Here is a 71,677-nt window from a genome sequence, read left to right as displayed (position 1 = left end):
CTTCATCTCAATTCTCAACACCTCATGAAATTAGAAAATCAAATAAGGTGTCCCAAGGAGAAAGTCAGACAAATAGAAAAGAGGAATTTGTCCCGGGCACGATCCTTTCCTTATCTCAAGTGCCATTCCTGTACCGTCACTGTACTCTTCGGTCAATCACTGGTACAAATATTGTTGGTAATTATGATCTAGACCAATTGTTATTAAATCTGGGTCTTAGTTCTTAAGGTCCTTAACCTTTTGACTGACTCAACAATGGAGGTTTCTACCCGTGGAGGTTGTATCGGGAAATCTCATCGTTTTCTTTTTTCTCAGAAGCTTCTTCGAATTAGGGTTTTGATTTTCTGGGAATGTCTAGAAGTGTTTTGGGAGTCTCGTGTTGAATTCAAAAGCCAGAGCCATCGAGCTGAGAACTTTGAGAAGTTCAGATCATTTATATGCATTGACCCTGTTTTCTTGCCACCCCGCAAAAGGGGCAGAAAGCGCTTTCCCACTACTGTTAAGAAAAACACTTTTCAAAGAGATTGCTTTTGTACTTAGCCGATGGAATCTTCGCCTTGTACCTTCCACTTAATATCGTAATTATAATAATACAGCCTATATACCAAAGCCGTCACTCTCTCGTAGACTAATGGCATCCGATCAAATAATTTCCTAATATATCAATTATAGAATTAAGGGTTTTAGGAGCCTTCACTCTAACGGGCACCGTTAATTTCTTGTCTTATAATTAATTTGACAAATAAGTAGGAACGTGGAGCCATTTTCATAGGCTAAAGAGTCAACTCTCTTTGATTACAACATGTGGATATATAAAGTACTCTACCATGGGAGCTATAAACCTTAACATCTCAATCAAATGCTTACTTTAGATCGATCAACTATTTTTGTCTTATTCTTTCTAAGAAATTCTTCATTTGTGTTACGTGATTGAATGAACGAATGCTTGGGACCCTTTGTGTTCATCTATATATATGTGAAAAGGATTTATTTCCTTGGACTATCTAGCTAGCGCTACTGAAATCATGACAAGGGATTATTTTACTTTTGATTTAAAATGATTGCCACCCAACAAACAATTATTAAAGTTGTTTGACAAGAACATGGAAACACTTGCATGACCAAAATGCGTGTGATTATTTTCTTTTGGCTCAAAACTATTTAGGACTTATTCTGCAACCAAATGCAGCATCCAAACAAAAATTTTATGTAATTGATGATAACTATGATGATATAACATGAATAGATTATATATTGAGACAAAATATTAAAGTTAAAGGAGGAAGAAGTTCTTACAATCCACATGAGAAAAGGTGTTTTGGTCCAGTAACTTAAATGTCTTCTCCCAAAAGATGTGTCCCTTGCAAATCTGAACCGCTCTGGATCTATCATACACACAAAAGCTCACTATTAATCCATATACTTTATAAATTATTGTCAAATTGGTATGACTCTACATGTTGTTTTCAACCATTTATGTCTTTTTTTACTGTAATTTAAAACGTAAGTTTGTAAACTACAACACTAATTGATTAGTGTATACCTTAAATAATTAACAAATATGTTTCTTTTTAAATATTATTGCATGCATAACAGTGGCTATTGGAGATTGAGAAAGTCTTGTGTACGGCCGACGTAAGGGACACGTGGTACGGGTTGGCCAATCAGGTTCTTAACAAGAGGTATTTTAGGTATTTCACTTTAAAAATCAGGGACAATTTCGAAATAAATATAAATTTTGGTGGGTTTTGATTGGCCAGTGCGGTTGCCGTAGGTAAGAATTTTTCTTGGAGATTAATAAGCAATAGTACTAACCGTGTGAAAATTGATATTCAGCCGTTCTTGTTTCTTTTTCCCACCTCTTCCAACTTCTCATCTGAACTCATCACCAAATAGTCATCATTAACCATATAATACTAGTTTAAGTAATAAAGGACGAGATTTGTAACTTGCTGGGAAATTACGTACCTTGGCTCTTCCTAAAGCCATAGTGAGAATGCAATAGAGTACGTGGAAAACAGCCAAGACGAAGATAAATATATGCAGTTGATGAATACCATCCGCAGATATGAATGGAACTTTTCCCTGCAAGTTCAAATAAATAGAAAATATCTTTTTACCGCTTTGACCGATCAATATAGAGCTAAGAAAATGTACATCAAATTACAGAAATTACAGATAAATATTTGAGAAGCATATCTTTAATTAATCATATGTCAAACGCCTTACAAATAAGTGATGAAAAGAACTTCCAAACTACATGTTAATATAATTAATTAGCGGTAGACGTCCTAATTGCACAAAACAGTAAATAATTCGGTAAACATATACCAGTTCAATCCAGTTTATAGGACTGAATAAAAGGATCAAACTATCAAGTTTTTCTTCCCAAATATTTGCACATTTCTTTACATTTTACTAAGATACCCAAAGAAGATGACCAACTTGGGTAATCTTGGAAGTTGGAAAAACCAACTTTGATTCAGTTCCCTAACAATTAAAAGATGTTTATTTGCATGAAAAATCCATGTTTTTGTCTGATATGATACTATGAATCTAATGACAGACAATGCATGCTAGATGACAATTGCTATCTCTTTAATCAGGTGCACACACAAAAAGGTAATTAAGGAATTATTTGCTTTTTGTTCATGTACAAACAAATGAAAGAGAAAGAAAACAATGACATGGAATACGTACTAAGATATTTCTTTACTTTACAAAATACAAGATAATTATTTTAAGTGGTCGACATGCATTCATACCTTGGCTGCACATTTGTCGGTGCCAGCAGCCGCCAAAACGCGGCGTGCGCTTCCACCTCCATAACCAGATTCAAACGCCGCCAGCAGTTTCCTACTCGGGCTTTCAACATCTTCTTCTTTCACGATCTTAGCCTCCTCCTCCGGGCTACACGGATGCCACGTGCTTCCCACTTTCTGCGATATGCATATGTTCGATATCGGACCTTGCCCCACCGTCAGCAGCAGCGATATAAACCCCAATAGCATAAGCTCTGCACCCATCAAATTAGAAACTCAATCTTTGATGAACGTTCAAGGTTTGAATTTTGAAGTATGATGAAATTAAAGGGTTGTGTTGTACCTGATTTGATCTTTTCTAGAGCTTCGTAAAGAGCTCGTTTGTGTTTCCTCTTCAACCACTGCACAAAAATTGGTGCAAGATTTTCAGTTTTATGACCACGGGGAGAGGTTGGTAATTAAAAATACCCATTAATTTGGAGATTTGAACAGTTCCGGATTTGGTTTAGTTGCGTACCTTTGCTATAAGTTCGATACATAATTCGATGATGATTGAGACTAGAACCAAAACAAAACAGACGACGGCGACGGCCCATGTCGGCGTTTGCTCCAACGATCTTCCGGAGGTTGATGCCGCCATTTATGGTTCCAATCAGCTTTCCCAATTGAAATGAAATAGCCTCAACATATGAAATGAAGAACTCCAACAGAGCAAAATAGGGAAATAGAGAGAAAGCTAGACAGAGGGAGAGAAAGAGAGGGAAGGGTGAGGATGATGGATGAAATGTTGAGGTTGCAGGAGTTATAAGGGAGCAAATGATGAACTCAAGGAACGAAAAATGGAAAGGACTTCAGTGGAACATTTTGACTTTTGGGACGCGGTTGGACTTGAAGAGAGAGGGACTTTTTTTTTTTTTTTTTTTTTTTTTGAGAATAGAGAGAGGGACTTGAACGAGTCCTTGACTACTTGATCAAATTTTCAAACAGTTTTCTCTGACTGAATAATAATTGCATGTAAACCCTAGCTTAATCGATTAATTAATCCCTGGAGTACGTATTGCAAGACTAAACTGGATTGGTAATTAGCTTTCGTCCACTAAATGATGATGTGGTAGTACTTTTTTTTATTTTATAAAAATAAATTCGGGCTTTTGAATTTAGTAAGCTTTTTTGGGCCTTTATAAATTTAACCGTAATACTTTTTTGGGCCTCACATCTCTTTGGTGTTATAATTCAAAAGCATTTTATTTCTTTTTCCATCATTTTGATTTGTTACTCTGAGATATTCACGATGAAATATTAAAATTATATAAATCAAAGAAATTTTTTTACAAACTACAAGAATCATTTATTTGTATTATCTTTTTTTTTTTTTAATCAATAAAATACTTGGACCAACTAGCATTTAGTGTAGTGATAAGACATTTCACTATTACAAAGTTTTGTCAAATTCTCAAGTTTGATACTTCCTCTCCATTTATTCAAAAAGAAAAATACGCTACGGTATGTGTTCTTGCAAATCAAATGATGAGTGCAATATAATAAACAGAGTTGATGACCAAGTATTATTGTATTTACAATTAGCTCACCGTTAATCACGTCTTGAGTCAACACTTTGCTTCAAAATTTTCCTCAAGCTGAAGAATTCCAAAGTCATTCATTCTTGTTCTCTCCCAGCCCTTGGATCGCCAATCCAACGGTTATTAACTGAAGTTAGCTGTGGTCAAAATATGAAAGGGTATGTCCCAATTCCATGCGATAATATTAAGTACCACATAAACCTAACCTAACAAGAAATAGAAATGTGGCCCCTAGCTAAAAAGTAAAAACTACCCAGAAAGCTCCAATAAGATAGAGCCATTTCATTAGGGATACAGATTTGACGGAATGAGGGTGACAAGGAATTTAAGAATTCATAAAACAAGTAACAAGTCAATAATGCACACGTAATAAAGTTATTATATGCAACAATTGACTTGGTTCGTTGATTGTCCTACATAGAATTTTAACATTTTTTTTTTGGAAATTTGGAATTAATTATAACTTTCTGTAGCTACAAACTGCAGTGATTAACAATCCAGAAAGGTAAAACGTATCTCACAATTTTTCTTCGATGTGGAAACCTTAATTCTTCTGATTATATTTACGCCTACCATTTTTGATTGTTCTAAATTATTTATTTTTGATTTCTTAATCTGCATAAATGGGCATCTAGAAAATTCTTTTTCCAAATCTAAAGGACATTGAAGCATTTTCTTCCTTCTGAAATGGAGAAAATTACTTAGGGTACACTCTTTATACTACCATATATAGCTTAAATATGTGTGTATTTGATTGTTATATTTCATATAAAATACTCTAAATGACTAAATACTATTTAGTCCTTGAGCTTTTGACCATAAAACACTTCAGTTCCTGGCCTTATAATTTCATACGTTTAGTCATTGTACTTCAAAATTTCGGACCAATAGGTCCTTGTCATCTAAAATCTCAGTTAAGTCGCGGCAAATGTCTATTATGCCCTCAGTTTTTTTTTTTAATTAATTAATTATTTTATTTTTTTAGAAAAGGAATTTTTTTTTTCCCTTTCTTTCTTTCTGTTTGTTCCTTCATGATTCTTCCTTCCTCTCTCAATCCCATCGTACTCATTGAACTCAAACACCTCCAAATTAGTTCTCCTTCACCACATCCAAATAATTTGTACCAATCATACCATCCTCATTCCGCCTACCATGCTCCAGTCTCTCCCTCTTCGGAACCATTCCGCCCCCTTCCACAATGCCCTTGTCCAAACCATTACAAACCTGAATAGTCTCCGGCCCAACTTTCCTCCTCGGCATCAATAGCTCATCACTCGACCCTGAATTACTCATCACCAACCTCGACCTCCTCTTCTCCTTCTTCGATTCGAAAACCTTCCGAGAACTCGAAGAACCAACACCTCCACTAACCAGGCTTCTTCCTCACAAAATTAAACACCCCGAAGAATTCCTATTCTTCACCAACACCCCAGAAGGGCCAACAGATCTCACACCTTCATCCATCTACATCCACCACTCTCAAAAACCCCCCAAATTCCAAACCCCACCCTTCAATTCATCCCCAATTCACCAAATCTGACCCGTACACAAATCTGATCGGATCTTTTAAGAGCTAAAACGAATTATGAATATCAACAAAAAGAAGATCAAAGCCTCCAAATAGTCGATTGAAATTACCGATTACTCTCCAAATAACTCCGGATCCAGAACGATCCGTGTTAAGATCCGAAATTTAAGCTCCGCCGGTGGATCGGTGGAGGTAGAGCTTGCCGAAGACGTGGAGGGCAGTGATGAAGCCGATGAAGCAGAGGCTCATGACGAGCATGACGGTGGGGGAGATCTTTAAGCCAGGAGCATCGTCGGTGTAGAACCTGAGTATGTTGTTTCCGGCACTAGAGCCACCGCCGCTGCCGCCCATGCCTCCGGAGATGGAGTTCTTGCCTCCACCGATACGACGGCTGCGCATTCCAGCTGTGGCAGCAGCTGAACCACGAGGAGCCATGACGCCGGGGCGTGAGGAATCGACTGAAGGGCATCTGTTTAGGGATAAAAAGAAAGGAGGTCGTAGGGGGTGGAGGAGAAGAGATAAAAAGAAAGAAAAAGAAAAAAAAGAATAAAAAAAAGAAAAAAGAATAAATAAAAAAAGGGAAATGAATAAATTTATTAAAAAAAAAACTGAGGGCATAATAGACATTTTGCCGCGACTTAACTGAGATTTTAGACGACAAGGACCTATTGGTCCGAAATTTTGAAGTACAAGGACTAAACGTGTGAAATTAAAAGGCCAGGGACTGAAGTGTTTTATGGTCAAAAGCTCAAGGAATAAACAGTATTTAGTCCTACTCTAAATCTCTAATCATATGTTAACTTAGACCAAAGTCACTGATGTAATTAGACACGAAATGACACACACACACACACATGACCCTTCCACTAAGGGATCTATTTTTTTGTCATACCTTGTGGGACCCACTTTTCGATCACATTTCGGCATATCGACTGTTCGGTTTTTAGGTCCTAATGTATAGATCACTTCTACAAATTTTTAGCTAAGTTGATGACCGTTAAGGTATCAAACTATATTAAATCAATGGACGAACTGAATCTATCCAACCTGAACCATTTATGCTTATAATTGTAAATCACAATTATAAATGCCTTAACGATTATCAATTTGATTGAAAATTTGCATAAGTGATCTACTCATATAGACCTAAAAATTGAACGGTCAAGATCTCAATATGTGATCGAAAACTGGGTCTAATAAGGGATCCCTTAAAATTGAAAAAAAAATGGATCCCTCACTAGAAGGGCCCTACACACACACACACACACACACACACACATACAGTTCTTCTCTGCTAAAGAGGTCCTTAGATATTAATATCTAAGGATTTCCTTGATATACCCATTTTTCGAGCGCATATCTACATCTTAACCTTTCAGTTTTTAGATATATATGAGTAGATCATCTCTGCAAATTTTCAGCCAAATTGATAATCATTAAGGTATTCAAAACTGTGATTTACAAATATAAACACAAACCGTTCAGGTTGGACAGATTTGGTTCGTTCATTGATTTAATCTAGTTCGATACCTTAACGATCATCAATTTGGCTGAAAATTTGCATAAGTGATCTATACATTAGGACCTACAAACTGAACGGTCGAGATGTGGATATGCGATCGAAAAGTGAGTCAATTCAAGAAAATCCTTAGATTTTAAAATCTAAGGAGGTCCTTATTGTAGAAAGATACGCGCACACACACACACACATACACGTATACATACAAATACAAGTATACAACCCCGACGACACCTGAGTACTTAATCAGATAGCTAGCTTTCCTCCACATATGTTTTGCCTGTGCAGATTTTTTTTTTTTTTGTAGAAAATAAGAAAGAAAAGATGATGGAAGAAAACCATTCTAAAAAACAATGGCAAATAGAAGAAAATGATTATTGCAGAGAGAACATAGTGAGAGAGAAAAGTTGGCTGTGGGATATGTTTCTATTTATTTTTTAAAATAAAAATATATTTTATAATTATCATAATAGACTTTGTGATTTAATGAATTTACATAATTTTTTTACATTTTAGGATCACTTTTGTCAAAATTTTCGATTTTGGTTAATAACACCTCTTCTCTTAATAGTATTATAGATAAGGGCTAAAGTATGTTTAGTCCCTGTACTATGTCTCTCTCATCGTTTCAGTCCCTGACATTCCAATTTAATCTGAAAAGTCCCTGAGGTCTTAATTTCCGTCTAATAGGTCATTTCCGCGGGAAATTAGGAATTGGCCTTGGGTGAAATGTCCAATATACCCCTCAGTTATTTCTTTTTTCTTTTTTTTTCCTTTTTAATTTATTTTTTTCCTTTTTTTCTTTTTCCTTTTTAATTTCTTTTTTTCTTTTTTCTTTTTCCTTTTTAATTTCATTTTTCCTTTTTTTTTTTTCCTTTTTCCATTTTAATTTTTTTTTCTTTTTTCTTTTTCCTTTTTAATTTCTTTTTTCCTTTTTTTTCATTTTTCCTTTTTAATTTCTTTTTTTTTCATTTTTTTCCTTTTTAATTTTTTTTTCTTTTTTCTTTTTCATTTCTTTTTTTCTTTTTAATTTCTTTTTTTCCTTTTTAATTTCTTTTTTGCTATTTCTTCTTTTTTTCTTGTTCCTTTTTAATTTTTTTTTCCTTTTTAAATTCTTTTTTCTTTTTTTCGTTTTGCCTACTTTCTACTTCCTCAACCCATCAATCCCATTCCGATCAAACTCCACAACCCATCTGTTTCCCAATCAGCTCGGAAATTCGCCGCTAAACCACTCCCCTCTTGTTTTCATAGCCTACTTCTCTCTCTCCCACTCAAATCCCACTTTCTCTCTCCACATCAAGCCTCAATTTGGAAACTTTTCACTGAAAATTACCATTTTTTAACTTTTCACTGAAAACTACCATTTTTTCAAACTCTGAGGTTTTTGGGTCTTGCTCAAAATGGTGATTTGGATTTTGGGTTTGGTTGAAATGGTGGTTTTTGATGGCCAAGTTGACAAAAACTGGAAGTGAAGAAGAAGAATTGTGATGGAAAAGAAAAATGACCGCTGACGTGGAGAACAAGAATTGGGGTTTCGGGTCGATCTGGATTGGTTCGCCGACGTGGCGCTACTGATGCAGCAGAATACGATGGTCATTAAAAAGGAAAAAGAAAAAAAAAAAATAAAAAGGAAAAAAGAAAAAAAAAAGGAAAAAAGAAAAAAGAAATTAAAATGGAAAAAGGAAAAAAAGAAAAACAAAAAAGGAAAAAGAAAAAAGAAAAAAGAAAAAAAAATTTTTAAATGGAAAATGGAAAATAAAAGGAAAAAGAAAAAAAAGAAATTAAAAAGGAAAAAGAAAAAAGAAACAAGAAAAAAAAGAAATTAAAAAGGAAAAAGAAAAAAGAAAAAAAAAAAGAAATTAAAATGGAAAAAGGAAAAAAATAAAAAAAGGAAAAATGAAATTAAAAAGGAAAAAGAAAAAAGAAAAAAAGAAATTAAAAAGGAAAAAGAAAAAAAGGAAAAAAAGAAATTAAAAAGGAAAAAAAAGAAAAAAGAAATAACTGAAGGGTATATTGGACATTTCACCCAAGGCGAATTCCTAATTTCCCGTGGAAATGATCTATTAGACGGAAATTGAGACCTCAGGAACTTTTCAGATTAAATTGGAATGTCAGGGACTGAAACGATGAGAGAGGCATAGCACATGGACTAAACAGACTTTAGCCTTATAGATAATTGATGAATTAGTTCGGCAAGAGTTAAGAGTAAAATCAGTTCAATCTGCTGGATAAAATTAGTCCATCTCCTTGGAATGTTGATTGTTTTACACTTGAACAATCCCCGCCATATGCACGAGTTAGTTTTTGGGGGTCACTTTACGTCAAGCCTCTGCAATTGAAGCCGAATAAATCTATAGTCATTGAAGATCGAGCTACTGGTTATATAGATGATGTTCGTGCTTATTTGTTATTTGTTATCATTTAAGTTATGTCGATTACCCACCTACGTCATAATATTGGGAAGTAAAATGTAGCCCTCATTTTAACTCACTTTGTAGGTGTTACTGGTAAATGTGTTTGATTAGACAAACTTTCTAGTACTGTAAATTTTTTTTTGAAAGGTCTAGTACTGTAAATTGAAATACGGACTATTTCATTTAATTTTTTTTTTTTTTGTGTGTCAGCTCTTCATCCTTCATTCCTTCTGAGTTGTACTCCTTTAGACAAAAGAAAAAAAGAAACAAGAAAAAAAAATGAAGTAATCACCCAGTCTTCCACTAAATTTCTTAAGGAAGAGGGTCTAAAACTTATAAAAGAAGAACCAAAAATTCTAGTGTGAAACTTACTGAAAACACAGTGGAAAAGCCGATTCCCATGACAGATATGAACATAAGAAGATTCTAGTTGGGGTCCTTTGGAGTTTGGACCATGCAATAAATCGTTTAGGCTTTTGGTGACCATTATTTCCAATTGGATTGGATGTTCACAAATTAGCATTCATGAGATGCACCAGAACAATTTGATCTCAAAACATTCCGTTTACTAATTTTCAATCATGACATAAACTTTGGCCGCCGGGAAACGATTTCTATCTTAGTAGACGGGTAGGACCTTACGTAGAACGAGAGTTTCAACATGCATTGTGCATGTATTAGAGTGACGGTACGTTATATCAATCTGCCATAGAATCATAAGCCACCATAGTTCTGAATTTCAGTTAGAGTGTAGAAAATGGCAAGATGAAAACTGAAGGAGTCTCTAACCAATGCACCATACGTCTAGGTTCATCCATACATATCGATTAGAAACCTTTGTATACAAATCAGTGAAATGACCGTAAAGAGGCAATAAAAGTCGAAATTTTTAGAGCTTTGACCTAATTTTGAGGTGACTTTTTCTTGTTGATCTTGTTAATAGCTTGGCTAGCAGCCCCACATTAGGCATATGTAACGTCAAAAATACATACCGAACTAAATTTGAAAGATTGTAATTATAAAGTAGCAGTGAAAGGAATTATTAGATAATTTTTCCCTAGAGTTCACCTAAGTGTTTGCGGCTGTATTTCGCATGGCAAGAGTTTCTCCAGAAGGGTGTCGCCATCTCCCTCTTCGATTTTCCATCTTTCTGCATCCACTTTGCAAATGCTGATGAGTGAAGTGGTGGGATCGAGCTCTTTGTGGTCGTCACTTCTCTCCAATACCTTACGGGGAAGGATGGAACCGATTTGACAAGTAGCATGCCAAACTGAGACTGATCGCCAAAAATAGTAAATTACACTCGAGGGATCGTAGAGGAATTGAGTCTAAAAGAAAAAAAAAAAAAATTCGATATAAAAACGTTAGAATACTTGACGAAAGTATTGCTATATGCCAATTTCTAGCTTGTTTGGGAGATGCTACGTAAAATGCAGATTCCTAAAGGCGTGACCATCCAAGAAGCACTTATCAGATTATTTAGAATGAAAATGAATCCAATAGATCGAAGTGGTCCAATTGTATACCACCCTATTGTTCATAGTTTATGAACACTATATACATCTTCTTTCATACTCGAAAAACAAAAAAAACACGGTTTGAATCTATTTGTTCATCTTCTTCTTCCCTTTTTTTTTTTTTTTTTTTGTTGAATTATTCATTTCTAAGGCTCCTCAAGTTTGAGTACGTCCACACCCTAGCAAATGTGAATCCAAATGTTTATCAAAATTTCCAATATTAACCTCCTTGTTGAGGTAGTATTCATTTCACAATTGTTGAAGCCATGGTTTCATCTGCTTTTTGATAGTTTGGTTCATTTAATTGTGAAGCTACGTAACTTTTTATTCACTCCAATGGGTTGCGTTTTTCCGACAACCAGGAAAAAGTCTAGAATGGTTGTTCACCAAAACTGGTACCATGCAAACTAATACTGAAAGTCAGTCTCACAGCCATTAATTGTCCTGATAATTGTAGTTTCAATGGACCATTAGAGAATAGGTCCTTCCTCTAGATCTAGGGGATCTAAACGTACAAAACACTACTAGAAAAACAGGTACTTTCACACGGATGGATTCTGTGTGAATACATTGAAATACACACGGAAGTCTGTGTGTATGGGCATTTTCACACAGTACAGTCACGGATTCACAATTTGTACGTGTTGCGAGCGTTGCTAAATCATTTTCACACGGAAAGCTTGTCCGTGTGAGCTATATTAGGTGGGTCCCATATGAATCCCAATTATATTAACTTCCAAATTTACAAACATTTAATTGCACTGTAGCATTAATGTTTCACACAGACAGCATCCTACACACAGATGATATAACTGTGGGTTTCTTTCCAAAAAAATTAAAAAAAAAAAATTCTATTAAATAAAATTATACAACAGAAAGTTTAAAGATACAACCCATCTTCAAAAGCTTAATTATATTCTTCAATATATACAATGGCAACTGCCGCACTAGATTAATAACTCCTAGAATTTTTTAGACAAAAACATACAAAATCTAGAAGTCATTAAACCAGGATCAAAACAACAAAAACATGAAGTTAAGAGCAACAAACATCATGACGAAGTTAAAGAGCAGCAAACATGGCTGAGTTGATCATGTCCTTGGCATTTCCATCAAGTCTTGCATTTTTTTCATGTTCTCCATCATCTGTAGTTGATCAGCTCTTATCTTATCCAACTTTGCCTCACGTTGTTTTTCTCTCTCAGCAACTTCATTCCTTTCCCTTGCAGATTCAATTCTCAATCTTTCAACCTCCATCAATGCTCTTGCAGACACACTTTTTTGTTCCTCCACAGCAGCCCTTAGTTCCTCCACCTCTTTTGAAATCCCTTTGTTTTCTGTATGGATGAAAGGAACATCAGCCCATTTATATCCCGTTCCCATTCCTCTAACTCGGTTCCTCCTCTCAACACCAAACACGTCAGCATATATATCTTCTACAACCTTAGGGGTTATTTCTATGTTTTGGTTAGCTTTCTCTGCTTCTTTTTGTTCAAAGATAAGCTACAACCATTGAATACAAACAATCATATTAAGCTGCAGCAATTTCAATTATAATGCAAATAATTGTAGTCAAATTTATAGTACTAACCACAGCTTGTGTTGATGCTTCATCAATGTACTCTGTTTTAGATCCCTTCTTTAGGTGGGTTATCTTGAATCTCTCTTTACGGTTAGGCGGTGAATCCTTTTTGTTTTCTAGTTGCTGCCAAAATCAGTACTAGTTAAAAATAGGCTGTTGGTGCAATTAATGCAGATAGTTTATTATATAACCACACACATACATATAGAAATATATAATAAACTGGTTTTACAACTGAAAAATTTAGAAGTATGAAATCAATTAGATATACCCTATATATGGACCAAGCAAATATGATAAGAAACATCAACCCAACCATATTAATCCTCTATAGAGGGTTGCAATACAACCATATTAATCCTCTATAGAGGGTTGCAATTCCCATATGCGCGCAGTTGAAGTAACACTGATCAATCTAACCTCCTAACAAATAATACCATACTTGAAGCAAGTCTTCACCTGCAATACACATTATATACTGATGGATTAAAAGTGAAATAAAAAAGGAAACTCACCCATTTATAAATTTTTGCTGCATAAGTCATTGTTCCAGTAGTATGGCTCATCTTCTTTTGTTTCCTATTTCTGACATTAATTGCAGCTTTTTCCTATACGCAAGCACAAGTATGAATAAATCAATGACATCAACTGTTGTTGAACAAATTTCATTAATAATTAATTTATTATCACAGATATAAGTTTCTATGAGTTTCCCAAACCTTTGTCTCTGCCTTTTCCAACCTGGTCACAAACCTTACCCATTGACCGCTGTCAACAGTATTGTCGCTGCACACGAACCTTGAAGGAGAATTCTGATAAGGTTCCCAAAAGGTCTTCTTTAGTATATGCTTATGATGTCTCCAACGGTCATTGATAATGTCTATTACATACTTCCTAATTGTGAATTTTCTTTTTTCCGTCTCTGGATTGGACCAATCAATAGTTCCCTGCAAGTCATAATTATTCAATATAATATTAAATCAATGCATAATTTAAACCTTTCATATATAAGGTAAACTTCATACCTGAACCTTTTCCCACATCATATCATGGTTATCTCCCTTTTTAAATTCAGTGAAGGATGGCACATCGATAGGATACAGTCCACCATCACTTGCCAAATATCCAAGGTAGCGAGAAAACTCCCCACACTTCTGTGTTGGCCATATTGGAGCACCCCCATCATCCCACAAAACATTTTCCCTCACTCCGTTCCTACCCCATTTTATTATGTTCTTTCCTCTTCCATTATCATCCCCATTGTCTCCGTTTAACTCATCATCTTCGTTATCATTACGCTGTCGTTTTCGGTTCTCAACAATATTCCCAAGATCTTCTGTCAAATTGTCCAAGCCTAAGTGCTCAAGGACATTATCTTCATCACCATTAAAGCCCTCCATATCTAAAACAATATATGTTACTGTCTATAAATGGAATCCTATTTGTAACACTAATCCAATTACTTTATTGTAACACTAATCCAATTACTTTATTGTAGCACTTTTCCTAACTGTACTCATAATTGAAACAAAATCAAGTGAAGATGACTATTACTGAAGCCAATTAACATTCAGGCAAATAAGGTCAGGGCACTTGTTTATATAAACAAAATTATAAAGATTAGATCTATCTTCAATAAAATAATTAGTAAGCAATCTCATATAATAGAATAACAAAACGCCTATCCACTGTGTGTGTGTATGAAACAAACCAAAACTCCTTCAATCCTTTTTATCTCAATATAATAATCAACAATCCATAACAAATACAAATGAAATAGACGTAAAATTGATAGTAGATCCTTTCAAGTAGAGAGTACCCAGTAGTGAAAGCTTCAATTTTGGACTTCATCAACTGCCTCCGCATTTGGCCACAAGATCGAGTGCTTTCGAACGGTAATAAGACAAGTGCAGATATTCACTATAGCCTAGACCATCACAGACTTGGGCTATAGATCAGATGTGGTTTGGTAAAAGCTATAGACTTAGGGTTTGGGGAGAAAGAGTCGGGGTTTGGGGAGAAAGATCGAGATTTATCAGCTGTCTCATACAAAACACGAAGTGAGAGAGTATAAACCAAAAGTTTTCGGCCACCTAATTTCCATTTAACTAGGTATTTAGACGGGTTTCCGTGTATATCTTAACAAAGTTTAAATGGACTAGGCCCATTCTATGGACAGAAGGCCGTGTGAGCTTCTTAAAGAGCGGGATATATATTTGCTTTCCCGCTCCATACAAATTTTGGTTTCATATTCATTTATCTTCTACATAGGTTTGTGTCATTTTAATGTCAAACTCTTATAATTGACAAAACAAACCAAATCACATCATTGTAAATAAATACGTGGTTTATGCCTTGTTCTGTAAAATCACCCAACATTCTGATGAAATATATTTTAATTTACTACCAACCCGTTATTATTTTTTCCAAGTAATTAATAAGTTGAATGTAAAAAAAAACATGCCTGCACCAATACACCATGAAGAATAAATCTCACTTACATTAGAACAAATACTAGCATTATTTAAGGACTGCTATGTACTTGTTGTAATTACAAGTACACCCAAAACATCATATCTCCATATTGCAATGGTTAATTTTAAGAACTTTCTCAATTTTATTTCTATCCAACTTGGACCGCTGGATAGGTCCCTTTTATCTCATTTGTAGTAGCAACATAATTCTAAATTAATCCCTCAGACAAACTAAAGATGCTTCTCACTAATTGTTCTGGAATACTAGACAATGGAGGATATAAATCACATATTATGCAATCTAGTTCAGTCAAATGGACAAGAAAGCTACAAGAAGCCAACAGGCTATACATTCATCATCAGCAAAATGTTCCACAACCCAAATTGTATAATAATCCATCAAAATCTGTAATGCAAAGTGATCCATACCATTCATGACCAAAATTTGACATTGGTCAGATCAAAGACAACATTATCTTCATTCTTTCCTAATCTAACACAATATCTGGCATATCTGATCTTGCAACAGTCACATCCTCGACATCACCGTGGTCATTGTGTAGTTCCTGATGTGCATATGGTTCAGGCACTGAGCCTGCACCCATGTCAAAGTAATCTTTTGGACTCGTCCTCACAATTACATCCCAATCCAATTCAACCGGACACTTAACATAAAAGACCTGTAAAGTTTGTGAGGCAAATACTAAAGTGTCAGGCTTAGGAACCAAGTGATTAAAGTTAGCTAATAAGAATCCATACTCATCCTTCTTAATCCCGCGATTGACTGACCGGTTATCAATCCAATCACCATCAAATAATAATACTTTCCGACCACCATGGTAGTTTAGCTCTATGATATCTGTTAATACACCATAGTAATCCTGCATTCCATCTCTTGGTTGGCGGTCATGAGCAGTAGAATAACAATTTCTTGCAGCACTAACAAAAATTCCACTATTTTGAGCATTGGATCCGGTGTCCAGGGACTTCACATGAAAGCGGAAACCGTTTATAACATATCTTTTGTATCTTCCAGCTTTTTTAATAGGGCCAGCAGCTAATGCTCTGATATCAGGATCGATAGTACTATCACCATTCCAGGCCTTTTCTTCTATCTACATAAAAATAGCCAAAAAAATAGTTATAGTGATTTGAGTATGCAGTATGCTGATGTATCATGGTCATATGGTTTGAAACTAAAATGAAAATCCATAACAATTTACAAGTTTCTTGAAGAATGCAGCAAAAGATAAATTTGCCAATCTCTCTGAGTCTTGTAGTGAGCGTCGACCTCTCTTCTTTTGAGCAGCATCCACATGTTCACTATGAGTACCAAAACCAGAAATATAAATTAATTATACTAGCACGTCCATATCATATATCCATCTTTTATTAACAACTTTGATTAGTAAACTCACAGTAGGTCAGGCTTGATATCAGGACAATTGATAAGAACATGTGTATGAGCTCTTAACCATTCCTCATCACTTAGCTTGAACTCATGGGGTTTCTCTAGAGCACGTCCTTTTTGAGCAAAGATCTGCAATCCCAACCTCTGAACATTATTCGGGTCATCCGCGTTTCGACCTATTCTTGTTCTTTTGGAATCCACTCCATCTGCTAGATACATAACACAGAACGAAAGTGTCTCTTCTATTATGTACCCCTCTGCAATACAACCTTCAAGAAGGTTTTTGTTTCTCACATACTTCTTTAACATGAACAAATACCTATTAACAACAAACACAATATTATACCATTATCATCTTTGCATTTGACCAAAGTTAATAAATGATATTTAGTGAAACCTGGGAGTATATATTCAACATTAATAAAACACACTGAAGCATAGACACAAGGTTTCTGATACATATATACATATATATGGTAAAAGTAAAAGCTAATAAGTATAAATGATATTCAATGAAGCCTGGGAATATATATTCAAACATTAATAAACACACTGAAGCATTGACACAAGGTTTGTTATATACATATATATGGGTAAAAGTGAAAGCTAATTAGTAGAATGGTTGTACCTTTCAATGGGATACATCCAACGATAATGAACCGGTCCAGCTATAGCAGCCTCGTCAGCCAAATGAATCGGAAGATGTTCCATGATGTCAAAAAATGCAGGTGGCATGATAGACTCCAGGGTGCAAAGTGTTATAGCAATTTCAGAAGACAAATTGGTAAAATATTCAACTGATCCCACCTTGCTGCATAAGTGTTTGAAAAATGAACTTAGTTTAAGTAACACCGTGACTAAGACCTTATGACTAATGGCTCGACGAATGGCAATAGGAAAAAGATATTGCATTAGAATGTGACTGTCATGACTTTTAAGTCCCACCAAAGTCCTTTCTTCAATGCGCACACAATTACTAACATTTGAGCTAAACCCATCTGGTGGATGTATTGAAGCTAGCACCTTGCATATTGTGGACTTCTCAACATTTTTTAAGTTGAAAATTGCAAGAGGATATCCTCCTGGTGTTATTGGGTGAAGACCGTGCTTAACATTCAGAAGTACCATGTCCTCACGAGCTTTTGCACTATTCTTATTCTTCCATTTCATCCCAAGCAATGTCCCAACCACACTATCTGTTACATTTTTTTCGATATGCATAACATCGAGGTTGTGACGTAGCAACAAATGCTCCCAATATGGCAGATCAAAAAATATACTAATCTTCCTCCAATTCCCTTTGTACGGCTCAGGCACACCTTTCGAACGTGATCGCTTTCGAGTCAGAGGAGATTTTGTTCCCTTCCCAAATTGAAACTTCAAACCGCTTATAGCTCTAAGGCAATCAGACCCTGTCATTAGCTTTGGTCGGTCACGATGCTCAGGGAAACCATTAAAGTTGTTTCGCCAACCACGATATTGATGGTCTTCATCTAACCATCGTCGATGACCCATAAAACATTCCTTCTTCCCATTATGCAATCTGGTGGAATGTTTTAATACCTTCATTCCACAAATTCTTCAGCTCTTCCACTAGCGGTTGCAAATAAATATCGATATCATTACCGGGCCCTTTAGGTCCTGGAATAAGCAAAGATAGCATGATGTAAGGTTGCTTCATGCACAACCAAGGAGGAAGATTATAAACTGTCATGACAACCGGCCAAGTGCTATGTGAAGTACTCATATTTCCAAATGGATTGAACCCATCACTTGCCAAACCCAAACGTACATTACGACTCTCATTTCCAAAGTTTGGATACATCTCATCTAACTTGGACCAAGCAGGAGAATCCGCTGGATGACGGAGTTTCCCGTCTTTAGTACGTTTAGTAGAATGCCATGTCATTGACTCTGATGTGTGCCGAGACATATACAACCGCTGCAATCTAGGTCCCAATGGAAAATAACGAAGTACCTTTGCTGATCTTAGTTTACCAGTTGCTCCATCTTCAGTAGGCCTTGGGTTGTATCGACTTGCCCCACAAATACTACAAATTGTCTCAGCAAAATGTTCTTTCCAAAACAACATGCAGTCATTTGGACATGCATCTATCTTTTCATACAACAATCCAAGGTCTTTCACCAACTTCTTAGTTTTATAAAAACTAGCAGGGAGGTTCTCACTTTCAGGGAAAGAAGCCTTCAACAACTTCAATGCCTCTGTGAATGAAACATCGCTCCATCCATGTAAAGACTTAAGTTGATAATACCTGACCAAGAAGTCAATCATTTTTTTACGAGCACCAGGGAACAAATCCATATCAGCTTCACTCATTAGCTTGTAAAATTTGGCTGCATCAGGTGTTAGACAAGGATCTTCATTGGGAAAATCATCAACTTCTATATCTGGGACATAGTCATTATCATGAATGCCAAAAGCATCTTGTAACATGTCTGGTATATCACCAACTATGGTGGGATGTTGTGGCTCAAATGGTGTTGCAATATTGATTGCTTCTAATTGCGGTAACTGATCACCATGCTCTACCCATGGCAAATTAACATAGACCGGATCAAACCCGTCAACATAAATATGGTCTTTAACAATTTCCACGGCCATTGCCCATCTGTTGCGGCACTTTCGACAAGGGCATTTGATTTTGTTTAGGAATGAAGAATACTGTAATGAATAATTGATGAATGCATCCCGTCCTTGTTCATATTCATCACAATCACGATCAAGAAAAACCCATTCTCTATCCATGTTATTTACAACTTGAGCTACAGATTGGTGCCTGGAAATAGAAAGTAGAAGAAAAAGCACAAGAAAACAAGGTCATGATATCTCAATTGTCTATCTAGATCATATGTCTGACGAAACAATGTTCTTGACTGAATAATTTCATCTCAACTACAGAGTTAGACAAACAACTTCCTATAACTCAAATCTGTACTAAAATAACGAAATCCATTAAAAACCCAAGCATATACCGTTATACACTATATAATAGTGATGATCAGATTAGAGAGATGAAGAGTCCAATTACCTCCATGAAATTGGTGGATGAAGAAAGGGAATCTGTTGATTCCTAACTTACAGTTAATTAGATCTTTGAGACATGAAGAACTCCTATAACCGGAAGAATAAGCTGAATGGATCAAATCTCTTGGAAGGGAAACAAACACTATTTTGAAGTTGAATCCATGAAGAAAAGCAAGTCTGTTTGAAGTGCAGAACTACTCTTAAGAGATTTTTTATTTTTGCAAATGATAAAAACAGTAAGGCTTTGCTGTGGTTGCGGACGATTAAAGAGATATAAACTAATATTCACACGGAAATCCGTGGGAATATACATCATTTAATAAAAAGAAACGTATTAGTGGGGATTGTTAGACAGAAGGTTATACTTATTAAAAAATAAAAATAAAAATAAAAATGAAAAATATAAAATTACAAACATTCCCAACAAAAATATAATAATGTTATATTATTAGATGAATATGAATACATAACACATAAAAACTTATAACATTCACATAACATAGATAAACAAATAAAACATTTGTGCATCACTAGCATGCAGGCAAATGTAGTACAAACACTACATAATTTTACAAACAATTACTAAAAGGCAGGAAATTAAAATCGAATGTGCTCTTATTATAAGATGCGTACAACTTATACATTCTCAATTTTCATCAGATGAGACATCAATCGCAATGGTAGAGATTGGACGAGATGGACCGGCTTCTGGTTTTTCAATCTTTACCCGAGTATAGGAAACACGAGGCTTTACTTCAAGATCGTCATTACTGAGATTAATAGGGTAACGAGGGTCTGTCCCGGGATAAAACCAAGCTGGTAGAACTCGGCCTCCCGGACAATTAAAAACGCCTGAATGTAAAGGGTTCACCTGTATAGCAGGCAAAGGAGGTGCAGCAGGTTGAACACCATAACTCAAACCAAGTGATGAGTTAACTGGAGGCATTTGTGCACCAACATCTATACTGGAGTTACAAACATAATTATCATTTGGAGGAGATGTAGAGCGAATACGACTTCGTCCATGATTACGAGTACTCCTATTTGGACGCTTAGAAGACATTTGACAAAATTAACTGAAAGGCTAAAAATGCAAAGACTGAACTTCAGAACTCAGTTCGAAGGCAAAGTTAACAAAAGATGATGATATTTTTGGGAGAAGAAGGAAAGGTGATGCTGAATTTATAGAGGATACTAAAGAAAAATTGTTGTAACCTATACACGGTACTCTCTGTATAAACTGAAAAGAAAAATTTGATAAGACTAAACGCTGATATTAGAATATTATGCTTTTACATTTTCACACGGAATACAGTGGGTAAATTAAAACTACACTTATTTGACATGACTAAAAGCTGGTGTTGGAATCTTATTATTCATATTTTTACACAGATATCCGTGTGAAGTGATATTTCACACGGAAAACAGTGTGAATTTTTAATTTACCCTCTGACAAATTTACAGGATTCTCTGAATTGTACTTTATTTCACACGGACTCCGTGTGTCAATTGGATTGAAAAATATTGGGTCCCAGTTTGAACCTTATGTAGCCACAATAGTCTGTGTGGAAAATATATACACATGGATTTCCGTGTGTACTATAGCACTTTATACATGGATAATTGTCCGTGTGAACCTCTGTGACAACACGATCGTGTGAAAGGACCTGTTTTTCTAGTAGTGAAATGCAAAATTTTTGGATTTGTATGGCTATGATGTAATAATCCATTAAATTCATCGAAGTTGATATGTATGTTCAAGTTCAAAAAAGAGTAGCAACGTATCAATCATGTATCCACGATAATTTAATTAGTGACATAAATATCTTTTTTGTTCATACATGAGAGGTCATGAGTTTTATAGTTGTACAATTTTGTGGAATTGAAACCTTCTCTACACACAAAAACAAATTCTTGTAACCCCGTTTATCTCATGGAGGTTGTTCGTAATGCATTGTTCCGTAATTTCTCGAATGCAAGTTATTAAGTGTGATCATTTTTTTTTTCTTTTTCTTTTTTTAATTGACAATTTTTTATTTTTTATTTTTAAATAAAAGGTTGGTGCGGCTGCCCTCAAGGCTTGATTAATAAAACTTTCGAATACAAGAGATGAACATAAAACCTAAACCTCTGAGTACAATAAGCATCTAGAAACTAACTGAAATGATATCAGAAGACTCTACCAAATAAATATATTTAAGGATTAAATTATGTTTACTACTTTGTACTTTCAAGGGTTCATCAGTTCAATCCCTGCACTTCTAATTTAATCAGAAAAGTCCTTGCACTCTCTAATTTAATCAAATCGATCCAATCCATCACTATTCCGTCAATTTTAGCTGTTAAAATGCTGACGTGGGACCTTTGCACGGAAAAATTCTCAAACTACCATCGCTAGGCAGCCCGCCGACCCGTCAGTGTTGTGAATGCAGATAGGTAGTTTGGAAATTTTTCCCGAAAATTGAAGGAATGGTGATGGATTGGATCGATTTGATGAAATTGGAGAGTGCAAGGACTTTTCTGATTAAATTAGAAGTGCAGGGACTGAACTGATGAACCCTTAAAAGTACAGGGTAGTAAGCAGAATTTAGTCCTATATTTAATCAGGCACAAATTAGCAGAGAGTGCTCTACTAACAATCTTAATGATGGGTAAGAATTCCTAAAGGAGGCCAGTCCATGCTTCTTTGGGATTGAGGTGGAACAGTGGAACTAGTAGTGCCATACAACAACTATCTCCGAATTAATTATCTCGCCTCAGTCTCTACTTTACTCAGAGAGAATAAATCAAGTTTTCTTTGGTCTAAGAGAATAAATCAAGTTGCATATATTGTGTAATGAATTATTCTTTGACAAAAAAAAAAGAAGTTATATAACTCAGTCTCATACTCACTCTTTTATAAATGGATCACCATATGTTCTCCTTCCCACGAGGAAATCAGCTGTGTCTAAATTCTCTATCCCAGTTCTATCACTTTTCTAGTTTACTGCCACTTGTCCTTGCCACAAACTGAACTTAAACACCGTTAAATCTAGACTAAAAAGACTAGCAATAATAATCTTTTTTTTTTTTTGAATAATAATCTTTGTTATTTAGAATTTTATTTTCAGCCTTTGCCTCTGTAATCGAGAGGACCCATTGCCGGATCGTAAAACCCACCTCGCACCGGCGTTCCTATTCGTCAACCAAATCCAGTATGAGAGCGTGCCTCTTTATCTATAAAGAAGCTAAACGTTACTCCCGTCGCTGACTCAGTAGCAACCTCTTAAGGTTTGGGCTGAGGCCATGGTAGAGAGAGAGAGGCGGGTGAGGGAGGCTAGGAATAGATAGGTCGGCGGCAAAGAAAGCTAGGAAGTTGAGAAGCCATGGAGAAAGAAAGGGCGAGAGTGGGCGAGGGGTTTAAGAGAGGGTTTGCTTCTTTGTTAGAAAAGAAATCATCGCAGGTTATCTCAATTTCTCCAACTTCATCAACTCATCTGCTGCCTATTCCATATCTTTTGCAAACTCTGTGCAGAAATTACAAGAATTGGTCTTTTCAATATTAGTTTTCTATAAGGACGCCCCATCCTCAATTTCTTTCTGTCTAATTATTGCCAACACAGAACCAATCCTGCAGATCTGGTTATACTCCTCAAATGCCGACACCAATCAATACGAAGGGAGAGTAAATTAAAATCCAATAATCCATTACTTGGAATCTCGGATACACAAAAGAATACCCCTTCCTCAGCTATAACCCATCTCTAACTTAATCCAACCCAAATCCGGTTTCCTGTCCCTCCATAGCCATGCTTGGTTGCATCCATAAGCCACTCTCTTAAACATCTCTTGTTTATAGCAGCGAGTCGGCGTCTCCATTGTAAGAGCTGGGTGATTTGTTTCTTTTGTTTCTTTGATCTTGATCTGGGAAAGTAGACACGAAGATGTATTGATATGCAGAAAGACTCTAGATAGAATATTTGTATTTCCGTTTCATCTTCGTTTTTTATCAGTTAATTGTCATTTTAAAATTTTAATACAAAATAATAGAAAATAAGGGATTTCACAGAGTTAGTCTTCTGTTAAGTGTGAGGACAGGTGTCAAAGAATGAAGTATGTGACAGAATTGGGATAGAGAATTTAGGGACAGCTGATTTCCTCCCCTCTTTCCTTCCCCCCTAAGCTACAAGAGACCAAAGAGTTATAAATTAGGCCCCTTTGTTTAGCAAATTCATGGCAAAGTAGGGTACTGAGATTTAAATTAAAGGCGTGGTGTGAAAGATCGATCAACTAACAAGTGGGCACAGACCAAGGGCATCGATTTTCCACTTGAGAGATTCTTGCGTGGGGCAGCAGCACCACGTGGCAGTGCGGCTGACCAATCAGTGTCCAGTAGGAGGGTATTTTGAGTATTGTACTTTTAAAAAACAGGGACAGTTTTGGAATAAGGAGAAAATTTTCTAGTGTCTGATTGGTCAGACGTACGTACGCAAGCATTTTTCTTTCCACTTTTCCTACTCTCATTGACTTGTTAGACTAGAATTATGACTATATCATCATTCCAAAATAAGCCCATTTTCCACGAAACATACATATATATGATGTTGAAATAATGAGAATATTGAAATACGTCAGACATCAATGTTGGGAAAAAAATAATGATGTGATGTTAGAGGGACAAAATTTAAGAAGGGTCACAACTCACAGCTTTCATCTATATTAATGTGCATGGTCCTATTAGAAGGTCGAGTTCTTTTCATCATAATGCTGAAGTTGAGATCGATATTGAATGGTTCTAAACTTCTAATCGATGAGAATCAGATGGAAAAGAGAAAACTTCAGTTTGAAAGCTTAAGATCAAGACTTTTGGTCAGGACTTGCTTGGTCCTGCCATGAGAAGTGTCTCGACTCTATTCATTATGAAATAGAATTCTTCGTCTAAAACTTTGTTCGACTTTTGAAAACAGCCAAAGGTTGGGTACGCTGCTTAGTTAGCTAAAGTCAATGGCGACCTCAATAGTAACTTTAAAGCAGCAAAAGCAAAAGAATAGTAACCTTAACCAGAAGAAAGGAATATCCGAATATGAAATTAAGAGTCAAATTTACCCGTAAAAGTATATATAGCAGTTCAAGTTTAAGCGTAAAATCTTCAGGCATAAACTTATCATATTCATATCAGTGAATGATTTGAATGAGGACACCATTTCGAATTTGACTATGCTGATTACTGAGCTCGAAATGTCTTTATTTAAATCCGCATCCCAAAGAAAGAGGTAGGGGGAGAAGGTAACCATAGCCATTTAGAGTTTCACTTTCACATTTCTCATAACAGACTGTCCTCAAGTTAATCAAATAGTAAACAGATTAAAACCTTAAATGGAGAATATAAGAGGATGGTTTTACAACTTGGAAAACAGAATCCTTCTAATACCTCAATTGAACTTCAGATCGTTGTAGACCCTAAAAGTGCATATTTATACGATCAACTTTACCTTTTTTTTTTTTTTTTTTTTTTTTTTTTTTTAAGGAAAGGAAGATATATTCCTGTGATCGAAAAGATCATACGACCGTGCAAGATCGAAAAGATCATATGACTGCACATTAAAAATGACTACTACCCTAGACTACTACTCCTTGATCAATGAGAAGCTATAACACCAAAAAACCAGTACATCCGCCTAAGACATTTTTGGTACGTGTACATCAATACTAACCCTTGGACACGTTGTAACAACCGAAAGAAAGAAGGTATACAGGGCCAAGGCCCACTGCACCCACCTGTAAAAGATGGAGCATTATTAGCCAAAAAAATGCAAAATGAAATCTAAATATTACGCCTACGTACACCACCCTACCCTTAAGCATCTAAGTTGACTAGCTTGAAGACTAAAGAAGACAACACAGTAATAACCGAGAGTAAGGGCAGTGTAAGGCTCCTTCTCCTAATCCACCTAGGGAAGAGGCTGCAGCTCCTCCACAACCCTAATAGATTGGGATCCGAGATCTACATCTCCAACCTGAAGCACCAGGCCTGTCGCCGACTCAGGCTGCATTGCATCCGAATGGAGAAGCTCTTAGATTACCTGTTTGGTCTTCGGTTTGTTTCTCCTACCGCGGGGACGACCCTTTGGCACTTGGCCAGTTGAGGAAACAACCACATCAAACAGGCCTTCTGAAGATAGTTCCAAGCCAAGGTTCTCAGGTTGCAGCTCTAGAGGCACCACTCCAAACCATGCTTTGGACGCTTTCCAACACCAAACAACACATCATCCCTCAACCTCTTCACCCCAGAAACCCTAATTGGCTCCCCGGCCTCCACAAGAGCAGCAGGAAGCTCTGAAGAAACTAGGACAGGAGGTGTACTCCCCCTGGCCTCCATGGTTGTCGGCCCTACATCCACTGCTGCCTCTACCACCATAGTCCCACCGACCGCTGCATCCTCCTCTGCCATACGCGGACATGCTGCATCACCATGATTAATCATGATGCAAACACGAGAGTGTCCTAGCAATCTCTCATACCTGAAACGCAGCCGTAGCACGTCAGTTGGAGAAATCCTAGCCCTCCGTTCAAATCTGACCGGGAGATTGATCTACAAAGTGAGCCTGACACACATCACACCTCGCCGGATCCAGCCCTGATCAACCTGCAAAACGGGCCCAATGGTCTCACCGATTAGCCTAGCCGTAGCATCCGTTAGTAACGCCGGAGGAAACCCTTTAATCTCCACCTAAATCCACACGAAGTCAAGAGGAACTGTCACAATCTCCGAAAATCTGTCGTAGTCATTCAGAAGGATCATGGTGCGCTGGAAACTCCATGGCCCTCCTTTCTTGATCCGAGCAATATCTCGCTTTTTGGTGAAGGTAAACAAGAAACGATCTATCCGAGCCTGCACATCCACCGTTTCGGTCAGCCTCCACATCCACCGTTTCGGTCAGCCTCCACATCGACTGTATGGCACTTCGGAATGAATCAACGTTGGCAGGTCGACAACTATTCAGTCTCCCGACCATGAAATGGTGCTGGGCCAGAAAAGCCGAACCCGCACTCCTGAGGTTTCCAAAGTTCAGAGGCTCGTTATCGACTTGGGGCGACAACTTCGCCACCATACGTGCTGTCATCGCAGTCATGAGAAGAGCGCTGCATAACCTAGCTCTCAAAACCCTAACCCTAACAGAGCGTGAGAGAGGGGAGAGGAAAAGTCGCTGTATTTTTTCAACTATTGAATTTATTTATACGATCAACTTGACAAGGCACTTCTCTATGAAACAGTTCCTTGTGTATTTCCTCCTCAAGCAAACGACCCGAATAATTTGTTAGTTTATACAAAACCTTACCATTTTTCAGCAGATACTTGAGCACATCCATCTCAGCCCGCCGAGCCTTGGATCCCCTCATGGAGATAGTCTTTAGGTGTGACGTCAAAAACAAATAGGCACCACCTCCAGTGGATTCCATTGATGCCCTAAATCTGTCAATTATAGAGATCTATGGTATAATTGTATTGATCTTCTTCTCCAAACTAGAGAATATATATAACAATGCAAGCTACTTAAGGCTATGTATGAAAACTAAATACAACAGGTCAAGTAATACAGCTACATTAAATACATTAGAGATCTTGTCTGCTGCTTAACAAAGTTGTCCATATTTGCTGCTTCTACTAGTACTATAGGTGTGTTGAATAGAGTAGGTCACGTAACACTCCCCCTCAAGTTGAGGAATAGATGTCACGCATACTCAACTTGTCTAGTGAGCTGTGGAACACTTTTCTAGAAACAATTTTGGTCAAAAAATCTATAAGTTGATCTTCAATAGGTACATGTGGCATGTTAATGTTTTCCAACTCCAACTTCTCCTTGATGAAATGCCGATCAACTTCAACATGTTTTGTTTTGTCATGTTGAACTAGATTTTGTGTTATATCAATGGTTACTTTATTGTCAACATCAAGGACTAAAATATCGAATATCGATAGTCCAAAAAATGAAAATTTTGATGAAAATATCAAGGAAATTTAGATCTAAGTATTTTTTTTTTTAAAAAAAATGATGGAAATTTAGAAAGTAACATGGAAATCATTAATAAATTTTTATGAAATGTTTACATGATCAGTTACCTATAGTATTTAAAAAAAAGTGTTTGATAAACTTAATTGTATAATGATTGTAGTAATTTAAAGTATAATAAGATACACTAACATGACAAAGAAATGAAATTCTACATGAGAAATCTAAAAAATGACTTAAATAGGAGATTAGGAGAGTTAATTATTGATTATAATAATATTTTGGGCTAAATACTAGTTAGTACCTTGTGGTTTAGGTCCAAAATCAATTCAGTCCCTGGACTTCTAATTTCATCAAAAACACCCCTGCACTTTCAATTTTGATCTAATAGGTCCAATTCGTTAATATTCTTTCAAATAGTTGGATTATTTGTTGAAAAACTATTTATTTTTAATAGTAGGACTCACTCCTAAATTGACAAGGCAGACCACCTCGACACCACATCATAAAACATAGGCCATATATGATCCACATTAACAAGTTAAATAACTCAATTGTCGGAAAACTAACAAATTGGACCTATTAGATCAAAATTGAAAGTGCAGGGGTGTTTTTGATGAAATTAGAAGTTCAGGGACTGAATTGATTTTGGACCTAAACCACAAGGTAGTAATTTGTATTTAGCCCTATTTTATAGTTAAATAGATATGTTAAAAAAAAACATCAGTCTTCAAACAAATAGAAAAAGAAGTAGAAGTTTCGAATATTTCCGGAAATATCGCGAAATTTCGGGAGAATATCAGGAATTTAGTGAAAATGTCGAATATTTATGGAAATATCGCGAAATTTCAAAAATTTCTCACGATATTCTCTTGGTAAGTCAAAGATATATCGAGATCCTAAAAAAACAGAAATATCGCCGAAATTTTGAGGATATTATCGATTTTTCAGTCCTTCAACATGTAGATGGCGATGGCCAGGTGAACTATGAAGAGTTTGCTAGGATGATGGTTAATAAATGAATGTATGTTTCAGATTCTGACATGGTCGGGATACTGGACACGCTTGGTTGTTGCCTTGTTGGAGAAGTTGTAGTATGTTGGCATTTGAACCCTCGTTAATAAGATGGGATTCTCTTTTCTGCTATTAGGTGCATGGAAGATGGCTTCAGTAGAAAATTATGAAATATTGTGATTGAAATTGATAGAATCAATGACAAAAGCAATGGCTTGATAGTTTTTTTGATAAGCAATGGCTTCATAGTTGCTTGTGATATAATACATTTGGGTTATCCAAAACATCTTTACATCTTTACATTTGGGCAATCATCAGAGATGAGTTTGGTGGGTGTTTAGCTGCAATTGCATGCCCTTTTTTCAGGGTTAGATATGCATTCCATATGGAGTGTGAGGCTATGAGAGCAGGTCTCCTTCTAATTATTCACCAAGGCATGACAGAGGTCGACATTGAGACCGATTGTGTTGCGGTGGTTAATGCACTTAATGGAAGCATGGAGGACTTCTCTGAGGTAGGTTGCATTGTTGAAGATTGTAAAGCGACCTGAATGCTATTCCTTCTTTTTCTTTACAACCTATTTATCGTGAAGCAAATGGTGTAGCCCATAGATTGGCGCATCTTACTAGTGTTTCTTACTTAGATGATTATTGGTTAGATGAGACTCCTGTGATTATCCAGGATGTACTCTATGAGGATTCTTGTACTAGTACTCGAGGTGTAGGTAATATGTCCCCCTCGTTGTACAATCATCCTTCTCATATTAATAATAATAACGGGCGTGGGGCTGAGCCTCCCAGTTAGGCTGGGTTCCAAACCCCTTTCAAAAAAAAAAAATTACATGCTATAAATCATAAGCTCGGTGAAGCCTAAAAGGGCTTCAAAGCAAAGCTATTTTATGAATCTAATTAAGTTTTTCTCACGGGTGTTTCTATTCATACTAGACCTCCTTACTTATCAGATCTCCAAATTTCTTTTTAAAATATACATTATGCTATGTACACCTCCCATAATTTTCCCAAAACGCTCTTGGGCTTATTATTTAACCAAACTTAGGGTTCTCGATATCCTTTTAATACCAAACAACTACCTTGTAATTGGTTTTCAAATAAAGATGTGAAATTGATATTTTTCTCTTTATCTAAGGCTCACAGCTGGTGAGAGGTTCATAACGGAGTTCATCAAATATATTATTTCAAGCAAAAACATAGTTGGAGTTTCCTAGCGTGAGTTCAAGATCTCCCTCTCCCCCCTCCCTCTCCCTCTCTCTCTCACCTATTCCACTATCATAGCCAGATTGATGCTAGTAAATCCAAGCACCATGGGAAGATCATAAAGAAATAGTACGATACTTGTTTGACAATTTTCGCTCTTTTTTTTATTATTATTTGAGGTTGGGCTCGATCTTAATCTTTGAGATCTTTCAATAATTTTTCTTGTTTAACTAGCTACTTCTCCCGCGCGATGCTGCGGGTTTAATTTCCCCCCCCCCCCCCCCCCCTCAAATCATGATCTACATAATATAATACAATTATAATTTTACACGTTACAACAACTGTTATTTTAATGAAGCTCGTAAAGAGAAAGAATGGTATTTTAACCAAGCTAGTATCAGGTTTCTAGAATGGGGGTTTAGCACTGATCTAATTCACTGGCAGACTGAAATGCATCTTCAACTAAAGCGGACTCATCTACCGATCCATGGACTGTACATACAGAATCCCAGTTAACTTGATCATGCAGAAGATGCAAGAAATGTGTCAACAAAAAAAAAAAAAAGGAATTATACAAACAATCTAGAAGTAGTTCATTACAGTTTGTTTATCTTCTTAGGTATGAACAAACCAAATCCCAAAACCTACCAAAAAATAAAAAAGGATAAAGCTTTACATAATCATATCCTCACTAAAACTATAGACCTTATATTGCAACAAACAGGTTTGGATCTCTTTACTATCGAATAAAAGATCTGTGGATTCATTGATTGTAACATGCTCACTCAGGTTTGGAGGTTAGACTCGAAGTAACTTTCTTTCTACTTTTCTTAAAAACTGTAAGAAGAAAAATAGAGGTCAGAGTAGAAGTCTAGAATTAGAAGCACACTATTCCGAAGCGGAGTACTGTTCATAAGCTATTCTTACCTGTTTGGAAATTAGAAACACTCTGTTCCTAAGGGAGTTACTGTTCATAACTACAGTAACCCATATTCTGTTTTTCTTCTTACTACCATAAATGATAGTAATACAATGAAAATGAACATGTTCTCCTCAAAACAGACATGGCAAAAGTTCACATCCTGAAATCTAACCTGAAAATCTCACAACAATTTTGTCTGGAGGGAAGACTTGTCTGATCATTGACATTTTAAGGGAAAAACCAAAGAATGAAAAATGTGGGACAAACCTGTGAAGCAACACAGCTAAGAAACTGGGGTAGATATAAGCTCAACCCTGACCCCCCAAAAACCCTTGCCTCTGCTTTTATATTTCCAGCATAGAGACATACAGTACTCAAACCACAAAGAGCAAAGTTATGAATAGATATATACAGAAAATTGCACCTGTTAAACGCTTGTCAGCATTGAACTTACCTCAAGTTGAGATATCAAGTGTAAACCATCATATGCAATTGTGTGTGAGTGTTTTTTTTTTTTTTTTTTTTTTGAAAGGATGCAATTGTGTTTTAACAATGTTACAAAATTTTGAAAAATTCACAGTTTTCCCCTGTGCTACTAATAAAGAGGAAAGTGTGAAAAGATATACAAATAAAATTGCATCAGTTAATAGCTTGTCAACATTGAACTTACCTAAAGTTCAGAGATCAAGTGTAAAGCATCATCTGCAATAGTGTTTTAACCTTTGGTCTCTTTACTTAGAAAAACTTACCTGGAAATATTATAAACTCCAAATTGAATGTAGTGCAGATGTAAGTACCAGATCCTCAAAGTAGTGCAAATGTATGATAAGATGTTTAAACTGCTCTGAAGGTATCCCAACGATGGCTCGATATTCATAACCTAACTCTGGTAAATCCATTTGTTCAGCGTATGATTCAGCCAATGCCATTTCAGAGAAACCAAACTCCCCAGTTCCTGTGATTTCATTTAGAGAGGAAATTAAACGGAACAGAAAAGTATTGGACTCAGAATGCAGATAGCATGTTTAAATAGGCTTTACAACAAAACAACAGTATCAAAAAGAAAAACAACATGCTGATTACCACATTGACAGTCTCTTATAATGTGAAAGAAGATATACCTCCAATTTGTCCGCTTTAGCCCTATGATTTTCCGGAAGTGTGCGGAATGCTTCTGTCAAGTGAAAGCACTCGCCGATATTTTCAGGTGAGACAAAGTCCATTGCAACTTTGATGCATGACTGGAAAATGAAAAAGGATCTAATTAAGAAGTGTAACATAACATGTGCAGAAGCATATATGCAAGTTAAATACTTCCATTGCAATAGGTCCACTAAATGAAACTGACTACAAAATGAAGAATGACAAATAGTTGGGTCAATTAAGCATAACCAATTGAAAGAACCAATTAAAACTTCCATAAACTTCCAAAACAACACGAAAGCCATTTAAAGGGTTCTGCAAAGTTTTAGCTTATGCTTTTATTGATAAGCTGCAATCACATTAAAGAAGCATCATTAACTTAAAAAAGAAATAACCCTGGGAAATCTTCAAACCCTAGTCTATACCAAAGCAGCCATCATAACCTAAAAAAGGTTCACAAAGCTTGAACATTCAAATCTTGAACATTTCTGACAACATAAGGAAAAAGTGGTCACCAATAGGGAAAGAGAATTACGTTGCTTCTGGAGGATACGCCATCAAATAGGTATGAGCATGTATCAAAGAGAGTTACCTTGCTTCTGGAGTAGATTGCTGCATGAAGTCTACTGAATCCATTACGCTCTTCCTCATACCAAAATCCATTACAGCTGGTTTCAACATTATAACGACAAATTAAGTTTGAAGTCTGATTCAACCGAGACTGAACAAAAACAAAAAAACTGCAACAAAACATTACAGCTGCATGAAGGCTCAAAACCGGAAAATCAATCAAAAAACCTGACGACATGAAAAAAAAAACACCGAAAGTAATCGAATTGAAATGGGTCAAAATACCTGAAAACATAACCAAAGAGAGCGTAGCTTAGCGGAAGTCGAAACGGATCGAATTGAAATGGGTCTTCTCTCCCTATTGTTGTTCTTCACCTCTCTGTACTTCTCTGGAGCAAAGACGCAAAGCCTCTGAATATCACCTCTCTCTCTCTCTCTCTCGATCGTTCTTGAACTCTCTATGCTCTCTGTTCGTGCAGCAAAGAAACAGAGCCACGCGGAGTCCCACAGGAGACGAACACCTGTCTGAGGTACTCAAGTAAAAAGGCAGAGAATGGAAGGGCAAAAGAGTCACGGCACTGTATTACTGTTCATTGAACAGTACCATTCTCATTTTACTTTTATATATACTAGCAAGATAGCCCGCGCGATGCTGCGGGTATATTATCAACATTATTCAATTTGACGATATTGAATTTACAAACATTAGGTACAGTATATAAATATTAGGTACACTATATAAGTATGTTATACATCACATTAGACATTGTTTTACATGACCCAAAGTCTGGTACTCTAGTCAGATTTGAAAATTGCATATAGTCATATATAACTACACATTATTTTACATGTTATAAAATCTGGTACTTTAGCCAGATTTCAAAATTACATATATGTTACACATTATTTGAAGTCGGATACTTTAGCTAGATTTCAAAACATGCTAATCAAGTAGGTGTATATGTGCATATTACAAAAAGTGGTTAAACTTCGCAAAAAACTTGTCGACGATAGCAGTTCAGACTCCGCATCTTTAGCTGGTTCTTTGTTCTATTTACTGCTATCAAGTCCTCACAAATGGTCACCTAATTAGCCAAGACAAAGTAAGAATGCAGCAGAAGGGAATAAGAATGGATAACAGTTGAATATGTAGCAAGTAACGGAAAAACAGAGAATTCCAGGAGCTGTTTCAAACTGGAAAAACTTAATCAAAATTTGTTATATTAGAAACATAGAGAGAGTAGCTATACATCCAATGCTCTTGTTTCCAGTTGGTGTCGTCTTGAGTTCGTTACACCTTCATCGAAGTAGATGGCCTCCATGTCATATCTGTGCTGTACATAAAACATCAATGCAATAAAGTCAAAAATAGAGACAATGGAAGCTGAAGAATCACTGGCAATAAGAGTTGCTAATGCACATAAGCAGAAATACAATTAACCATATACAAAGCAAAGCACAACTTACTCAGAAAAATACGTGTTTAGGATGCAGCTGAGCTACTTGCCAAAACTTGGTACCGAACATATTTATGAAGCAATGAATAAGGACATTGCTTGCTGGTGTAGTAATATGTGGTTTGATTCATTACAACTCTCTCATCTAATTCAGTCGAGACAGTTGCAAGTGCATAAATTCCTGGAAAGAACGATGACAAAATTAATCCAACTATTTCAGTCATTTGGGGAAAATGAATTGCAATATATATGAAAAGAGTAGCAGATATGTTACTTAGCCATTTCTAATTGCTTGTACACAAATGCATTCTCTTTGTATCATTTATTTGGGATAGAAAAAAAAAAAAAAAAAAAAAAAAAAAGCCAATCTTTTCAGGATTATTTGGTTGGGAACAAAAAATAGACAGAAAGTAGGATCAATATTCGGGAACCCCTCCTTCTGGAAAAATAGGTTCAGTGGGGCCTGGAATTTAGGGTCGAAGCTGAAACTATTAAATTAAAGTGATTTGAGTGATCAATCCGTCTATTCTCTACTTGATCAGAGTACGTATTTGAAAGAAAAAGCTAACGTTTAGGGTACCAGAATTATTGCATGGGTCTTTCTCTTTTTGATTCTTTGTGAGGTGATTTCTCGAAGAGTGCAGCAGTGCTGGAGCGACTGGTAAATATCTGGTCTTCCTATTAGTATGCTATCCACACAACTTTGGTTGGTTGAAGAACTGAGGTCAGGGTCAGTTTTGAGAACTTGTAAAGAAATTTTGGAAGCCTGAAAAGGAAAAATGTTGGTGGAGGTTTTTTGGTCTTCAATTCCTCTGTTCCCTCATAATTTCCATCAGAATAACAAAAGCTCTTTGAAGGCCAAGAACCAAAAGCCAAAACCTCACTTGCTAAATACTGTCCCCCGCAATGTAGAAGGTTCTTGTTCTGTATGATGGGAACTTGAGAAACCACTTCTACAGAAAAGCATATGCATCATTGGCTGCATTAAGTAACCCAAGTAAATAGAATGAATAACAAATTATATTAAAACGTTACAAAATCTTACTAATATCTTGATTAGGCTTCAGCATATGTGTGTAAAATTGAATATAGAGCAGTAGTACTGACTTTAATTTTAAAGAGAACACATCTGTTAGAGAAGTTGTGCAGCAATCAGTGAAACTCTTTTAAGTAACTTACCTGTAAAGGCATCTCCAAGATTATCATATTAAGTAGAAGTATTGGGGTATGAAAAGCCAACCCCAACTGGAGATTTCAGGAATAGCATGTTGGCCTCTGCTTCATCATAGGCATTTAATTTAACATATTAGCACAACATTGTGATCACAAAATGGAGTACCAAACGGTACAAAATCAAATGAGATATTCAAGTATACAGAAAAGGATATTTGCAATCTAACTGATTTGATTAAAGTGTGAAGCAGTGTCCCATAGCCCATACCTTTATTCCATGAGTAATTATTAAATCGAAGTCCATGGTCATCAGTTTCCACTATGAATGGACCAATCTCTTGGGTTGCTCCATATCCCACAGAAGAGCACCCAAGACCTGAAACATATAGCATCTTGTCACCTCGGTATATAACATGAAGTAGAAAAAAGTGCCTGACCATGGATTAATTGGATTTCATTGATATATAACAGAAGGACCAACATTGACTTATATCACCCCTAAATCATCCGAATCTGTAATGAAATGATTATAGACAGGAGATGCAAGTTTATTGGATGCAATCACCTATATATAGATCAACATGCCGGTATGCAGCATATCCATTTATATCTACATCAAAGTACAGCAAGTTAAGTGATTTGCTAACAATATCACAGAAATGCAACCTAATTAAATGCGCAGCATCACCCGGAGCCACTGGAAAACTTCCATGTAATATTAAACATTCCACCTACAGTTGAGTCATCCTTATCCATCTCTTGGTCAATCATATAAAAATTATCCGGTGTAATCTCCCTACTTGCACCTCTACTCTGATAATTCGGCGCATGAGTGGTCAAGGTTAGCAGCCGATTTCAGAGCAAGATACTCCACATCAGGGACCTAAAGTCTCCATAATGTGTCACTAAAAGGAGTTAAGTTTGAACCCTCAACATTGATCCTATAAATAGTCTCTAAAACCTGCGAAGAAAGGTTTCTGTACTTGTCTACAATGGCATCCACCAACTTAGCACCATAGTCTACTGTATGAAAAGAAGTCTGAATGGCAGTTCCAGATTTTGTCATAAACATGAATTCCCACCTCTAAACCCAACACAATTCAACTCCAAAACTCTAGAGCAACGAACCATGCAAGAATAAAAAGAAACAGAGATCAAACCTGGTGTCGGCATGCGCCAAGACTCTTCAAGATTGACTCCTCCGCTGTTCACAATATAAAATCTTTATGCAGTGTTGAGAATTTGAGATCATAGATTCCGGAGAACATCTTTATAGACTATATTTTTTGTATAATTGTTTGGTATTTCATTATTATTGTTTATTAAAATTTTTATTCCTTCTCTGGATGTAACTCTAGACAATGCAACGTATAGTTGTCCATGAGTGAAGACAGGTTCTGGAAGATATAAGCCGACTTGTTTCAAAGACTGTCCTTGACTTTTATTTATTGTCATTGCATAACATGGTCTTATTGGAAATTGACGTCTTTTTAAAACAAATGGCCATTTATTTTCTGATGCTGTAAGTACTATTCTAGGTATATAAAATTTATGATTAATGTTGATGCCAGTTAAAACCTTTGCTTCAATGATTCTATCAAATAAATTGGTAATGACTAATCTCGTACCATTGCATAAACCACATGTTTGGTTTAAATTTCTCAATAACATAATAGGCATTCCTTTTTTCAAAGTTAATTTATGAGATGGTAATCCGTTTAGTTCAAGACTGTTTAGAAATTCTGGAGGATATAAGATATTTAAATTCTCTATATTTTCGGTTGTCGGACATATAGTGTCGGAACTTAAATAAATGGCTGCGTCACCTGGTAATAAATTTATTGCGTAATTATTTATATCATTAACTGTAGCATTTTTTGGTGTAATAATAGCGCGTTCTTTTAAGTAATCAAATTTTTGGTAATTTGTATCAAAATCTGGGTAAGTAGCAAGAAATATTGCGCTAATCGGATCACTGTAAGTATGAATAAGCATATCGTCTGGAATTTCAACCCAAGAAGCATCTTTATCATCTGAATCTTGAATAGCACAAATATTTCCATCACCGATTTGTAAAATCCATTCTGCAAATTTTGATATTCTTTCTTTTTCTTCAATGCTTAGCCCTCTCTTCAATAATTTCATATTTTCTTTTAAATAAAAAATTCTAAAAAAAGGCCATAGATATGAATTATTTAAAGAAGCATCTATTATTTGAGCTTTTGTTCCTCCATTAATAACTGGTAATATCTGTCTAAAATCTCCACCAAGTATAATAGGTTTTCCTCCAAATGGAACATTAGTCTGAGATGGACAGAGGTGTGATAATATATCCATAAGGGACTTGTTCAAAGATTCAAAACAATGTTTATTGGTCATTGGAGCTTCGTCCCAAATGATTAAATCAGCTTTTTCAATCAATTTTGCTAAATGAGTTCCCTTTTTTATTGAGCATATTGAAGATTCTGTTATAGCAAGAGGTATTTTAAATCTGGAATGAGCAGTTCTGCCATTTGGTAGTAATAGTGAAGCAATTCCAGATGAAGCCACTGCTAATACAATTTTTCCCTCAGAACGCAATTTACTGATTATTGTATGCCACAGGAAAGTTTTACCTGTTCCTCCATGACCATATACGAAAAAAAGTCCATAACTCTTATCAGAAACTGTTTGAATCACATTTTCATAGATAATTCTTTGGTCATCATTTAATTGCGGTACTAAAATTGAATGCTCTTTCTGCAAAGCAAGACAATCATAGTCCAATTCTTCTCTCAACAATTTGTTCTTTAGTTCCAGCATTTTGTGTTCATTCGGCATAGGCAATTTATGATCTTTTAAAGAGCTAGATGATGCGTTAAAGATTTGTTCTAATTCAAACAAAAGTGAATTTTGCAATTCTGAATCAGGTATAATTAAATTTGGCATCGTAAAATCTGACCGGATTTTGTATACAATGTCATCACACATATGTTGCCAGTGAGCATTAAAAAGTTGTTCTGGATTTGCTACATCACAAAATAATATGATTGTGACAAACAGATGGCGTAATTCTGAACATGATGCTGTGTACAAAGCATTTGTGAGAGCTTCAGACCATTCTTTATCATCGCCTAATAGTCCTATAGCTCGACATGCATCTTGATATGAAGGATATACAATATTGTCAATAGTTCTAACAGAAGTGTAATTTGAACATCCTCTTTGTGTATTTAAAAGTAATCTCAAATAATATAATTCACCAGATGTAGGATAAACATTAGCTATTCTGCCTATTGAATATCCTTTCTTTCGAGGCGTCCATAATTTGTTATGGTGATCCCAAACAAACTTTGATGGAAATTCTGCGTAAGTTAATGGTTTGGCTTCATGGTAATTTTCATTTGCTTTAAACCACGCTGTAAGCATTGTATCTTCTGAAGACTTATTTGAAATGATTGATTCAAGAGATTGAGACTCACTGAAGATGATATTTTGTTCCCCTGGCATATGCACTGGCAGTAATTCAACAGCTGGATGTCTAGAATGAATAGGATATTCAAATAATCTCCAAACTGCTTCAGGAGGAGATATGTATCGACAATTAAGATATGTTTGAATTTCATCATTTAAATTTTCTTTAAAGCCAACTCTAGCTCTATCGGGACCTTTATTAATGTATTTGAACAAATATTTGATTAACATTGATTGGGAGCAAGATTCAACATTTATATGAGCGTTGTATCTTAACAAAAGATCTCGATTATAAGGTACAACAAAACGATTATCGATTTGAACACCGTTTTTTATCACAAATTTTGTCTCATCATCACGACGTCTATATATGGGTGCAACATTTGTTTCAAAAATGGTGTTTGCCTTGTATGACTTTGGGAAGAATTTTGAACACTTGCCATCTCGCATACATGGAGCTTTTAAATTTAATTGTCCACAGGGGCCATGAATCATAAATTGACTAACAATTTTGTACAAAGATGGATCAGTATTTCTATCTGGTAATTCAGCACAAATGATAGAATCAATATCGGTTGCTGTAAAACATTTATAGTTTTTCTTCAGCCAAAATAACATGTGAGAATGAGGAAGACGTCTTTTTTGAAATTCAATCGTAGAAACATCTGTTGGTTGAAAAGTAAAAGAGAAGTTATAATATGTTAAAAAATTATACAGAAATAACTGAGGTAAATGTAAATATAAAACGGTAGATGATGAAAACTTACCTGCTTCAATTTCTCCGAATGGTTTACCGGATTTGATATATGAAAGAAGATCATCATGTTTCATTTTAAAAACTCTTGATACTATATCTGGTCTGTCTTCTGGTTTACAGCCATGTTTGTTTTCTAACGCTCTTGAAATTTCAGGCCATTTTACGTTACAGGTGAAAGTTATAAACAAATCAGGATGACCGTATTGTCGACAAATTGCCATAGCATCTTGATAATTTTTCATCATATATCGAGGACTTCCAGTATGTGAGCTAGGTAAAATCACTTTTTGTCCTAAATTACGGGCATCATTATCACCTCTTGATACAGCATCACATACACCTTTATAAGCATCGCTTCTCAAACTGCTTTGATTTTTTCTTAAAAAATGCAATCGACTTTCTTCTATAGTTGCGTAAGCATCAACCAAAAATTGTTGGAATAATCTGCCACCTTTTAGTAAAGTGTCTGACTGATTATATCTTTCTTGAACTTGATATGCTATAAAGCTTCGCATAGAGACCTTTTCACGCTTATATTGCCTGTTTCCTTTAGGTGGTAGCATTTTAAGTTCCGTTTTATAACCGTCTTCACCATATGGAAAAAGAATTGGATATTGTAGAGACATATATTTTGGATGTATTTTTGATATTCGTTCTAAACGTCCATCATGCGTCTCTGCTATAATGTCTTTGTCTAAATCATAAAGTCCAATATCACCAACCACTAAACCAGCAACTTCATCACATGTTGGTTGTTCATATTGTTTTTCTCGATTTTCTTCATGATCCAAGATAGTTAAATTTAAAGAACGTAAAGAATGATCATCATATTTATTTCTGACATTTCTGAAAAATCTGACCAACTCATTGACTTCATCGAACATTTTAATCAAGTCTCCTACAATTTCTGGATTGAGACCTTCAATAGCATGTAGTCGATTTGCAACTTCATTATGAGTGTCATATATATACAGCTGTGCAAATTTCGGAGATTCACCTTCAATAGGTAAGAGAGAACCCATTAGATGATGTACTTGGCCACTAATTTTAAAAATGTAGGGTCCGGATCCATCATTGATTGTTTCATCGATTTTAGCTCCCATCGACGTAAATGCAAACATAGAATTATAAGCTCGTATGTTTTCTCTAAAATGTCGACCATTATTCGGATCAAGCAAATGTTCCAAAAAAGGAGGTGTAGGAAGTGATGCTTCAAGTTTGATTCTACCTTCTTGACAACATTTTGTATATATTGGGGGGTTATTTTTGGACACTTGCTTTTTCGATTCATTTAACCAGAATAAAGCGTTGCAGTCGATACAAACATAACTCATATCTCCAATATCTGAGTACACCGAGGTTTCTCCTGTCCACGGAAAACAAAAGAAACATATTAATTGAAAAGTATACGTGCATGTACAATAAATATTGAAGATGATTTAAAAAATTGATATGTTTAGACTTTAGAGTTGGACAAAGTATTTGAAAAGTATCTAGTCGCACCACATCTTTTTCTTTGATAGAATGCTTGTCCAATACTGTTTCCACATGAAGTTGCATTTTCAGGTTCTCTATTATTGGATGTGCTTGCATATGTACTGATATTTGCAGCATTTTCAGGTTCTTTAGTAATGGATGTGCTAGTATATGGATTGATATTTGCAGTGGACGCATATTTGTTTCGTTTCCTACTGCAAACTTCGTCTGCAATATTTTCAGTGCTTTGCAAGGACACATTTCTTCTAATTTTTCTCTGCCGAGGGGTAGCACCAGAATTTTTCACACACTGTAAATGCACATCTCCTGTAACTCTTCTTTGCCGACGCGTCATAGCTGCAAACAAAAGTTTGACTGTCAAATTCAATAGTATAGCATCTCAAGTTGTATTCAATTTGGTCAATAGAGACTGAAAGCTTACCGAGTTGACACAAAATGTTCACCATATATACAATTTTGGCTAACACAGTTTAAAATTGTCACATCCCATATTACTTTCAAACCAACCATTTTTAATGACTATTTAAGATAAATAGAAGTGACTTGGATTTGTCAAGACTTTCATTTCTTCACATCTACACAGATACAGAAATTAAACAATCATACATCTCATACAAAATTATTAAAATTTCAGTCTCTAACCTAAAATCATCAAAATCTGATCAGCTAGAAACCACGGAAGCAATGAAGTAAATGTAATTAATCCACATTGGTTAAAAATCCATACCGGGATCTGAAACAGTTGGACAATTTGACAGCAGACTATTCCTGAAATCTGCAAAATGAAAAAGAAGTGTTTAATTCACAAACAAAAAATACAAAGGTCCTTCAATTGATAGACGAAGTTTGTTGCTGTCCTTTAAAATTGCTTTTGATGAAGGAAAGTACATTGATTTCAAAATGTAAACGGTGGGGCAGATACAAAAAATGTGGTAAAGGAAAGCAGTATTACTTTTGACGTTAAAAAAAAAAAAAAAAGTGCAGGATATCAAAAGATCTTAAGAATTGTACGATACAAAACTAAAATCTGTAAATTGGGTTACAAAACTTTTTAAACTTGAGCTGCTAAGGATTATCGATGAATGAATATATTTCAACTTGTCTATACTAAAGTTCAAATTATACCCCTAACCATACTCTATACAAAAACCAACCATTCCTACAAATAAGTTTTGAATGTTCATTGTAATAAGAGTATATGCAATTCACATTGTTCTAAAATCTATACCTGAATTTAAAACAGTTAAACAATTTGCCAGCACACTGTTCCCAGAATCTGTAGAATGAAATAACAGAATTTAGAGAATTCGACACTATAACGGTTATACAAACTATAAACTGAATACACAAAAGGAAATAATGAATGCAGACGAAACCAACAACCAAGCTAATAAAACTGTAGGATTTATACCTGAATAAGAGTAACAAATCAAGATAGCATTAACCAATAGACAGAGGAACAGTGGCAGCAGAATGACGCGTAAACTCTTTCGCATAGAATCTGCAAAAGCCAAAGAAAACAATAATAAAAACCTGAAATTAATTATGAAAATACCAACATTAACTTTAATACAGAGTTTCTATAAGCAAAAGCATCAATAACACTCTGTCACTGATCTAAAAGTAAAAATTGATAAAATGAAAAGCTATTATCATCCAGCAATACAGTGAATTACACTTAAAATTTGACTGCGTAATTTAGCTCTAAGCTTGAAAAGTATTTGCCAATCTCTGAGCAACCTAACAAAAACTATACACCACTTAAGATTCGTGTAATTAAATTCGATGTGCATCTATAGAATTTCAGACAAAACAATACAGCAAATAAAAGATATTAATCCACACACACCTACAACTTATCTTCAGTGCTCAATACCAGGTGTGCAACATTGCATCATGCACAAACCAGAATCCAAAATCTAAACAATATAGTACTCCTTTTTCCCAACACATGACCCAAGAATATTCCAGATAATCTCCATCAAAAAACCTAAGACAAATATCAAAAGCACATCAAAAAACTCAAAAGGATTGACTTCCGTTTGATTTTTAATCTCAATGTAGATATCTATTTCCAAACCAAATGAAAACTAATGTCTTCTAAGGAACAAACTCGTTCATCTTATAACCATTATAGGTTATCTCTCCTCGAAGTTAAAAATTTGTGAATAAGTAATTACCCCTTATAAGAGTTTAAATACAGAACTACCTTTGCTTGCACTTGAACTACCTTGTGATCCTACAAAACCAAATACAGAACCACTACACAATTCCACCACAAAAGTCCATAGCTATCCCTGCTCTCTATTAACCACCATAACCAAACAGCTTTTCCTGGATTCCATGCTCCCTTTCCAAAGCACCAATGCACTCACTGGTAACCCCAAAACCATGTACTACTGATAACCCCAAAACCATAAATACTCCGAAACAACCAAATATATAATTTGCCTAAACATACAGAGCATATCAATTTTATTTTTTTTCACACTTTTTGCTAAAATCAACTCTGGGTACCATTGAGCCAGCAATCAAATATATGGTGTAAAGGCAAATCAATCAACTCTATGATTGTTAAAATTCAATTATTTTTGATAGCAAGCATATCACCGCTACCTTAAGCACTGAACAATCAAACTTAATATGAGCATTTTCCATTTCTATGGCCCAAGTCGTATATAGAACGAAAAAAAATCAAATGGTAGATAAGGAGACAACAGCAAAATTCCCTGGTCCAAGTTCTGCATAAAAAGACACTAAACTGCTCTAACAGCTCTTTCCAACAAAAATGGCAGAAGTTAAGCCTTTAGGACATGGTAATTCATTGAATACACAACAAACCAAATCACACAGACGCTGAAGCCATTAGCAAAACTCAGTTCATTATGTAACAACAAAAAAATCATCATGAAACAATAGAATATGAAAAAAAAAACCATTGGTTAAATGAGCAGAAATAGAGCAAAAAATCACAACCTATTGCAAGCCTTAAAATTGAAGGGTATATTAAGAAATAGGTCTTCTCCATCACCTTGTTTTAAGAAATCTTTTAAGAATCCTAAATGAGCATAAATAGAGCAAAAAATCACAGACATATTGCAAGCCTTAAAATCGAAGCAAAGGTCCTCTTCGCCGAATCTATTCCTGCACAAAAGAACAACATGCATGAAAAAAAAAAAAAAAAATTGAACAATCGTCGGTAAAAACCCAGAATTCGCCCACCTAATTACTTTGCGGATGACGAATCAAAAGCAAACAACTGGAAAAGAAAGACATAGTCAAAGACAATTGGAAAGAAGGAACAAAAGCAAAACCCCGATTATCTGACCACAATTACCTTGATCCAAATCCAAATTCGCAAATCGCAAGCAACAGCTCCTCTCTGCGCTAATAACTGTGGATCAACAAACAAACCAAAGCAGTACTCTTCGCTCTGAGAGAGATCCAAAAGCGTTTTGGGGGGCAAATATTGAGAAGGATCGGTTTACTGTTAAGGGATTCGTGTAGAAGGATCGGTTCACTGTTTTGGGGCTCTGATGATGTTGAGACGCATATAGCGAGATATTTTTCTTTTTTAGAGGAGGATTGATGTCTATCTCTTTTGGGGGCAAATCCGGAAAATCACTGTAGTACTATTCATTGAACAGTACCATTCTCATTTTACTTTTATATATGTATAATATAATTGTGTTCTATTGCATATTGAATGTTGGTGATATAACAATTGGGAAAAGAATATACTATGATCAGTTCTCAAGAAACAAGTTAGGATTTTGTCAAAGAAGAGAATTTTTTTTTCCTCTTTATTTGTATGTGTCCTAATTAGTCATTTTATATGTGTTGACTAAAACCAAATGTTACTTGAAAAAAAAAAAATCCAAATAGTAATTTAGAGGTATGAATAGAATCACTCTTTTCTCAAACACATTTGTATAGCAAATGTACTTACAAAAATGGATAAACTATTTGCCAAAATTGTTAACCTCAGTTTCAATAGTGAGATGAAGGATAAGGCCCACTGGGCCTGGGCCTCTTCTCTAACTTTTTGAAATTGGAAGGAGAAATTCATATTTTCAATATCCATACCTAACTAATTACATAGTAGAGTGGAGAGCGACACAAGAGAGTAGTGAGTTGTGATAGCTGTGAGCAATAATGGAGTGGAAGGGAAATGCTAACATCAAGGCTAATAGATGAAGTGCCATGAGGTAAAATCAACCAATCTTCTTTGCCCAACTCTGGAACAATCCTAAATTCCTAATTGAATCACACGTAAATTCTAGATTTCAAGATACTTGAAAAGAAAAAGACGGGATGAAATCTTGCTTTTGAATTTGTGATATAATCTGAATTTGATATATACATTGCGTTCAGCTTTCGATTTGTCTTTGCTTAATACAGAGTAAATTACAGGGTCTCCGTAAGCTTTAGAGAAAATGTGATGTTCGTTAGGCATATCCTAATGTTGAAAAATTTAGTAATCTAAGAGACATGCATGAAATTACAATTGAAAGATTGGTGCTCCCTCTATTGTTGGGGTCGAGGAACCTCTTTTGATTGTGTTCCTGCTGTCCAGGAGGAAATCAGGCATTGTTGAGGGATTTCTTTTTTCATCAGTTCCACAATTTTGAAATTATGTCATCATCTTCCTTTCTTCCCTGATGTTGGCATCTTATTTCCGGATAAGGCTAGGCAATTATCACAAATGGTACCTGAACTTATCCTCTATCTTATCGATGATACCTGAACTTCAATGTTGATCATAACCAGTACCTGAACTTTTCTATTTTATTTCAAATGGTACCTGAACTTCAATGTTGATCATAACCAGTACGGAACATTAACGGAAGTTAGTGATAGGTACCATTTGAAATGAAATCGAAAAGTTCAGGTACTGATTGTGATCAAAATTGAAGTTCAGGTACCATCGATAAGATAGATGATAAGTTCAGGTACCATTTGTGATAATAACCCTTCCGGATATATTGACCATGACCCAAGAATTGATCCCTTAAAAATAAGGGTATCTGACCTGAGAGCTTGTTATTAGAGAGATACAAAGTTCCTGAAGCAGTGAGCTCGGAAAGAATATTCGGGATTGGTCCTTTAAAAAGGTTGCCGTTGAAAGCAATCTGCAAAGATTTTGTCATCCTTGGAATTTCACCACTCTAAGTGAATGAGGTTCCAACAAAGAAGTCATTGAGGCAATAGTGTTCAATGTTTTAAAAAGCTGAGGCGTAGGCCGAGGCGTTTTTCAGTGAGCCTCAAGAAGGCGTTCGCCTTGAGGTGTAAGGCGTAAGCCTTACATATAAAAGACCTATATTGATGTAATTATTACTCTTATATATACCACATTAAGAGTAACCAAAAGAACATTATTAATTGTCATTCACTCATAATAAATAAAGTACTAGAACCATATGATTCAACAAAATCACCAACATAAAATGATATCAAAGATAGTTGAAAGACCAAAGATAAAGAACAATTGTTGAAATTTACTTCATGCTTGGAAATCATCATCCTCATCAACTAGGAGATCACAATTGGTATTATACACAAGAGACAATCATATACTATTTTGGGGCAGCATATCAATTAACACTCAATTAACACAATTATTATAATGACGGCAGATCAATTAACACAAGAGACAATCATATACTACTTGGCCTCAATATAGTAAACCTAGTTCAGCTCCGATTCATATCATCACTGACTCTCTATGAGAGCATCAACTTTCATCATTCTGATGCATTACCATACACCAAATCACCAATACCTATAGTTATCTACACAAGGGAGTCCAATTATCAATGGCAAAGAATAATAAAAAAAGTCAAATTGCCTCAATATCTTCCAACTACTACTTCAAAAGAGAAAGACCGAGAACATGGCTCAAAAGGCTGCTGGAGAAGAACCCCTTCCTTAAGAGGATCCTTTAAACCCCATTTTCAAGCCACTCCCCGAGCCTTCACGGTTGGACAGCTTTTTGATAACAAATCAAATCTCAAACTACTGCAACCAAATTAATGGGGTTGCTGGACAAAGCTTCAGTAGATTATATTTGACGAACGCACCAGATTACATACAACTTAAATCACCAAATTACATATTACTTAAAAGTTCCTTACTATGCAATCAACCCATCAACAAATGATGCCCAAAAGTAAGGCACATTTACTCAGACCCAGATACATATATGACTGTCTAGACGGGAACAACTCAAACCCAGAAAAATATAGCCTTGGTTCAAACACTATTTCAAGATTTATAATGGAATCAATTGGAATCATACCTTCAAATGGCCTGTTGCTAATCGAACTCCAATACCTTCAAATGGCCTGCTGCAAATCGAACTCCAATACCTTCAAATTGACTGCTGCGAATCGAAATCGAACTCCTAACTCGAACTCTGGGTTAGGGATCAAATTTGCTACCTTTTGGATGAGAGAGGGCTAAAATCGGCTCTCCAACACTCAATTACTTTGGGGTCGTGACCTAGAAAGGCTTTAAACCTAATCCGTTTCAAAACGACGTCATTTTTCATTTGTGGCTGCGAGTACGCCTTTGGCGCCTTGGGCATCGCCTTTCACGCCTTGGTCGACGCCTCAGCAGCCTCATCGCCTAACCATTGAAACACACTCAATTTCAGGCCAGATTTTCGCTTTTTGAGCTTTTAATTCATTGATAATGTTGGGGATACTGCTGATTGTTGCCTTGTAAGTTCATGTTAATAAGATTGTTGCCACTCAAATGATTTTGCCCAACTTGAGGTTCCAACAAAGAACTCATTGAGGCAGTAGTGTTGGGGATACTGCTGAGATTGTTGCCTTTTAAGTTCATGTGACCCAAGATTCTACGAGTTTGAAACTGCAGTACATGTTGGTGCTGAACCATTCCGACCATTCCAACTGATATCCCAAATGGTATTGAACCTCTCAAGTGATTTTGTGCAACCCGAGGTTCCAACAAAGAACTCATTCAGGCAATAGTGATACTGGTGAGATTGTTGCCTTGTAAGGTCATATTAATAAGATTCTGCAATTTTGAAACTGCAGTTTGTATTGAACCATTCAGACCATTCCAACTGATATTCGATGGAGACAAAGGTTCGATGGTGGGAGAAGTTTTGTTGTCTCCCTTTTCCTGTATTTTCTGGTTAACTTTTCATTGTATAAAAAATTAAAGTTGCTACATGTTGATATCTTTTGGTCACATAAGATGCAAATAGGCTGCGGAGTTCATGCGGATGGACAGTACCACTTCTCATATCAAAATTAAAAAAGCCTCCGTGTTCAGACAGTGTGCTCATATGTTGCAGAGAAAGAATTGTTATTCCGGTACTGAGCACAACTAGCTAGGGCATCTCTTGATCGAATGTTAAACAATCTATTCTAAGGTCTGCAATTTAAGCTCCCCTTATCAATTTTTGTTGCATGTGCGGCTGGTACTCTTATTGGCCTATAAGACACCCTTCGACTCTCAGTTGTTCCTCTCAGTCCAGATTTGCCCAAAGACACAAGTTGAACAAGTGGCTATGTTTGTTCATGTTTCTCTTGATGCCAACACAAACAACTGAAGGTGGGCTCATCTCCTTCTCCACTCGAAACAATGACCACGGACACCGCCCATTCCCAATACATTTAAAATGTAACCTATTTATACTAGCAAGTAGCACCTGTTCTCAACGTCTGAGCATAAAGAAAATGGAATTTCATATTTTTCCACTCTTGAATTGGAATATTGGATGCTTTCAATTTCTGGGTAAAACTTTCAAACTCTTAAGATATGCAGTTTGTATTTTACAAATATGCTGCTCTCATTCTTAACTCGTGCCTTGGGGAGGCATAAATGACCACCTTATGAGTAAAAAACTACACATGCAGTTCAAAGGAAATTAGAACGCAGAGAAAAAGAAAAAACAAAGGCCACATAAATAAGAAACAAAAGATAAAAAAAATATATATAATAAGGCAACTGAAGAAAAGAGTACAGTAAATAGAAAGAGGTAGGAGCAAACAATGGCGGAGCTAAGATTTCAGAATGGGGTGGGCTAAAATTTTTTTAATAAAAGTTTACTAATTCTTGTCATTTTTTTTTTTAAGTTTTACAAACCACATCTTAGATTAAACACATATCAAACAATCAAATAGTTAACTAATTAAAAGAAATTAACATTATAACATTTGATAGAAGTTCGAAAACAAAGTCTAAGACAAAAAGAACATACCTACTCAAATTGCATCCTACGCTCTTGAATAGAAGCAAAATATTTAATTATTGATCAGCAAAAACAAACAAATCTATAATCCCAAACCTTAATTGAAAAAGAAAAATACAATCTAAGAAAATGATAAAGAATCCAATAATAATGACTCCAGTCAAACGTTGATCACTTGGTCAATAAATTTTTTTATATATATACCTAGGTTGAATCTTTTAGGGTTTTTGGTGAAAGCAAGCAAGCGGGTTAATTATATATGTATGTATACCTAATATACACGGCTTTGATTCAAAGCCTTTGAAGATGTCCTGGGGTTAATTATATATGTATATATACCTAATATACACCGCTTTGATTCAAAGCCTTTGAAGTTGCCCTGGGGTTAATTATATATGTATGTATACCTAATATACACGGCTTTGATTCAAAGCCTTTGAAGATGTCCTGGGGTTAATTATATATGTATATATACCTAATATACACCGCTTTGATTCAAAGCCTTTGAAGTTGCCTTGGGGTTAATTATATATGTATATATACCTAATATACCAACACCGCAAAACATCTACGCCTTTCAAACAAAGTCAGAAAGCTAATATTATAGTATATTGATACAGTAGCAATAGGCCAATAGTGCGATGGGACTCATGGATTTGATTAACTGATTAAGCAATTGTGAACTAAAAACAAAAAGCATATAAATTAAAAAAATAAGATGTGCAAAAGATCATATAACCAAGAGAAATAGAGGATGAGCTTCTACCTGAAGAGTGAAGAGGTCAAGAGGGAGAACGTTGGTCGACAGATTGGACAGAACACCAAACGTCTGGGAGACTGGGACTTATTGATTTTGGAGAAACAGTGAGAGAAAAAAGAGAAAAAAAATTTGACCTAATTACTTAAATAAAAAAGATCTTTTTATGGGACTATGTCTTTTAAAGTAGAATAGAAAATAAAATCAAATCAAATACTTCAAGAAAAGAAATAATATATATGTGACTAAAAAAAGAAAAAAGATAATATATGTACCAAGTTTAATAATATATGGGCTAAGTATAAAAATTTGGGGTGGGCTAGTTTTTAATATTTAATTTGTTAAACTAAAATTAAGCTATTAAGTAATGTTTTTTCAAAATTTGGGGTGCGCTGTAGCCCACTCGAGCCCGTGTGTAGCTATGCCTTTGGGAGCAAAGGTTGATAGGTCATATAATACTGGAGTATTTACTAAGACACAACCAGAAGTAGTTTCAAACACAGGCTTTTCTGCATTTTGCAAGAGAGCCAAACATATTTCTGCGTTTAGGCTTTACTGCAACAGATTTTTATCTACAATCATATAGCTTCAATTACCAATGCTTCTAAACACAGGACATGAACTAAAATTCTTGTAAAACCTAAACATGCATCTGCATAAACTCGAAATGGCATGTTGTTGCCCTATGAAACATCATAAACTCCGTGTATAACTCCTCCTGTTCCGGATACAAAAGATGAAGACCTGTAGAAATCGTCATCTTACTCAACAGATGACCATTCTTCAACAGATACCTTATCATTTCCATCTCAACTGGCAATCCCTTGAATCCCTTCAAGGAGATAGTCCTCAGATGTGATGACAAACAAATAGGCACATTACTTGGTGGATTCCAGTGAAGCTCTGCAAATTCGGAGTGACCTTCAGCTCTCTGATCATGAAAAAAGAATCAACTTTTAGAAGAGGCACCTTGGTATAAAGTTGCAGTTTATGGAAACAGAACTTACATCTTCTAAGACAAGATCTTCGAGACTAGGTGCACTGTTGAGAAAAACAGCTAGCAATTCCCAGCAACTGGGATCCCAAAAAGCCAGCCTCAATTGGTTCACATTACGAAAAAGAGGGGGATGCCAATCCTTAGGGAGATGCAAATCCTTGGGGAAAGATACAAGTATCGATTAGACAAAAACTTGTGCGGAAATTAAAAAGTTGCACAATATACTAGATCAAATCATACATTACCAAGAACAAGCATAAGTATGGGTAACAAACAGATTAGAATGAATGAATCAATGAATAGTAAGACATATGGAAGTGTCATATAATTTGGATGTCCAAAAAGGAGAGTGCACAAATCTTCCTAATGTGCATTTAGAAGTGAATAATGAAGCTTTTATTTCAGTTTTATATAAAAACAAAATTAGTAATTAAAAACTGATGCCTATCATTCATTCCTTCAACTGTCCAACTTCAAGGGGAAAGAAAATTATTTCTTTCTCCTAGAGTATTCGGAACCAAATGTATTGTAAACAAACAAAAGATGGGATATACTCACCTCCAAGTAATGAGCCGAAAGGGATAGAGATTTAACATCAGAAACTTGATCCAGAAGTGCCATTGCAAAGTTAGAAAGATCAAGCTGTCCTACTATTTTGAAGTATTCTCTGAAAGCAATATTGGCATTGACTAGGGATTTTGCACTCCCCATTAGAAAACAATTGGTCAAACCAAGCCGCTTGAGATCAAGGTTTTCAAGCTTTGGGGCATCTATAGAAACATCGAGAAACTCCCATATATTTTCCAAATCTATTCTCAATGTCGTCAGTTCCGGAGCAGAGATCATAAAACTGTACTTACCACTACGACTGTCACCGTCAATGGTTCCATCTATAGTCAAACCTTCAAGTACAGGGCAGCAAGAGAAAAGCTTCTGCATTACTTCCTGGTCAGGTTCAGAAACTGATACGTGGAGGAACTTGAGACTTGGGAAAGAGCCTGATGTAGGAGGATCACAGGTGATCTGCCAGAATGTCAGAGTCAGTTTCAAAACCTCAAGGGTTTTGCACCGAAAGATGCACTCAGGAAACATAAAATTTTCCTCCCCACCTTCAAATCTAATACGAAGATCAAGCTCAACAACATTACGCCAAACAGCAGTGCAAATCCAATCCGCAATGCAAGGTAAACACTTGGGACAGGAAATGTTAAGACGGAATTTTTGTATGTCTAATGCATCACGAAAGTAGAGTACACGGCTGACAAACGTTGCAAAATGAGGACCACCTTTATACTTCCGAAATTCCCTTTTGCTGTCAAAGTCTAGATTCTTAAGCTCTCTCCACACTTTCTTCCACCTTTTAGACAAAATGGTGGTTCTGACAGCATCTACCATCGGAAGGAAGGAGAATATGTGATGAACAAGTTCACCTGGTAATTCACTGATCCTATCTTGGTTTCTTGCTCGAGGGTTTTCCATAGAAACCATTTATAACCTATCATTACCAAAGTTACATATAAAATCAAGATCAAATGGAAATCAAAGCCAATTCTAACTACCCAATCAGCACCACCTTAGTAAAAATTAACATCAAGTGCAAATGAAAAAGAACCCATTTTTAACTATCAGTACCATTGCCAAAGTTATATATAAACTCAAGAACCAATGGAAATCGAACCCATTTCTAACTACCCCTCAGTATCATCACTACCTCGGTTAAAATTAACATAAGCATCAAATGTAACTCCAACCCATTTCTACCTACCCATATAAACCCAATCATTATCAGCTCAAATTTATTGAAATCAGAAACAGGGTCTGCAATTAAAACCCATTTCTTGGTTGAAATTAAAGCTGTACGTGTAAAAGGAATATGAAAGGAGGAAAATTTACCTGAACTGATGTGAAATGAAGATGTTGGTAATTTGCAGAGAGATTCGAAGAAGTCGGTGTCTGCATTCAAGCCATCCGGAGCATTTGGGTTGCTTAGGGTTTCAGTTGTTGTGAAATTAACGCCTGAAACTCGAAGATGCGACTACAGAAATTCAAGAACTCCTTCCTTCTCTGAGTTTTAGGGACCGAAATATCATAAAGGGTTTATGGTTTAAGAAGAATACGGTAAAGGCGCCTAAACATTACCAACTGGTATTTGGTAAAATAGAAACTGAGCATATTTAGTAGGGGTGGGCGCGGGTCGGCCCGGGTCGGTTATGGGCCAAAACCGCATCCGATCCGCATTCTTCGGTGGACTTAATTTTTGGACCGGAAACTGAATCTTAAACGGCTGGGCCGAAAAAATCGGGTGACCCGAATTTTCAGGTCGGCCCGGTTCGGTTTCGGTTGATCGGCAGTCGTTGGTAGGCGGCATTGATCTGCGTTGGTCGGCGTTGATCGACGTTGGTCGTCGTCCTCAGTATGAGAGTCTGAGAGATATGAGATGAGAGGGTCGAAGTCGTCGTCCCAAGTATGAGTATGAGTCTGAGAGAGATGAGAGATATACAAGAGAGATGAGAGAGGAGAGAGATGAGACAGGTGAGAGCAACGTGAGAGAGATGAGAGAGAGATGAAAGCGACGTGAGAGAGATGAGAGCGACGTGAGAGAGATAGCCTCAAAGTTTGACTTTAGAGTTAGGGTTTTTTTTTTATTGAGAGGAATCAGGTGCATTAGGTCCATGTGTAACCTGATTTCAACCAATGAAAACTCCACAACCATTAAAAAAGTATTAATTTATATATAAATTATATAAATTTAAATAAAAATTAAATATTTAATTATTCGGCCGGTTCGGTTTTAATCCGGTCGGTTCAAAGACTGAACCCGGTCCCGAACCGGAAAAATCCGGTCCGGTTCGGAAAACTGACTTTTTTCACCGTATTCCGTCCGGTTCGGTCCCCGAGCCGGTTTTCCGGGGCGGTTCGGCCGGTTTTGCACTTCCGGCTCGGTTTATGCCCAGCCCTAATATTTAGGATCCTTTCTTTTTTTTTGGCCAAAGGATTCTTTTCTTTAAGAGATCTTGTCGATTGTTTTTGGGTAGCCCAAGTGGTTAAAAGGGGCTGTGAATTGGGTTAATATTAGAATAACTAGAATCGAATTTCATTTATTATTCTTTTTATGGAAATTGAGTGTTAATGTATTAAAAGAAATAATGGGTAACAATAACCATTTATGTAGGGCACGTTTGAATTTTTTTTTTTCTTTTTGAATCAAAGGCATTTTATAAGATAAGCTGCTCAATTGAGCTTATTACAATCATGGTGGAGAACATCAAGTAAGCACGCTGGTACTTGATACAACCAAACAGAAGCATGACTTGCTTCAAAACCTAGTGCAGCAAGTTGGTGCGCAACCCCATTGCAGCTTCTAGGAGTATGAATTAATTGAATTCCTTCGAGTTGGTGCCAGACCTGTTTTATATCATCAATGAGACCTCCATTAGCTAAGCAGCTGTGATCTGGACTCTGAATCTCTGTAATAGCTTCTGCACAATCACTTTGAAGAACCACATTTTTCTGCTGAAGGGAAAGTAGCAGATCCAGCCCTTCACGTATTGCTAACATTTCACACTGTTTTGGAGAAGCAGTATAAGGGATGGGACGTGCAAAGGCTGCTATAAATCGCCCTTGGCAGTCTCTAAGCACTCCCCCTATGCCACCGTGGTGTTGATCAGGAAGGAAAGCCGCGTCAACATTCAACGTAAGGCTTCCTTGTGCAGCAGGTCTCCATGCTTTCTGCTGCAACTTACTTTCTCTGTTGGGAATGGCATGGACCGCATGGAACTCTTCTAACCATGTAAAACTGCTCAACATCAAATCTTGCGCTGTTTGTGTTTTATTTTGCCACAATGTACTGTTTCTGTTCCTCCAAACTCCATGGATAATCATTAGCAATTTAGCAAACAAATCCGGTTGTAACTGTACAGCCCTTTCTAACATCCACTCCTTGAAATTAATAGATGGAAGAAGAGTACTCTGCAAGTTAAAAGGAGGAGCACATAAGATGGCTTTGGTCATAGGGCACTTACAAAATAAGTGTGATGTGTCCTCCACTCTGTGCTTACATAGTACGCATGTCACCTCCCCTTGATACCCCTTGAGGAGTAACCTTTCTCTGGTTGGTAGTAAATTATGGGATGCCCTCCAAATGCATACTTGGACTTTGCCAGGAATTTTTGCTCTCCATATTTTTTTCCAAAGCACTTCAAATGGGTCACCATTTGACGTAGAGGTCAAGACATTCTGTAGCACTTGTTCACGAGCTATCCAATAAGCAGATTTTATAGAGTAAAAGCCTTTTTTCTCCAAGCTCCAGATAAGTCTATCTTGACATGTTCTCTGACTCAATGGTATACATAATACCTTGGCAGCAATATGTGGTGGAAAGATAGAGTGAACCAATGCGGGGAGCCATTCTCGTGTGTCCTCATTGATGAGATCTGAGACAAGTTCGAACTCAGAATTGGCTGGCCTAGGTAGGATGGTTGGTGTGGATATTGGCAGCCACCTATCCATCCATAAACGGACTTGCTTACCATCACCAATTTTCCACTGTACACCTGCTTTTAGAATATTTCAGGCATTTAAAATACTCCGCCAAGAAAAGGATGGAGCCTCTCCCATATCAGCATTCCAAAATGATGACTGTGGAAAATATCTCGCTTTATACAAACGAGCAATTAGAGACTGAGGATTTGAAATAATTCTCCAACCTTGCTTTGCAAGCATAGCTAGATTATATGCATAAATATTTTTGAAGCCCATACCTCCCTCTTGTTTTGTCAAACATAGCCTTTCCCAGCTCCTCCAATGAATTTTTTTCTTGTCTCCTGTATCCCCCCAGAAGAAGGATGCACATAATTGATGAATATCATCACACAACCCTTTGGGTAGAAGATAGCAGTTCATCGCATATAAAGGCATGGTTTGTGCCACAGCCTTGATTAGAATCTTCTTTCCTGCACAGCTTAGAATTTTGGCCTTCCAATTAACCAATTTCTTGGTAAGTCTTTCTTTGATATATTCAAAGATTGCAGTTTGGGATTTGCCCACATGAAGTGGTAGACCGAGGTACCTGTCATGCTCATCAACACGCTGCACATCAAGGATGGAGGCCAACAAATCTTGTTGTTCCATTGGAACATTTTTGCTAAACACCACACTACTCTTTTGATAATTAATCTTTTGGCCAGACGCTTGCTCATATACATTGAGGATGGTTCGAAAGTTGTGACATTCTGCTACATTTGCACTTCCAAACAAGAGACTATCATCCGCAAAAAATAAGTGATGAAGTGTTGGGGCTTGAGGACACATAGTAAGCCCTTGAATCACATTATCATGCACAGCACTGGTAATCAAAGCAGACAAGCCTTCAGCACATAAAATAAACAGATAGGGTGATAAGGGATCACCTTGTCTAATACCACGAGTAGGCATGATTCTGGATGTAGGCTCTCCCTGAATAAGAATAGCGTAACTGACGCTAGTAACACAAGTCATTACCATATTGATCCATTGGGTGCAGAAGCCCAATTTTGTCAACATTGCATGTATGAAAGGCCATTCTAATCGATCATAAGCTTTACTGATATCCAGCTTTAGAGAGAAGAAACCGGTTTGTTGGTGCCTTAGTTTGTGCATGAAGTGTGCAGCCTCTGTTGCAACTAAAGTATTATCTGAGATTAGTCTACCAGGCACATATGCGCTCTGTAGTGGCGAGATGATGTCAGGCAAACTCTGTTTTAATCTATTTGCAATAACCTTGGAGATAATCCGACATATAACATTACACAGGGCAATGGGTCTAAAATGAGCTGCTTCCTTGGGATCTTTGATTTTTGGAATAAGGCATAAGTACGTGAAGTTGGACTGTTGCCAAAACTCACCCTTCTCCAGCGAGTTACGAACTGCATTACAAACATCCAAACTAACCATATCCCAATACTTTTGGTAAAAGAAAGGAGACATACCATCCGGCCCCGGGCTTTTTTTGAAGGATGCATTTGGAAAAGAGCTTTTTTAATCTCCTCGTCAGAGTAGGGTTGCATAAGAGATTCATTCATGGCTGCAGTCACTTTTGAAGGTGTTGCTGCTATGACAGTTTGGATAGCCTCGGTATTGGAACTTTCAGAGTTGAAAATGCCTTGAAAATAGGTTAAGAGCAACCGTTTGATGTCAGCAGGCTCAGAACTCCATTCACCGGACTCATTAGTGAGTCCTTTTATTGTATTCTTGCTTCTTCGATTGCTAGCTCTTCGGTGGAAGTAGGCTGAATTCCGATCACCCTCTTTTAGCCAAGTAGCACGAGAACGTTGTCTCCAATACTTCTCTTGCTGAGTCAAGAGTTGGCTTTGTCTCACATGTAAAGACCTTTGTTCCTCATACTGCTCTGGTGAGTACGGGGCTTTTGACAAGACCCACCCCGAATTCCACCCTGGAATCCGAAGTGGCCCTGCGGGACCCACCTTTAAAGGAGATTTACCAAAAATTTCGGCATAACCTCCCTTAAAAATGGATAACCCAAAACCCTGCGGAAAACAAAATTCACTTCTAATAGTCCAACCACAACTCCTGGAGCCGCCTTGCTCCCAAATTCAACAAATCCCATCACAAGCTAACAACGTCAAACATATTATCCAAATGGTACAAGTTACTACAATCACCAAAGTTAGGTCATAGACCTCAAATATAATTCATACAAGTTTGGGTCACATATCCCTTAGTAATCAGAGCATTCTAGGAATAAAGTTTAACATAGAGTACCGTAGGCTAAATAAATAACCTATAAAATATGATGACGGAAGCGGATGCGGTCACTATGGCTCACTCCTGAACGCCGAGCAGCAACACTGAAAACTGGGCATTTGAAACCGAAGGGCCCAGGGGAAAGTACATAAAAACGTTAGCGTGAGTGGACAAAAATAAACAAATATAAACCAAATGGATTTTATACTTTCCCACATTTATTTCTTTAAAAATTCCCGATGCATGCAATGATTAACGAAAATAAAACAAGAGGAGTTCCACTCATGAAAACCGACTAGCGGGGCTAGTCACATACGATTTAAAAGAAACAGTTGGAACTCTGATACTCAAGGAAAATAAGACCAGCCCCGCTGGTTAAACGAAAATCGAGCTAGCCCCGCTAGCTTAAGTAGTAAAGTGAGTAGGGGAAGGCAATAGCCATACCAGTGAGCCTCCCAGGCTCGGGTGATAGCCTCCCAGGCTAAAATACTCCCATAACTCCCGTAATATACTCTTACGCCACTAAGTGTAGCGATAGGATACCGGGCTACAGAATTACTGTCACAGAGACAGTAACCTGCGCCACAAAGGCGGAAGGGCTACGGTGATCCCATCACCGCGCCACAAAGGCGGAAAATCAATGCTAGCATGATAAAATCACCCCTCAGTATGGCACAGGGAAACATAACCGAAAATCCAGTAAATCCATAAGTACATAAAGCTTCCCCATCTCTCGTAAAAGAATTTCCAATGACGTGACCCCGCACGCCATAAAATCTTCAAATAATCAAAGTTCTCAAACCGACATTATTGCTAAGGCATTCCCAATGCCAAAACCAAGGATCAAATAAATAAACAAGAAAGTAATTCCATCGAAATCCCATTTCGAAAACCTTTCCAAAAATCTCAAATCCATGAATAGGAATATAACTAAAAGTAAAATTCCGGAAATCACCTCGGAAATAAATAATTCATCAAATAAAATTATAAATCATAAGCAACTTCGGAAACGAATCATTATCGAAAGTAATTATATGAGATAAAACGAAATCCATCTCCGAAATCGAATCACATGCTCGAAATGTAAAATGATAAATAATTAGAGCATAATCAAAGAATAAATGCATGCATCATTTACTTAAAAACAAAAGTCCACTCACGGTATATGATCAATCCTGACGTCGCTCGGTATTTTCCTCGTACGAAGACTCCTCTCGTCCTGTACGAATAGCACTCGTAAAAAATATATTTACAGGACGGAAATTAACTTTACGATAATTAGAAATTGAAATTCATAACGTCCCCCTTCAAAATCCAACTCCTTAATTCACAACGAATCCATCCACAATATTCCAGCAATATTCATTCATCGATATATAAATTCTAAAGTGAATTCGAAAGAATTTCGGCGATCGAATTCACGTAAATCAATAATCAACAATTCATGCTCAATCGTAACTTCCTCCAATTTCCATCAAACTTCATGTATAAGCTTCTAATATCATTAAAGAATTTATGGAACTAAAACGGTAATTAAAATGTAGTTCTACGCGCCACCACGCGCCACCTACAGTGCCGGCGCGTGCCGGCGGCCACTTCCTCCAATGACCACCAAACTCCGGCACTAGCATCTACACAACAAGTCCAACCAACTTCCTAACTACAACATCATCCAATTTTACCTCGAAGTGGTCGAATCAAGCCGGTGAAGGAAAGCCCCGAAGCTTCAAGAACCCTAGAAATAAAAATTTGTCAATTCGACCTCCACAATGCAAATTGGAATGAACTACCTTAGGGGAAATAATCTCCATCAAAAACCAAACCTTCGATGTCAATATGGTGGCCGGAGGTGGCCGGAAATCGGCGAAAACCCCAAACTGTAGCCGGAGAGAACTTTGCTTCGATCTGAGCTTTTCAGGCCAAATCGTCGAAAACTAAGGGCACCAACGTGACCAGGGGAGGAGACGACCCTGTGGTGGCCGTCTTTCTGCCGGGTGATGGCCGGACGGCGGCCAATCGAAGGGAAGAAGGATTTCCCGAAGAAGAAAGAGGGGAAAATCGGGGGAGAGGAGAGAGAAAGGTGGGTTTCCGGTTTTGGAAACCTACCACAGTAATTTTCCTTATATATATAATTTTCTTACCATGAACAGTAACTTTCTTAATTCACTCATAACTTTTGCATACGAACTCCAATTTTTACGTACCACATATGCCCGCGCTCGGGTTAACGTCCTCTACAACTTTCATGAAGGAAATTTTCTCAAATTAATAACTCATAAAAAGTCAATTTTTAACCACCCCCTAAACGTTAAAATTAAAATCGTGAACGGTAACCAATAAGAATTTCATGTAACTCGGTAAAAAGGTATATCAGGTGTGGGGTGTAACAATTCACCCCCCCTAAAAAGAAAATTTCGCCCTCGAAATTTACATACTTGTCAGAACAGATGGGGGTACTGTCGTCTCATTAGGTCTTCTGGTTCCCAAGTAGCTTCCTCCACCAAATGATTACTCCACAGTACCTTAACTAAAGGTATCGTCTTGTTTCTCAGGACCTGCTCCCTTCTATTGAGTATCTGGATCGGTTTCTCCTCATAAGTTAGATCCTCCTTCAATCGAATAGGCTGTTCTTCTAAGACATGAGAAGGATCAGCAATATACTTGCGGAGCAGGGACACGTGGAAGACATCATGAATCTTTGATAACCTCGGAGGTAGTATTAACTTATAAGCAACTGGGCCAACTCGCTCTTTTATCTGAAAAGGTCCAATATATCGAGGATTGAGCTTCCCCCGCTTTCCAAATCTTACAACGCCTTTCCAAGGGGACAATTTCAAGAATACCCAATCACCTTTTTGAAATTCCAAATCTTTCCTGCGGTTATCCGCATAACTCTTTTGCCTACTTTGAGCTGTCCTGAGTTTCTCTTTGATCAACTTAACTTTTTCGGTGGTAATCCGCACAATCTCTGGGCCTATGAGCTTCCTTTCTCCCACTTCATTACAACACAAGGAAGTACGGCACTGTCTTCCATAGAGAGCTTCGTAAGGAGCCATGTCAATACTGGAATGATAACTATTATTGTAAGCGAACTCAATCAATGCCAGATGACTATCCCAACTCCCTCTGAATTGCATAACACAGGATCTCAACATGTCTTCCAATGTTTGGATAGTTCTTTCAGACTGTCCATCGGTCTGTGGATGAAATGCCGTGTTAAAACTTAATCCGGTACCCAAAGCCTCATGTAGACTCTTCCAAAATTTTGATGTGAAACGGGGATCTCGATCAGAAACAATAGAGACAGGTGGCCCATGAAGTTTCACGATTTCATTAACATAAAGTTCCGCCAGTTTGTTCATCCCATAAGTTTTGTTGACAGGTAAGAAATGAGCAGACTTAGTGAGTCGATCCACAATCACCCAAATACTATCATGACCATTGGGAGTCCGTGGAAGACCTGAAACAAAATCCATGGTGATGTGCTCCCACTTCCACTCCGGAATAGGCAACGGCTGTAGTAATCCTGAAGGCTTCTGTCTTTCCCATTTTACCTGTTGGCACACCAAGCACTTACTCACATACTTTGCAATTTCCCTTTTCATATTCCGCCACCAATAATAAGGTTTTAAAGTTCGATACATTTTTGTCCCGCCAGGATGCATAGCGTACGCAGAACTATGAGCCTCATCCAAAATTTCTCGTTTAATATCCGGAAGATTAGGTACACATATTCTATTCTCAAACATTAAGGCTCCATCTCTTCTAAGAATAAAATCCGTTCTAGTGCCATTACTCACTGCTTCTTTTAATTGTCTTAGATATTCATCTTCATCTTGTGCTTCCCGCACTTTATCAATGAGATTCGGCCTCACATGGAAGCTAGCTATCAATGCTCCAGACCCATTCTCAATCTTCAAATTAACTCCTGTAGATCGCAATTCATAAAGTAAAGGAACTCGAACTGCCTTCAAATGGGCTAAAGAGCTAGAGGGCTTTCGGCTAAGTGCATCAGCTACCACATTGGCTCTTCCTGGATGGTACTCAATAGTGCAATCATAGTCCTTAATCAACTCTAACCACCTCCTTTGTCTCAAATTTAAGTCCCTTTGGTTAAGCAGGTACTGGAGACTCTTGTGATCCGTAAAAATCTGGCATCGTGCTCCATAAAGGTAGTGTCTCCATAGCTTAAGTGCCAAAACTACAGCAGCAAGCTCAAGGTCATGAGTCGGGTAGTTCATTTCGTGAGGTTTCAACTGCCTAGATGCGTAAGCAATCACATTTCCATGCTGCATCAACACACAACCTAAACCTTGTCTTGAGGCATCACTATAAATCACATACTCCCCACTATCATCAGGTAACGCTAGAACTGGGGCACTAGTTAAACGTCTCTTTAGTTCTTGGAAACTTTGTTCACACTCCTCCGACCAAACAAATTTAGCACCCTTCCTGGTCAATTTAGTGAGGGGGGCTGCAAGTCTAGAGAAATCCTGCACGAACCGCCGATAATATCCAGCTAAACCCAAGAAACTTCGAATTTCCGTCACCGTGGTGGGTCTTCCCCAATTCAAAACTGCTTCCACCTTTTGAGGATCCACACTAATACCTTCAGCTGATACCACATGACCCAAGAATCCTATGCTGTTAAGCCAGAATTCGCACTTACTCAACTTAGCATAAAGTCTAGCCTCCCTCAAAGTCCGAAGTACAATCTTCAAATGCTTAATATGAAGCTCATCACTCTTGAAGTAAACCAGAATGTCATCAATAAACACGATCACGAAACGGTCCAAGTATTGGCGGAATACTCGATTCATGAGATCCATAAAGGCTGCAGGAGCATTGGTTAATCCAAAAGGCATCACCACAAACTCATAATGACCATAGCGTGATCGGAAAGCAGTCTTGGGTACATCGGACTCTCTTATTCGTAACTGGTGATAACCTGTCCTCAAATCAATCTTAGAAAAGACTTTGGCACCCCGCAATTGATCAAATAAATCATCAATTCGTGGTAATGGGTACTTGTTCTTCACTGTGACTTTATTCAATTTTCTATAATCAATACACAATCTCAAGGTGCCATCCTTCTTCTTAACAAAAAGCACCGGAGCACCCCAAGGGGACATACTTGGCCGAATGAAACCTTTATCCAAAAATTCCTGTAACTGGGTCTTTAACTCTTTTAACTCAGCTGGGGCCATTCTGTAAGGTGCCTGATATATAGGTGTAGTACCAGGGAGCAATTCAATGGTAAAGTCTATTTCTCTTGCTGGAGGCAAACCAGGTAGTTCATCAGGAAACACATCCGGAAACTTCCTGACCACCGGAATATCCTCAATGTTCAACACCTCCCTCTTTGTATCCACAATGTGTGCCAAGTAAGCCTGACAACCTTTATTCAAAAGCTTTTCAGCTGTAATGGCCGAAATCAGGCAAGAGGAGAGAATGTTCCGCTCACCACGGAAAGTGATTTCCGGTTTTCCAGGACTTTGAAACACTACTTCTTTACGGAAACAATCAACCAATGCACCATGTGTCTCCAGAAAGTCCATCCCCAAAATCACATCAAACTCAACAAGATCTAGAGGAATTAGGTTAGCCTCCAGGCAAAAACCATCAACCATTACCCCACAATTATTAAAAACCCATTCTATCTTAAGTGCTTCTCCCGCAGGTAAAGAAACATACCACTCGTCTATAAGGAGTGATGACGGCACATTTGCAAAACATGCGAATCTACTTGACATAAAAGAGTGCGTCGCACCGGGATCAATTAAGGTTAAAGCAGGTTGATTAAAAATAAACAACGTACCAACGATAACTTTCGGTGAATCACGGCCCTCCTGCTGGGTCATGGCGTGCAGTCTAGCATGTGTCACAGGACAACCTCGCTGAGCCCTGCCCTGCTGAGAACTAGCTCGGCCTACCGAGCTGGTGCGGGCACCGCTAGTCGATCCGCCAGCAGAGGACTGACCAACAGTCTGAGTGGGGATAGATCTGGCTCCCTGAGCCAAAAGAAGGCAGTCTCTCCTGAAGTGGTCCTGTTGACCACACATAAAACATCCCACTGTCTGATGCTGCCCAAACTGAGCTGACTGGCTAGTCGAAGCCCCACTCGAACCACCATGATAACACCTGGACCTCTCAAGCTGCCCAGACTGTCGTCCACTAAACTGACCCCGAGAGAATCTCCTGCTGAAACATCCCCTGGTTCTATTACGGGACCTCGAACTCGAACCACTGCTCTTTCCACTACCAACTGAATAACCAAAACCAGATGTGGAAGTAGCCCTTTTTGCTCCGTACGAACCAAATCCGGCATATGGTGAGCCAAGGAGAGAAACTCCTGCTCAAACTCTAACACTGACTGATCCTCTCTCTTCTTCAAATTCAAAAACTGGTCCTGCATCCGATTAAGGTGGGCATCACTAAAGTACCGTCCATAGAAATGGGCCTTGAACATATCCCATGTCATCGGGCCAGCATTTGCAGGATCATTGACCACACCAGCCCACCAATGCCAGGCGGTATCCTCAAGGAACTGTACTGCCAAATTCACTTTCCTGTCCTCTGGAAGGTCCATCTGGGAGAAAACTCTCTCCATCCTGTCAAGCCACCGCTGAGCCTCAACAGGTGAGGCGGCAGAAGCAAAAGTCTGGGCCCCATGCTTCCTAGCACGTTCCACAGAGTAGTCGGTACGTGACCCGGGGAGCGCTGCAGCAATCTGTCGAAAAAACTGCCCAAAAGTATCCGCAAACGTCCTAGGCATCTGTTCACCATCCTCAATAGGAGGATTTTCCCTACGTGCTCAGCGATTACGAGCCATAGTGCCTGAAGAAAGAGTATTAAGAAGTTCAAGGATCAGTACAACAAAGTATCTACTTTACATGCATAATAACACACTAATACCGAAGAGCACACGATGGGGATCCGCCGCGGTCGGGCCATCACTCGAGAGGTACTAGGCGTCATTAGGTATGTAAAGTAGCAAGGAAGTAAAGAAGTCTACAGAATCTAGAAACCTAGTGCTCTGATACCAACTGACAAGACCCACCCCGAATTCCACCCTGGAATCCGAAGTGGTCCTGCGGGACCCACCTTTAAAGGAGATTTACCAAAAATTTCGGCATAACCTCCCTTAAAAATGGATAACCCAAAACCCTGCGGAAAACAAAATTCACTTCTAATAGTCCAACCACAACTCCTGGAGCCGCCTTGCTCCCAAATTCAACAAATCCCATCACAAGCTAACAACGTCAAACATATTATCCAAATGGTACAAGTTACTACAATCACCAAAGTTAGGTCATAGACCTCAAATATAATTCATACAAGTTTGGGTCACATATCCCTTAGTAATCAGAGCATTCTAGGAATAAAGTTTAACATAGAGTACCGTAGGCTAAATAAATAACCTATAAAATATGATGACGGAAGCGGATGCGGTCACTATGGCTCACTCCTGAACGCCGAGCAGCAACACTGAAAACTGGGCATTTGAAACCGAAGGGCCCAGGGGAAAGTACATAAAAACGTTAGCGTGAGTGGACAAAAATAAACAAATATAAACCAAATGGATTTTATACTTTCCCACATTTATTTCTTTAAAAATTCCCGATGCATGCAATGATTAACGAAAATAAAACAAGAGGAGTTCCACTCATGAAAACCGACTAGCGGGGCTAGTCACATACGATTTAAAAGAAACAGTTGGAACTCTGATACTCAAGGAAAATAAGACCAGCCCCGCTGGTTAAACGAAAATCGAGCTAGCCCCGCTAGCTTAAGTAGTAAAGTGAGTAGGGGAAGGCAATAGCCATACCAGTGAGCCTCCCAGGCTCGGGTGATAGCCTCCCAGGCTAAAATACTCCCATAACTCCCGTAATATACTCTTACGCCACTAAGTGTAGCGATAGGATACCGGGCTACAGAATTACTGTCACAGAGACAGTAACCTGCGCCACAAAGGCGGAAGGGCTACGGTGATCCCATCACCGCGCCACAAAGGCGGAAAATCAATGCTAGCATGATAAAATCACCCCTCAGTATGGCACAGGGAAACATAACCGAAAATCCAGTAAATCCATAAGTACATAAAGCTTCCCCATCTCTCGTAAAAGAATTTCCAATGACGTGACCCCGCACGCCATAAAATCTTCAAATAATCAAAGTTCTCAAACCGACATTATTGCTAAGGCATTCCCAATGCCAAAACCAAGGATCAAATAAATAAACAAGAAAGTAATTCCATCGAAATCCCATTTCGAAAACCTTTCCAAAAATCTCAAATCCATGAATAGGAATATAACTAAAAGTAAAATTCCGGAAATCACCTCGGAAATAAATAATTCATCAAATAAAATTATAAATCATAAGCAACTTCGGAAACGAATCATTATCGAAAGTAATTATATGAGATAAAACGAAATCCATCTCCGAAATCGAATCACATGCTCGAAATGTAAAATGATAAATAATTAGAGCATAATCAAAGAATAAATGCATGCATCATTTACTTAAAAACAAAAGTCCACTCACGGTATATGATCAATCCTGACGTCGCTCGGTATTTTCCTCGTACGAAGACTCCTCTCGTCCTGTACGAATAGCACTCGTAAAAAATATATTTACAGGACGGAAATTAACTTTACGATAATTAGAAATTGAAATTCATAACGTCCCCCTTCAAAATCCAACTCCTTAATTCACAACGAATCCATCCACAATATTCCAGCAATATTCATTCATCGATATATAAATTCTAAAGTGAATTCGAAAGAATTTCGGCGATCGAATTCACGTAAATCAATAATCAACAATTCATGCTCAATCGTAACTTCCTCCAATTTCCATCAAACTTCATGTATAAGCTTCTAATATCATTAAAGAATTTATGGAACTAAAACGGTAATTAAAATGTAGTTCTACGCGCCACCACGCGCCACCTACAGTGCCGGCGCGTGCCGGCGGCCACTTCCTCCAATGACCACCAAACTCCGGCACTAGCATCTACACAACAAGTCCAACCAACTTCCTAACTACAACATCATCCAATTTTACCTCGAAGTGGTCGAATCAAGCCGGTGAAGGAAAGCCCCGAAGCTTCAAGAACCCTAGAAATAAAAATTTGTCAATTCGACCTCCACAATGCAAATTGGAATGAACTACCTTAGGGGAAATAATCTCCATCAAAAACCAAACCTTCGATGTCAATATGGTGGCCGGAGGTGGCCGGAAATCGGCGAAAACCCCAAACTGTAGCCGGAGAGAACTTTGCTTCGATCTGAGCTTTTCAGGCCAAATCGTCGAAAACTAAGGGCACCAACGTGACCAGGGGAGGAGACGACCCTGTGGTGGCCGTCTTTCTGCCGGGTGATGGCCGGACGGCGGCCAATCGAAGGGAAGAAGGATTTCCCGAAGAAGAAAGAGGGGAAAATCGGGGGAGAGGAGAGAGAAAGGTGGGTTTCCGGTTTTGGAAACCTACCACAGTAATTTTCCTTATATATATAATTTTCTTACCATGAACAGTAACTTTCTTAATTCACTCATAACTTTTGCATACGAACTCCAATTTTTACGTACCACATATGCCCGCGCTCGGGTTAACGTCCTCTACAACTTTCATGAAGGAAATTTTCTCAAATTAATAACTCATAAAAAGTCAATTTTTAACCACCCCCTAAACGTTAAAATTAAAATCGTGAACGGTAACCAATAAGAATTTCATGTAACTCGGTAAAAAGGTATATCAGGTGTGGGGTGTAACAGCTTTCATAATGTCTGTAAGCTTTTCTTGAATCACCTTTAGCTCCACTTTCTGTTTATCAAATTCTCTGACGTGCCAATCCATTAATTCCTGGCCAGTAGCCCGGATCTTATCATCAAGTTGTTGCAAAGCATTGCCTGTTATCGGTTGAGCCCAGTGTCGCTGAATAATGCGTTTACAATCTGAGTTTCCATGCCACGACTCTTCAAAACAAAAAAGTCTGGCCTTCCTCCTGCGTTGGATCTTATCCGGGTTTACTTCTATAAGAAGGGGACAATGATCAGAATCTGAGGGATCAAGGGTAATCACCCTACTATAAGGGAACCAATCACGCCATCGAACAGTTTGAAAACCTCTATCTAGACGCTCCTTTGTGAACTTATTACTCCATGTGTATCTGCTGCCTACATACCCAAGATCGATAAAACCACATCTCGTCATTATACTTCTGAACTGTGTCATTGGTGCTTGAGCCCTAGGAGGGCCTCCCGATTTGTCTGCCTGTATCATAATTTCATTGAAATCCCCAGCGATTAGCCATGGTAAATTACACGTTTCATTGGCTAGGGTTTTGATGAGAGACCAGGTTCGATAACGATCACCCCTGACCGCGTAACCATATATTCCAGTAAATCTCCACTTCTTTGTTTCGTCAGGTTTGCCAAGTACAACATCAATGTGGTTCGCTGATTTGGATCTTAGTTCTGCATGAATTTCATCACTCCATATAAGTGCCAGGCCTTGCGACTCACGTTGTTGCAGAAAGCATATATTATCCTTGAAACCAAGGCTGCTTGTGAGTTGATCAATAAGCTCTTGTTTAGCGAGAGTTTCTGAAAGGAATATCAGAGCTGGCTTGCGAGCCTGCACTATATTGAGTAAGGCACGCTGGGTTTCATTGTTGACTATACCTCTACAGTTCCAGACGATGATCTTTCCCTGTAGCATATCAGAATGGTTGGAACGCTCCGATGACGAAGCTTTAGGGCGCCGCTGCAAGGAGAGAGGCGCTTAGGCTTTAGATGTATGTCTGTATAATAACAAGTTAGGGCACGTTTGAATTGCATCACTGCTAAGGGAACTAATGAGATACAAAACAGAGAGTGTAAACTACAAGAATTCGAAGACATTTTATTTCTTTATTTAAATGAGAAATATGAAACCGACAATAACATGAAAATATGAATATGAAATATACTTTCGCGTTAAAACGGGTTAATTTCAATTTCAGTCAGCCAAACGGCCCAAACCAAAAAGAAGCAACTTTAGGTCGATAAAAATTGACACTAATTGAACCCTACTAATCATGTTTAGTGTTGGAAGGTTGTGTTGAAAATGGTCTAACCCTAGCCTTGCCAAACAAACGACATGGATATTTATTTAAAAAATCCATACTTATATTCACCCTCTATTCATCCTTTAAGGATTAAATTCTACTTACTACCTTGTACTTTCAAAGGTTCATCAGTTCAGTCCCTGCATTTCTAATTTAATCAGAAAAGTCCTTGCACTCTCCAATTTCATCAAATCGATCCAATCCATCACTATTTCATCAATTTTCGCTGTTAAAATGCTGACGTGGGACCTTCTCACAAGGAAAATTTCCAAACTACCCATCGCTAGGCAGCCAGCCGACCCTACAGTGTTGTGAATGTGGATGGGTAGTTTGGAAATTTTCCCCGAAAATTGACGAAGTGGTGACAGATTGGATCAATTTGATAAAATTGGAGAGTGCAATGACTTTTCTGATTAAATTAAAAGTGCAGGGACTGAACTGATGAAACCTTAAAAGTATAGGGTAATAAGCAGAAATTAGTCCTTCATTTAATTCATCATTTAATTAGGCTAGACCGGTCTTACAAACAGGGTTATTCTGGAGAATTGGGGATGACACCTCTGTGAAGATTTGGGAGAATGATTGGATACCCACTGTACCGGCTCACACTCTTGAGAAACCGCCTGATACTGTTTTTGAATTGGTTTCTGATTTGATTAATGTGCAGGATTGCTCTTGGAATATCCCTGCAGTACATGCTTGTTTTCCTCCTGACATTGCTTCTCAGGTTATGTCCATCCCTTTAAGTAGAAGTGTGGGGGTTGATAAAGTTGCATGGAAACTTGATAGATGTGGATTCTTTTCAATCAAATCAGCTTATACCATTGCCCGTGATTTCTCAATTGGCAATGTCTTTGCCTCAGCTTCCACTGGTGATCCTTATGCACCACTTTGGAAAGCCTTATGGAAAGCAAATGTTCCCAATAAAGTGGCTATTTTTGGATGGAGAGCTGCTCATAATCTTCTTCCTACTAGGACTGCACTCACCTCCAAAGGTTATTCTGGTGACCTTAACTGTTGTGTTTGCTCGGAATCTGTGGAAGCATTTATTTCAAGATTGTCATATTGCTAAGGATATTTTGGGTGCCCCTCCATTTTCCTTTTCTTCTTCTTCACTGTCTTGGAGAGAGTGGTTGCTGGACCGAGTAACCAATCTGGCTACTCACTTGTTTGATAAGTTACTGGTTCTGCTATGGAGTTTTTGGAAGAATCGTAATGAGTAGCTTTGGAAAAACCGATCTCAAACTAGCTCGGGGTTGGTGGCTTCAGCTATGGCATGGTATGAGGAGTATTTACAGGCTAATAAATCTTGTATCACTGCCACACCAATTTGACAGAAAGCTAGCAAACGCTGGATAGCTCCCTCAGGTGACACATTGAAATTGAATGTGGATGGTGCTTTTTTACCTAATGTGCAATTTGGGGGTACAAGAGGTGTACTTCGTGATGCTCATGGTAATTTCCTTGCTGCTTTCTCTAGTCGTATGAATTTTGTTAGTTCTCCGTTACACGTTGAACTCTTGGCTATGAAGAAGGGTCTGGAGTTGCTGCAAGCCATGCAGATCAGGAACGCAGTAATAGAAAGTGATTGTCTAATGGCTGTACAAGCCATCAACGCTTTGGATTGTGATCTGTCACCAGTTAGAGCCTTAGTCGCTGATGTTCGAAATCTCCTCAATTCGAGTGTTGAGTTATATATTACTTTTGCTCCTAGACAGGCTAATATTGCAGCTCATAGATTGGCTGCTCTTAGTTTCGAGTCTGAGATACAATTTGAATGGTTTGTAACTGCTCCAGACTTTATACTAGATGCCCTCATGTACGACCTTAATCGTACTTAGTAATAACATTTCTTCTTTCTTAAAAAATTCATCATTTAATTAGGGTAGATGATTAACTACAATGGTGAATCCGATGTACTTATATCTGTTGTACCTATCTAAATTTTTACAAATGCAATTCCTTCCTTCTTCTAAAAAATAAAATAAAAAAATCATCACTTAATTGCACTTTCTCGGCCTTACCATGATTCAAATTCAAGCACACGCCTCTCCCTTGAGAAACCCTAGGTCGGCCTCTCCGTTTGCAGAATTGTTCTAATCTGGTGGCACCCGGAAGTCTTGATTGGCCTCCGGCCTCGCCGCCGTCTTGGGGTTTGCTGCCGGACGGGAGATCTACTGCCCATGGGACTTCGTCAAAGGAATTCTCTCGGATTTGTCAGATGGTTTGGCTGGGATGGTGGCTAAGGCGGTGGTCGTGCGGTACAGGTCGGTTTTCATCCCCGCTGATGACTTCTTGGATCAACGGCCCTATGGGTCTTGATGGATGGTGGTAGGGATTGCGAAGCCCGAATCGGAGATGGTGTTTGTGGTGATGCAGGCTGCGGTGGTGGTGTGGCTCGATGGTTTGAATCGTGGGGTGGTGTAGTGGTGGAAATCGTGGCGACGCGGGGACGTGGTTTGGCTGGAACGTGGCCAGACTGTGGTGTACGACGGGGCTGGGAGGAGATGGTGGACTGGTCCAAACCAAGATGATGGGCCTGGGTGAATCTCCTTGGTGACCCTATTGGGCCTAAAGTTTGGGCTGGGGTGCTGCCCTAGTCCATTGTTAATTTGGGCTAGGGTTTTGCCCTTTGGCCCAATCCTATGTTTTTAACTTTTGTCTAATTACGATAACTTCCCTTGTATTAGGAAACTAGATTTCTAGCGCCTCCGGCGTAGAACCAACGGAGGATCCCTGCTACTTCTACTTATTTATTTGTATAATGAGTAGGTCTATTTCTATGTACCACTGTGGGTACTACTACTAGCTTATTGTCTGTATATG

General features: G+C 37.5%; 6 protein-coding genes, 1 long non-coding RNA gene and 2 other non-coding genes across 10 annotated transcripts in view; all 9 read right to left on the bottom strand.

The window, feature by feature from the left end:
• The window catches only part of LOC133730949 (MLO-like protein 6), a 6,438-nt gene extending 2,799 nt beyond the window's left edge, over positions 1 to 3,639 (bottom strand). The window contains exons 1-6 of the mRNA XM_062158445.1: positions 3,280 to 3,639; positions 3,106 to 3,163; positions 2,766 to 3,016; positions 1,969 to 2,085; positions 1,816 to 1,876; positions 1,297 to 1,385 (exon numbers count right to left, since the gene is read on the bottom strand). Of these exons, the coding sequence (XP_062014429.1) occupies positions 1,297 to 1,385; positions 1,816 to 1,876; positions 1,969 to 2,085; positions 2,766 to 3,016; positions 3,106 to 3,163; positions 3,280 to 3,402 (699 nt within the window). The 5' untranslated portion in view covers positions 3,403 to 3,639. The remainder of the gene's footprint in view (positions 1 to 1,296; positions 1,386 to 1,815; positions 1,877 to 1,968; positions 2,086 to 2,765; positions 3,017 to 3,105; positions 3,164 to 3,279) is intronic.
• Positions 3,640 to 12,266: 8,627 nt separating this feature from the next.
• On the bottom strand, positions 12,267 to 14,302 carry LOC133730501 (uncharacterized). Its single transcript, XM_062158079.1, has 5 exons — positions 13,928 to 14,302; positions 13,622 to 13,849; positions 13,418 to 13,510; positions 12,912 to 13,025; positions 12,267 to 12,823 (listed from the first exon to the last, which is right to left on the bottom strand). Exons 1-5 carry the CDS (start codon positions 14,300 to 14,302, stop codon positions 12,413 to 12,415), a joined length of 1,221 nt encoding a protein of 406 aa, XP_062014063.1. The 3' UTR covers positions 12,267 to 12,412.
• A 4,019-nt stretch (positions 14,303 to 18,321) lies between these two features.
• Positions 18,322 to 19,554, bottom strand: LOC133730500 (uncharacterized). Its single transcript, XM_062158078.1, has one exon. It carries the CDS (start codon positions 19,552 to 19,554, stop codon positions 18,322 to 18,324), a length of 1,233 nt encoding a protein of 410 aa, XP_062014062.1.
• Positions 19,555 to 31,213: 11,659 nt separating this feature from the next.
• On the bottom strand, positions 31,214 to 33,349 carry LOC133728235 (uncharacterized). Its single transcript, XR_009855693.1, has 3 exons — positions 32,973 to 33,349; positions 32,096 to 32,215; positions 31,214 to 31,929 (listed from the first exon to the last, which is right to left on the bottom strand). It is a non-coding gene; the product is annotated as an uncharacterized LOC133728235 (long non-coding RNA).
• On the bottom strand, positions 31,394 to 31,455 carry LOC133734934 (small nucleolar RNA snoR101). The gene has a single exon (XR_009858680.1). It is a non-coding gene; the product is annotated as a small nucleolar RNA snoR101 (small nucleolar RNA).
• LOC133734930 (small nucleolar RNA snoR101) lies at positions 31,610 to 31,671 on the bottom strand. Its single transcript, XR_009858676.1, has one exon. It is a non-coding gene; the product is annotated as a small nucleolar RNA snoR101 (small nucleolar RNA).
• Positions 33,350 to 37,785: 4,436 nt separating the features above from the next.
• LOC133730499 (uncharacterized) lies at positions 37,786 to 44,543 on the bottom strand. Its single transcript, XM_062158077.1, has 9 exons — positions 44,362 to 44,543; positions 44,056 to 44,168; positions 42,436 to 42,525; positions 42,253 to 42,300; positions 41,752 to 41,799; positions 41,031 to 41,360; positions 39,538 to 40,893; positions 37,933 to 39,348; positions 37,786 to 37,823 (listed from the first exon to the last, which is right to left on the bottom strand). The coding sequence occupies exons 2-9, from the start codon at positions 44,117 to 44,119 to the stop codon at positions 37,786 to 37,788; spliced, it is 3,390 nt and encodes a 1,129-aa protein (XP_062014061.1). The 5' UTR covers positions 44,120 to 44,168; positions 44,362 to 44,543.
• Positions 44,544 to 50,441: 5,898 nt separating this feature from the next.
• LOC133732740 (FBD-associated F-box protein At4g10400-like) lies at positions 50,442 to 53,454 on the bottom strand. 2 transcript variants are annotated; one of them, XM_062160323.1, is made up of 4 exons: positions 52,896 to 53,454; positions 51,561 to 52,497; positions 51,013 to 51,159; positions 50,442 to 50,936 (listed from the first exon to the last, which is right to left on the bottom strand). In XM_062160323.1, the coding sequence occupies exons 2-4, from the start codon at positions 52,488 to 52,490 to the stop codon at positions 50,646 to 50,648; spliced, it is 1,368 nt and encodes a 455-aa protein (XP_062016307.1). In that variant the 5' UTR covers positions 52,491 to 52,497; positions 52,896 to 53,454; the 3' UTR covers positions 50,442 to 50,645. The 2 variants fall into 2 exon arrangements, with proteins under 2 accessions (XP_062016307.1, XP_062016308.1); XM_062160324.1 differs by lacking the exon at positions 52,896 to 53,454 and having other exon boundaries at positions 51,561 to 52,025; positions 52,112 to 52,280.
• A 779-nt stretch (positions 53,455 to 54,233) lies between these two features.
• LOC133730498 (uncharacterized) lies at positions 54,234 to 55,013 on the bottom strand. The gene has a single exon (XM_062158076.1). The coding sequence runs from the start codon at positions 55,011 to 55,013 to the stop codon at positions 54,234 to 54,236; it is 780 nt and encodes a 259-aa protein (XP_062014060.1).
• Between the last annotated feature and the right edge of the window lie 16,664 nt (positions 55,014 to 71,677).

This window comes from Rosa rugosa, chromosome 2 (genome assembly GCF_958449725.1).
Source record: "Rosa rugosa chromosome 2, drRosRugo1.1, whole genome shotgun sequence".
In the NCBI taxonomy this organism is placed as follows: domain Eukaryota; kingdom Viridiplantae; phylum Streptophyta; class Magnoliopsida; order Rosales; family Rosaceae; genus Rosa; species Rosa rugosa.
The sequence above is the reverse complement of the archived record's forward strand: the minus strand, read 5'-3'. Positions and strand labels throughout refer to the sequence as shown.

Bases quoted from the DNA above. Each gene is read 5' to 3' on its own strand.
- LOC133730501 (XM_062158079.1), bottom strand. From the start codon at position 14,302: ATGGAGGGCTTTAATGGTGATGAAGATAATGTCCTTGAGCACTTAGGC. The intron at 13,850-13,927 runs GTATGAAGTTTA...TATGACTTGCAG, and splicing joins TGATGTGGGAAAAGGTTCAG to GGAACTATTGATTGGTCCAA. The intron at 13,511-13,621 runs GTTTGGGAAACT...GCTTGCGTATAG, and splicing joins TGGAAAAGGCAGAGACAAAG to GAAAAAGCTGCAATTAATGT.
- LOC133730500 (XM_062158078.1), bottom strand. From the start codon at position 19,554: ATGGATAGAGAATGGGTTTTTCTTGATCGTGATTGTGATGAATATGAA.
- LOC133730499 (XM_062158077.1), bottom strand. From the start codon at position 44,119: ATGTCTGTGATTTTTTGCTCTATTTATGCTCATTTAGGATTCTTAAAA. The intron at 42,301-42,435 runs GTATAAATCCTA...TTCATTCTACAG, and splicing joins GATTTGTTACTCTTATTCAG to ATTCTGGGAACAGTGTGCTG. The intron at 40,894-41,030 runs GTGCGACTAGAT...TTCCGTGGACAG, and splicing joins CTATCAAAGAAAAAGATGTG to GAGAAACCTCGGTGTACTCA.
- LOC133732740 (XM_062160323.1), bottom strand. From the start codon at position 52,490: ATGGTTTCTATGGAAAACCCTCGAGCAAGAAACCAAGATAGGATCAGT. The intron at 51,160-51,560 runs GTGAGTATATCC...TCTTTCCCCAAG, and splicing joins TTTCGGCTCATTACTTGGAG to GATTTGCATCTCCCTAAGGA. The intron at 50,937-51,012 runs GTAAGTTCTGTT...TTTCATGATCAG, and splicing joins AAGATCTTGTCTTAGAAGAT to AGAGCTGAAGGTCACTCCGA.
- LOC133730498 (XM_062158076.1), bottom strand. From the start codon at position 55,013: ATGACCAAAGCCATCTTATGTGCTCCTCCTTTTAACTTGCAGAGTACT.